General features: G+C 40.6%; 7 protein-coding genes across 7 annotated transcripts; 2 read left to right on the top strand and 5 right to left on the bottom strand.

Annotated features, from left to right (window-relative positions):
* Positions 1 to 32,962: 32,962 nt before the first annotated feature.
* Positions 32,963 to 34,296, bottom strand: LOC117191698. Its single transcript, XM_033396496.1, has one exon. It carries the CDS (start codon positions 33,668 to 33,670, stop codon positions 32,963 to 32,965), a length of 708 nt encoding a protein of 235 aa, XP_033252387.1. The 5' UTR covers positions 33,671 to 34,296.
* Positions 34,297 to 35,483: 1,187 nt separating this feature from the next.
* LOC117190830 lies at positions 35,484 to 36,560 on the top strand. Its single transcript, XM_033395866.1, has 3 exons — positions 35,484 to 35,680; positions 35,741 to 36,083; positions 36,161 to 36,560. Exons 1-3 carry the CDS (start codon positions 35,530 to 35,532, stop codon positions 36,183 to 36,185), a joined length of 519 nt encoding a protein of 172 aa, XP_033251757.1. The 5' UTR covers positions 35,484 to 35,529; the 3' UTR covers positions 36,186 to 36,560.
* A 2,974-nt stretch (positions 36,561 to 39,534) lies between these two features.
* Positions 39,535 to 42,586, bottom strand: LOC117190965. Its single transcript, XM_033395954.1, has 2 exons — positions 42,503 to 42,586; positions 39,535 to 42,426 (listed from the first exon to the last, which is right to left on the bottom strand). Exons 1-2 carry the CDS (start codon positions 42,509 to 42,511, stop codon positions 41,479 to 41,481), a joined length of 957 nt encoding a protein of 318 aa, XP_033251845.1. The 5' UTR covers positions 42,512 to 42,586; the 3' UTR covers positions 39,535 to 41,478.
* A 2,827-nt stretch (positions 42,587 to 45,413) lies between these two features.
* Positions 45,414 to 46,181, bottom strand: LOC108157943. The gene has a single exon (XM_017290086.2). It carries the CDS (start codon positions 46,119 to 46,121, stop codon positions 45,414 to 45,416), a length of 708 nt encoding a protein of 235 aa, XP_017145575.2. The 5' UTR covers positions 46,122 to 46,181.
* A 601-nt stretch (positions 46,182 to 46,782) lies between these two features.
* On the top strand, positions 46,783 to 47,844 carry LOC117185955. Its single transcript, XM_033395934.1, has 3 exons — positions 46,783 to 46,979; positions 47,040 to 47,382; positions 47,460 to 47,844. Exons 1-3 carry the CDS (start codon positions 46,829 to 46,831, stop codon positions 47,545 to 47,547), a joined length of 582 nt encoding a protein of 193 aa, XP_033251825.1. The 5' UTR covers positions 46,783 to 46,828; the 3' UTR covers positions 47,548 to 47,844.
* Positions 47,845 to 52,252: 4,408 nt separating this feature from the next.
* Positions 52,253 to 53,750, bottom strand: LOC117190666 (presequence protease, mitochondrial-like). Its single transcript, XM_033395730.1, has one exon. It carries the CDS (start codon positions 53,726 to 53,728, stop codon positions 53,150 to 53,152), a length of 579 nt encoding a protein of 192 aa, XP_033251621.1. The 5' UTR covers positions 53,729 to 53,750; the 3' UTR covers positions 52,253 to 53,149.
* Positions 53,751 to 53,910: 160 nt separating this feature from the next.
* LOC117190665 (presequence protease, mitochondrial-like) lies at positions 53,911 to 55,316 on the bottom strand. The gene is made up of 3 exons (XM_033395728.1): positions 55,241 to 55,316; positions 54,791 to 55,157; positions 53,911 to 54,733 (listed from the first exon to the last, which is right to left on the bottom strand). Exons 2-3 carry the CDS (start codon positions 54,919 to 54,921, stop codon positions 54,226 to 54,228), a joined length of 639 nt encoding a protein of 212 aa, XP_033251619.1. The 5' UTR covers positions 54,922 to 55,157; positions 55,241 to 55,316; the 3' UTR covers positions 53,911 to 54,225.
* Between the last annotated feature and the right edge of the window lie 16,773 nt (positions 55,317 to 72,089).

The raw sequence follows: 72,089 nt of genomic DNA, 5'->3' as shown, positions 1-72,089 counted from the left end.
ACCCACGATCCACCCGGCGCTCAAGCCATCATGGAGCATAGATCGTAAGGCCTAGTTTTAGTTACGTTTCCCACCCCGCAACAAGCTATCGTCGTGCACATACGCGCACCTACAGTCCACATATATACAGAAATACAAGGAACATATTTATGGGAACAGCTCTGACTTCTTCTTTTGGATATTTTCCCACTCGTCGCTGGAAAGCCGCTCCGGTGATTCGCCCTCCTACAAACAACTTGAGCAAGGTCATTCACAAATAAAATAAACAGAAGTGGGTCCAAATGACTTCCCTGTGGCACTCCTGAAGTAACATGAACAATATTTGGCTACGCAGAAGAAAACAAAACGCGTTGAGTACGGTAAGAGAGAAAGGAGAAAATCCAATCCGGAAGCTTCGTTGGGAACCCTAATAAAGAGAGCTTGTGAATAAGCAGAGCTTGGTTCACAGAATCGAATGCCTTGCTGAAGTCCGTAAAAACTACATCCGTCTGCAAACCAATTTGAAAACCACGGTGGATTAGGTTAGAAACCTCAAAAAGGTTAGTCGATGTTGAACGATGCCTGAAAAAACCGTGTTGCGACGGAGATATCAAGCTGCAACAAAGATGTTGCAGTTGCCGGGTGACCAGGAACTCAAGTAGCTTCGGGATGGCGGAAAGCTTTGCGATACCACGATAGTTTTCAATGTTTGATCTTTAACCTTTTCTATGAAGCGGAATGATGTAGGACTCATTCCAAATTACTGGGAGACAAGACTGTTCCAAGGAGAGGTTGAAGAGAAAGGTCAAGGGTTTGCAAAGGGACTGGGCACAGTGTTTTAAAATGCAGAAAACGATATGTCCATATATGACAAACCTTTTAGAACAACGCTTTCCTCGAAAATAGGCAGTTACGGAGTGGATGCGTTGTTAATATGAGACGAGTACGTTGTTTGGAAAAAGGTAGCGAATAAATTTGCAATACCAACAGCAGAAGCTAATGTTTTGTTTTGGTTATAAAGGGACGGAGGAAAAGCATTTGACTTACGCTTAGAGTTAACGAACGAAAAGAATTTTTTAGGATCACTACGAAAGTTTCTACTACATTGTGAAAGGTATTGATTATAACACTGACTATTAACGGCAAGGAACTGAGAACGAGCGGAGGAGTATAGAGCTAAGGCCAACGTGGAGCTCGTCTTCTGGTACTTTTTATAGAGCCTGGATTTATTATTTTTTAAGTATGACAAATACTTGGAGAACCAGGGAGGCTTGGACGAACCAGGTACAGTGATATCTGGAACAAATGTGTTAAGGGCGGAGTAAATATAACATGCAGTACGGGTCATTGATGACTCAGCTGCTGACACGTCGGTGACCGCGTCACTACCCCCGATGACATAGTTGATGACCGGCCATACGCTGAGCTGTTGACATTAACATGGAGATATCCTAGGGCATAATCGATGACATTGTCATCGAGCATTGCCGAAAAATCATGCACTTAATAAGCGATGATGCATTTTATAAGTGATGATTTTTCATGAAAAATCATGCATTTAATTTAAAAAAGTAATACATTCAATTGTTTATTTTTCCAATAAGCTTTTTTTATTAATAATTATTATTAAAAATTTATTAAATTATTAAAAAAAATGTACCTGCTCGAGCCAAGCCGCGCAAATAAGGGTTACTTTTTGTTGCTTTTCTTTTGTTGTTTGTTTTGCTGCTGGACTGCTCACAAATTGCAGTTTCGTGCCCACCGCAGATTATAACAATTTAATTCGCTATCACGGATTTACATTCTATTTCTTTATTCTTCTTTTATTCCCGAGCATAAGAGAAGAATAAAGAAATATAATGTGAATGCAGCGAAACATTAATATAATTTGACCACAGTTTTTTCATAAATTTAACTTTTTATACAATTGAGATTTTCTTTATTTAACACGCGCACAACACATATTATTAATTATTTAAAAACTGCACTTACCTGATAACTTATTACTTAATTTTACTTATTAAAACTTCGTTTCACGATTGCAAATAGCAAAGAACAAAGCAAACGAGTTCTGACGACGCAGGCGCAAAGGAGACGAAAAGAAAAAACGAAGTTCTGTGCTACTGCGCACGGTCGGCAGAACCGAATTACGTTCGGCTCGCGCGGAAAAGAAAGAAACAAAAGATAAAACAAAGGGTTCGATATGGCTGGCGTCAACGCCTAGATGACATTGAAGATGACATTTGTCATCGCTCACTGCTGGTACTTTAGGGTAGCTATAAAACGAGTTAACAGTTGCATCTATGTTCGGTAATGAATAAAGAAATGACCAATCAACACGCGAGAGATGTAGATCTAAATCAATAAAGTTTGTTTTGCGAAAACACTTTATGTGACAAGGAGCCATGGAAGTGTCAGCACCACCAGATCGTTTACACGCAAGGGATATCGACAAAGTTGGATGGTAAGGATCTTCAGGGAATGATATTGGCTTGCTCTGGATACCGTAGCAAGAGAAGCATCGTTAACAAAAATGAGGTCAAGAATTTTGTCCCTAATGTTTTTAACGGCTTTAATTTGGACAAGAGAAATATCCTTTAGCCCATTGATAAAGTCATCGTGGCAATTGGGAAACAACAGATTAGCGTCATCGCAAGACAGCCAAGAAAGAAATGGGAGGTTAAAGTCCCCCATGACAATAATTTGATCATGGCAACCTAATGCAGATATGACACATGATTAAATGCTGAGAGGTGGTTTAAGTAAACCTCAGCATCAGACCTGGGAGGAATGTAGGAGCAGGTTAAATAGAAAAACAACCGAACCAACGCGAACTTTGACTGCAACAAATTCAATTCCATGGATGTTATTGAATGGGAATAACTCAGATGAGAAAACAGATTTAACTGCAATCAGAACCCCACCTGCAAAAGATGGGCGGTCCATTCTATAAATAGTGTAACTATCAATGAAAATTTCATGATCATTGACAGAAGAGTTAAGACAGGTTTCGGTAAACGCGATGGCGATGGCGTCGATGAATTTGACGCCATTTTTCCCAACCAACTACGAACGTTCTGATAGTGCATGGAAAAATGGTACATCAGTTTTATGAAGCAGTTACGGTAATTCTTGGATTCGAGTTCGAATCTTTGAGAAGGAACTCATGCATAATTGTATGCTCAGGCCATATTGACGGTTCTAGAGAACTGGATAGTAAAGAATCAGGGAGAAGAATTTTAAAGGATGATATGTTGCGCTTATGTTTAAATGTAAATTTAGTCACAACTATATCATCAGGCGAAGTGTTAAGTTTAGAGGAAAGATGTTGTTTAACATCCTCCGTTGTAGCCTCAGGAATAAGACGAGAAACAAATATTGCTTTCCGAGGGACCACTGCTCTAAGTTGAAGTCCCGAGCGAGATCGAGATGGTGGAGCCACTCCTAACAGAGATCTCGGTCCTGGGGCAGAAGAATTGGCAGCAACGGCTGGAGCAGGAATTGGCAAGACATCACCAGCAACCAACACACCCGCACTAGGAGCACTCACCACGTCAGAAGTGACGGCAGCAGAAACTGCAGGGATGGAATTGATGATGTTGGGAACTTGGATGCTCGAAGGAAGCACATTGCTTGGTGTAAAGAGCATCGGAGCCACCGCTGGCGGACTTACAGATAACGGCGAGGCATGACCACACGGAGTAATGCTTCCGATGGATGAAGGTGGGAGGCAGGCGTACCAATCGGATTAGGTTGCAAGAGATTGGTATCATTATGCGGAATTTTCCGTCTAGGCGATTCGCTCAAGAGTTTGAGCCCAAGAAACTGTGATTCAAGGGCAAGAAATTTCTCGTTGAGAGCCACAAATTGGCTCAGTTCGAGTCTGTCTCATAAATGTTCGCATTTCGGCCTCAATCTCCCGACAAGCCAGACATGACCAAGACAGGCCCATGCGTTTCGAAATTAGATCATTTAGCACAAAATTGTCGCACAGCCAGCAGCTAAGGAATGAATCACTAATGATTACACCACCGAATTCACATTTCTTTGCACTACAAACGATTGCCATTATTGACAGCAGTAGAATCACTGTGCACGAATAATAAAAGAACGGAGTGAGAGCGCAGGTAAAATGGGAGAGCAGACAGAAGAGCGAGCCCGACAATCAGCTGCAGCGGCAATAATTCAAAGCAGATGATCCAACGAAGTGCAGGAAACGAGCAGTAAACTCACCAAAGCAGAGACACAAAAGAAAAGTCTACAAAGAGGGAGAGTATAGGCAATCCAGAGAGAGTGAGAGCAAAAATGCGAGCAGCAGGCCCGCTTATGCTCACGAGAGAGTGTGGGCGATGCAAACGTTGATGCGCGAGACCAGTGCACACCGAAGAAGCGATAACGAAAAGCAGACTGGGCAAAAAACAATAACAAATTGCCTGCACGAGTCCGATGCGTTACGTTGCGAATATTGAATTTATATTAAACACTTGTTTACAAACAAAACACTGGTGATTAACACAAAGTAAAATCAAATTAAAGAGATGCGATGATATATCAAAACAAGGTCACAACAATGTTGTATGATATTTAAGCAAAGGGCGGAGAATGCAGGAGCAAGAAAAAAACACAGCCGGCCTAAGCAAGAGCTAGAAGCGAATTTGGACAACTAATCTTGGACAACGTCCAGCAATGAGTCGCTACATCTTCTCCTTAACAACCAATTCCCCTGCTGCGATTCCCCCGTTACCTCAAGTGATATCACGAACTTGCTAAGCCAGGAGAACATTTCCTGGGAAATCAAAAGACTTAAACTTTACAAGTCTGCGGGGTCAGATGGCATTATCCCTGCCCAACTGATTCACGCTGGACAAAAAGCCTTAATGGCTCAAAAAGGATGTTCGAGGTAATCTTCTCCCATGGATTCATCCCGGAAACCGGGCTTCATACCAAAGTCGGCTTCATTCCCAAGGCAGGCAAGCCCTCGCATACTGCCCCCAAAGATGTCAGACTCATAAGGCTATCGTCTTTCCTTTTGAACACGATGGAACGGCTTCTGGGGATGCATCTCACGGCGAGTATTCCGCCTAGTCTAATCTCAGACTCTCAGCATGCCTATCGGAAGGGAAGATCCACCGAAACGACCCCACACTCGATCACATCGATCATCGAAGCGTCTCTTAACTTTACATACTTTACGACATAGAAGGCGCCTTTAATAGCATCCTCCCGACCGCCATGACGGGTGCACTGGGGGTTGACTCCCGGACGGTGAGCCTGATCGATCAGATGCTACAAAGCAGGATGGTTGAGGCATCACCAGATTTTTCAGCAGAGTCATACCGCAGTGCGGAGTACTCTCGTCCCTCCTATGGAACGTGGCAGTGAACGTACTGCTGTGGGAGATAGAGTGCGATAGTGGCGTATGCGTACGATGTTGCCATAGCATTCTCCGGTAAATTTCTGCAGACGCTGTGTGAGTGCTTGACAAGCATACTCATGAAGATGTCAAAATGGGCAGACAAATGCGGTCTAGGTGTCAATCCATCTAAAACGGAACTGGTGCTTTTCACTAGGAAGTACAAAGTTCCGGCACTGATTCCCCCAAAACTATGTGGGGAAGCGCTTGCAGAAAAACCATCGGACTAAAATGGGGAATGACCCTCTATATATTTCGGTGGCTTTACACAGCTATCATATGACCAATCATGTTCTATGGAGTGGTGGTATGGTAGCAGAGCTATGCATAACTGGTGGGCTACGCACTATCCGAAGTGAAGTATCCCTCGATACCATGCTGGACCTCCTTCCCATAGACCTCATGGGAAAGAAGTTTGCAATTAGGGAAGCCAAACTATGGAAAGCGTCCGCGTTTGGGCACTCGGGAATCCTGACGAGACCCCCGCAATTACCAGAGAGGACAGATTACTGTATCCCTAGCTATCACCTCTCTTTGCCTTTCCATGTATTACATTCCAGGTATCCCACCTAGGGAGGACTGGGAGATGGGCGAACCGGGACCTGCAAATGCGATCCACTTCTACACTGATGGCTTAAAGCTAGACGGCCACGTGGGTGGCGGAGTCTACTGTAACGACCTAAACATCAGTCATTGCTTCAGGCTCCCAGATCACTGTGTTTCACTATGCTTGAGACCCCTAGCAAGGTCGCTTCCGTCGGACACATAGCCATCCCGGATGTCATCCGACACCACTGATGCTACGTCCGATACCGCAGGCTTGATCTCCAGGCTCGGAGTCTCCGGGGCCTCCAGGTATGGAGGACTTATATGGACTTGGCGAAATTCATTAGTGAAGCCAATTTGGAAACACAGGAAAGTCATATGCACACTAAATCATCGGGGTCAAGCAACTGAGTGCCATCGGAAGTCATATTAATTAGAAACCTTCTGTTGTTTCTTTTTCTAGAGCAGCCCCTTCTGTTCTGTTCCCTTTGCTTCCCACATTTCCTTCTGTTTATAACCATTATATTGTATAATTGACATATATTGCCTTTTCATTATGTCTTTACTATTAACCAACTTTGTACAACACATGTACTGCACTTATCTTTTCAACTGTACCCTGCAGTACCAGGAGTAAGCAATGACGAATGTCATCTACATGTCGTCTAGACGTTGCTGCTCCGGCTGACGCGCTGGCGTCATGATGACGCGGCGGTAGGCGAACGCCAGAGTGTGGTCCCGTTTAGTTGGTTTTAACAGCACAGATTAATTGCCGCAAGAGCAGTTGTTGTCGCAAGCTGTGCGCGTAAGTAGGTACGATGCTTTGGACTGGCTGTCTATTTTATTTAAAAACCCGACAGTAAAAAGTAAAGCTTAAACTATGGCGGCAACTCATGGTGGCCGAAAAGTATGCCCGTTCATTCGTGGCTAGAAATTCACCTATTATCGATATACATTAAATACTTAATCGAATACCACGGTCAACTATCGTCCGTCGACACCCTGGGATCTAATTTTGAATGTTCTCTCTAAGAAATGCTCGGTGTATAAAATTTCACTACTACTCTATGGTTAGTGGTAAAACACACCTTTCAAGCCGTCGACAACTAAGACATCAACCAATTAATCAATCCATCCCAAGAGACGCTGCAAAATCAAAATAATGAAACAATAACCAACATGGACTCGAGCCCTGCTGGTGCTATTGAAGTATCTGGTCAGGGACCTTGGGATTCATCCGACGATCAGGTAAAAATGCCAAAGCAATAGAGGCTAAAATAATAGGGAAAATACCAAATGGCTTGGCATAGATCAGTACAAATGTACATAAGCCCAAAACGTTTGAATATTCGTGTGTCGCTTTGTAAAAACAGGAAATGTATCAGAAGGCTCCAACGCCAAAGTTGACCGTTTATTTCGGTTCTTGGGTTGCAATATTTCGTCTTTCGTTTCTAGAAAACTTTGACCCTTGCAGTGGTAAGCTAATGCGCATTGACGGGCTCTTAAAAAATTCGTCTCTTTAATGCACCACATGCGTTTCAATTCATAGCTTGCTTTCGCAGCTTCGTTTGTCTTTTTCTGGATTCGCTCAGCTTGCGTATCGTTCGTATGTTAAGAAGTCTCTTATACTTGGGAAGTTAACTATAACATTGGAGCATCGTTCGTCTGTTTGCTTTCCCAGTTCGTTTGTGTGGAAGGCTTCTTAAACGTCATTAGCTTACATTTGTGGAATTAAGTGAAATTGTGGAATTGCTTGCCGCTTCGTCTTCGGGTCAAACGTTGTTTTAACTTACGTAATTCACTTACCGTTTCGCGCATAGTTCGCATTGCTCGAACTTAATACATCGAGCCAAAGCTTGGCTGTTTCTAGCGTGCGCTTAGAACGGTTCGAAGTCCTTTCGTTCAGTCGTTTCGTATTTAATCGAATTTATGCGCTTATGCACTATATTTAATTTCAGCATTTTATTGCCGCTTAAGTCTCCTGATGACGTCTGCTCTCTTCAATTGTACTCTAGAACTTAAATCCAGCCAACTTTTTGTTTTTGTTCAAAGTGACCGCCACGATAATTAGATATTGATCTCTCACAACACTGCGCATGTGCCCTGCTGCATATCGATGTTCTCATATCGATGTTCTCATATCGATATTCTTCTTTCGGCGTCTGTCTCTTGCGTATGTTACTCGGAAGCACATATAATTCTGTATACTGATCTTCTGCTGTCTTACAAATAAAATAACTTTAACAGGTTTTGGGCCCAGACACCAATTCACCCAGAAAAAGTATAAAACAGAAACAGTGAGAAACAATAAACATTGTTTGTTGCTTAGTGAAAAGCAGTGCTAAAAAAATGGCATAGACTCATTAGTGTATGTGTGTACATAGAAAGGCAAAAGAACAAGTTGAACAAATTCAACGGAGATTCGCATTGTGTTTTTTTGATTAGAATTTCGCAGCGAATCGGACCGTTGCCGTGGTTTAAAGTCCAAAATAAAGCAGTCCCAACGGATCAAGAAACACAAAAGCGAACGGAGACTCAAGTGTGTATACCCAAAAGTGTGTATACCAAGCCTTAGAAAATCCCGAGTGTGTGTGTGTAAATAGCACCTCGGAGGGATACTTAAGAGAAAACGAAAAAACAAAAGAAAGACACGGACAACAGTATTGTCGTCGTAGTTGCTTTGTGCATGAGACAAATTTTGCACTGTGGGACAATAAGTATAAAAAATGAGTGGAAATATAAATTTCAATATTGAGAAACTGGACGAAAACAATTATAGCACATGGGAAGTTTTGATGAGAAGTGTTCTCATACAAAATGATTTGTGGACAATCGTCAGTGGTAAAATTGAGCTTAGTGAAACTGCAACAAATGAGCAACGTGCAGCTTTTGAACTAAAGGATCAAAAGGCGTTGGCGTCAATTTTACTTTGTGTTAAATCGACCCAACTAAACAATATTACAAATTGTGTATCGTCGTCACAGGCATGGCAAAAGCTAAATAAAATTCACAGGCCAAGCGGACCAGCAAGGGTAGTGCTTTTAATTAAACAATTGTTGACGTTAAAAATGTCGGATGGTATAAGTGCACAGGAATATTTGCGGAAATTCCAGGTGGTACACGAGGCTTTAGCAGAGGTCAACACAATGGTTGATGAAAAGATCTTATCAGTTGTGTTGCTAAATGGTTTGACTAAATCGTATGAAAGTTTTGTTGTTGCGATTGAGACGCGAGATGATTTGCCGAGCTTGAGCATGCTAAAAATAAAAATTTCTGAAGAAGCGAATAGGCAGGAAGATAGCATTAGCAAGGAAATTACAAGTAGCGCGGAACTACACGTCAGTTATGACAACAACAATTTTAAGAAAAACTTTAAGAAGGGCAAAAAGTGTTTTAAGTGCGGAAAGGAAGGGCATTTTAAATCGGAATGCCGTGCTAAAAGCAAGCAGGAAGGAGCAAACAACAAGGGCGCAAACAGTAAAAGCGGGGAAAGATTGGGTACAATGCTTTGCGTAACCGAATATGCCAAAGTGGAACCAGAAAAATACGTACCAATCCTAAGTTTAGCTAAGCCAAATGACCAGATGTTAAATGCATGGTGCATAGACAGTGGCGCAACGGCGCATCTATGTTGTGACAAGGAACGCTTTGTGTCGTTCACGGAAGATAATCAAAAAGTATTTTTAGCCGGCGGTAAATCACTTATTGCTGAAGGGCATGGAACTGTTCAAGTAAAGTTCGGTGATAGATCCGTTACGCTGGAAAAGGTTATCTTGGTACCAGATTTGCAGTACAATTTTATATCGGTCACAAAACTATTAAAACATGGAAAAAAAGTTGTGTTTGAGAAAAATCAAGCGATGATATTTGAAAACGGAAAAATAGTTATAAAGGCACATCTGGAAAATGGATTGTTTATGTTTCAGGACAATCAGGAAAAGTGTATGAACATTGTAAATGTTGAGGCATATGCATTCAAATGGCACAATAGGTTCGGCCACGTACATTTTGACGCATTAAAGGAAATGGTTAACAAGGAGATGGTAATAGGTCTCAAGGGCATATACAAGCAACATGCGCAAAAAGTAAAATTTGCGTGCAACCATTTCAATCGAGCACAAACAGGTCAAAGGGCGTTCTAGACTTAATATATACTGATGTATGCGGTCCAATGCAAAAGCAGTCAATGGGAGGCAATCGATATTTCGCCACATTTATTGATGATTGTTCAAGATATGTATCAGTAAGTTTCCTAAAAACCAAAGATCAGGTTTTCGAGGCTTTTAAAGAATTTAAAAGTCAAGTTGAGTGCCAAACTGGGAGAAAAGTCAAGGTTTTACGAAGTGACAATGGCCGAGAATACATATCAAACGTTTTTGATAATTACCTAAACCAAAATGGAATAAAGCGAAACTTAACAGTGCCATATACACCTCAACAAAACGGAGTTGCAGAAAGGGCCAACAGAACATTGGTAGAAATGGCAAGAAGTATGCTGCTGCATGCTGGGTTAAGTGAATGCTATTGGGCAGAAGCGATTCGAACTGCCACGTATTTGCGAAATAGAGTGGCAAGCAGCTGCTTGAGCGGGGTGACAACTTTTGAAATATGGACAGGTAGAAAGTCAGTGGTATCGCATTTAAGAGTTTTTGGCTCAGTAGCGATAGCTCTAGATAAAAAAAAGAAATCAAAGTTCGCACAGAAAGGCTTAGAGTATATAATGGTGGGCTACTCGGATACGGCCAAAGCATACCGTTTGGTCAGTAAAGAAACCAGGAAACTCGTAGAGAGTAGGGATGTCATTTTTGTAGAACCTGAAGGGGGCAAACTAGATGCATCATGTTCCAATGACATGGCATCAATTGAGGTTCAACAAAACCAGGTCTCTGAACCCGAAATGGATAGCGAGCAATTTAAAGATCCAGAAAATGAGCCAGAAAATCAGGAGGAGATTAGGTCTAGTAATGACATTCTTGTAATTCCAGAACCAATAAGAGGACCAGGACGCCCAACTATAGTACGGACGGGCAAACTAGGACGACCAAGGAAGCAGTATCATATGCTCAATGCGATACTGGCAGCAGACGTACAAGTTCCACAAAACTACGCACAAGCTGAACGGTCTACTGAAGGCGAGATATGGAAAGCATCAATGAAGGACGAGTACGAATCTCTCGTGAAGAACGGCACGTGGTCGCTTACTAAATTGCCTAGCGGGAAAAAGTCCATTGGATGCAGATGGGTTTACGCAGTTAAGTCCAATCCGGATGGAAGCGTGAACAGGCTCAAATCACGTCTGGTGGCGAAAGGTTGTAGCCAACGCTACGGGATCGACTACAAGGAAACATTTGCACCAGTTGTACGCCACGCAACTATCAGGTTGATAATTGCACTTGCAGTCGAACATGGTCTCCACCTACATCAAATGGATGTTGTCACGGCGTATCTCAACGGCGAATTGGAAGATGAGGTTTTTATGAAACAACCTGAGGGCTTCATCAGCGAAGTTCACCCAAATCACGTTTTGAGGCTTCACAAAAGTATATATGGCCTAAAACAATCAGGAAGAGTGTGGAACTCTACGTTGGATGCAACGCTGAGACGCATTGGTTTTATACCGACTGTCAACGAACCCTGTCTGTATTGTAAGCCAGGTAAAAATATGTGTCCAATAGCTGTCTACGTAGATGAAATTATTTTGGCGTGCAAGGACCTAGATGATATATCTGATATCAAGATAAAGATCGCAGCAGAATTTGATGTGGTTGACATCGGGCCTATGCAATACTTTTTAGGTATTGAGGTGAAACGTGAATGCAGTACGGGTGCGATTTCAATCAGCCAACGGAAGTATATTAGAGAGTTGCTCGAACAGTACAATTTGAAAGATTGTCGACAGACGTCCACGCCTCTTGAAGCTGGTTACCAGGTGGCATGCAACAAAGAGGACTGCCGCAGGGTCGACATCACATCGTTCCAAAAGCTAATTGGAGAGTTATCTTATCTTGCTATTATGACTCGTCCGGACATTGCGCATTCGGTGAACAAATTAGCACAACGTAACAAGGATCCTCATTCCGAGCATGAAGCGGCAGCCAAGCACATCCTTCGATATTTGGCAAAAACTATCGACTGGGAGATATGCTACACAAAGCAAGGAAAGGCAATTGAGTGTTTTGTTGATGCAGATTGGGCAAGTGATATGACGAACCGAAAGTCATTCACTGGCTATGTATGCATGTTGGCAGGAGGAGCGGTTTCTTGGGAGTCAAGAAAGCAATCGACGGTTGCCCTCAGTTCCACGGAGGCAGAGTACATAGCCTTATCATCTGCAGCAAAAGAGGCGATATACTTTCGCAGCCTACTGATTGACTTGAAGCTGATATCCAAGGAGTCAGCTATTCAGATGTACGGCGACAACATTGGAGCACAGCAGCTTGCTAGAAACCCCATGTTTCATGCACGTTCAAAGCACATCGACGTCAAGATACATCATATTCGAGAGGTTCTCAAGAGAGGTGAAGTCAACATTGCGTATCTGCCAACCGATGAGATGATAGCAGATGTCCTCACAAAGAACTTAGCCAAGGTTAAGCACCATAAATTTGTATTCGCATTTGGTTTAAAAGATCGTTTATAAGTGCTTGACATGTTATTAGATATTAGTTAAGTATATTTAAAGTTTGTAAACATGCGTTGTGTTGAGGAGGAGTGTTCAAAGTGACCGCCACGATAATTAGATATTGATCTCTAACAACACTGCGCATGTGCCCTGCTGCATATCGATGTTCTCATATCGATATTCTTCTTTCGGCGTCTGTCTCTTGCGTATGTTACTCGAAAGCACATATAATTCTGTATACTGATCTTCTGCTGTCTTACAAATAAAATAACTTTAACAGTTTTGTTCTTTAAAATAATTAAAACCTTAGAGCAAAATGGCTCAAAATACTGGTGAAGAAAATTGTATATACGGCTCGAAAAGATTAGCTACGATTTAAATCGAATGAGAATAGCCAACATAGAGATATTTCAACCATCTCATTTTGTGCTTGTTCGATGAAGCCTATACAGGAATTCCAAGTTTCAGATTCAAACTATTCAAAGGCTCTAGCTAGTTTGAAGGGGCTGTATGGCAACAGGTGCTTAATATATTTTGATACACTTGCCAAGTTGTTTGATGTCCCGGCCATGACTAAGCCTTCCGCCTCTTCTCTGCGATTAGTTATAGATTCCGTTGCAGCAATTTTCGAGTCGCTTTTATCATTAGGAGACGAGCGACAGGTTTCTAACTCCATGATCATACATCAGGCGTTGTCGATGGTAGATTCATATAAAAAATCGAAATATAAGGAGCAGCTCGATTATGATGTGCTGCCCTGCTGGTCCGATTGTGCGAAAACTTTACATAGGTGATACCAGAACCGTTCATCAGAGGAATCCTCTACCAAAAGAGGAAGACTAAAATTCGACATGCCTTCGACCAGCAAGGGCGTTTTCGTTTTTTTGCGCAAGGGAAAAAAATCTATCGATCCAAAGTGCATATATTGCGGCTCCAACCATTCGATTGTATTTGGGCATAGGGTTTCCCAGTGCACATCCTCCAAGTGTAGAGTTTGTTCACAGCGACACCGCACACTATTGCACAGATATGGCGCTTCGAATGCAAATCAGAGTTCAGACTCGCAAGGTCTGGCCAACAAAGCCTCAGTTTAATCACGTCATCCTGGACAGCAATGGTTCGAGTTCGAGATAGGTTTGGCTAAGTTCAGTTTGCAAGAGCACTATTGGACTCAGGCTCGCAGGTCAATTTCATGATGGAAAGCTCGGTCTTGTGGAGTAAAGTGTCGATTAAAATATATTCGAGGTTAAATAATCATAGTTTCGTCGCTGATTTTTGGGTTCTCAGCAGCATTTCGAACCAGCAGCCGCATATTAGTCTTCCCATCAAGCAGTGGAAAGTTCTGGCGAACGTGGAGTTGGCAGATCCAGCGTATCATTGGCCTCAAAGGGTAGACATGTTGCTTGCACCGGGAAACTCAGACTCGATAATGAAGGTCCGTTAATACAGAAAACTCTCCTGGGATGGGTAGTTTCTAGACGATGCAAGCAACAACAACAAGCTGCTTGTTGTGTCGCAGCTTCGTCAAAGGAAGACATGGAATTGGTAGGCCTTCTTAGAATAAGAAATTAACAAAATATTCAGCAGAACAAATTGCTTATGAGGACCACTTTGTCAAAAACGTTTCCAATTTGAATTCACAGCGTTTTGAAGTTCGCCTGCCCTTTAAACCTTCGGTTGAAATGGCTAAGCGTCGATTTTAATAGTTAGAGCGTAGAAGTCTGAAAAACAGTTCACTTTGCGAAATGTACGTTGCTTTAATGAGGGAGTACCTCGAGCTCGGTCATATGTCTCCAACAGCCAATATTATTCCACCAGGACCGCACTATTTCAAACCACATCAATGCGCCTTGAAGCCTGATAGTACCTCAACATTGTAATGGTGGGGCCCACTATTTAGAGGAATTTGTTATAATATCTCGTCAGATTTCGATTGAATCGCTTCGCCTAAACTCCTCCGCTCGCTCTCTGTTCCTTGCCGTTAATAGTCAGAGTTATAATCACAATGAAGTAGAAACTTTCGTAGTGATCCTAAAAAATTCTATTCTATTTTATTCTATTCTAAGTCAAACGTTTTCCTCCTTTCCTTCATTACCAGAACAAAACAGAAGCTTTTGTTCTTGATATTGCAAATTTATTCGCTAACTTTTTTCAAACAACGTACTCGTCTGTCTATTTTCGAGGAAAGCGTTGTTCTGAAAGGTTTGTCATCTATGGACATATCGTTTTCTGCGGATCCAGATAAGACACCAAGTTGCACTTTAAAACACTGTGCCCAATCCTTTTGCAAACCCTTGACCTTTCTCTTCAACCTCTGCTTGGAGGAACAGTTTTGTCTCCCAGTAATTTGGAATGATTCCTACATCATTCCGCTTCACAATAAAGGTTCACGATCAAATATTGAAAACTATCGTGGTATCGCTAAGCTTTCCGCCATACCGAAGCTTCTTGAGTTCCTGGTCACCCGGCAACTGCAATATCTTTGTTGCAGCTTGATATCTCCGTCGCAACACGGTTTTTTCAGGCATCGTTCAACATCGACTAACCTTTTTGAGGTTTCTAACCTAATCCACCGTGGTTTTCAAAGTGGTTTGCAGACGGATGTCGTTTTTACGGACTTCAGCAAGGCATTCGATTCTGTGAACCATGCTCTGCTTATTCACAAGCTCTCTTTATTAGGGTTCCCAACAAAGCTTCCGGATTGGATTTTTTCCTTTCTCTCTTACCGTACTCAACGCGTTTTGTTTTCTTCTGTGTAGCCAAATATTGTTCATGTTACTTCAGGAGTGCCACAGCGAAGTCATTTCGACCCGCTTCTGTTTATTTTATTTGTGAATGACCTTGCTTAAGTTATAACATACTCTAATACACTAATGTATGCTAATTATGTTAAAATCTGTCTGCCTTATTCTGATTGGTACTTGCACACACGCCTTCAACTGGAATTAAGTGAGCTACTATCGTGGTGTTCAACTAATCTTCTTTTTCTGAACCTTTCTAAATGCAACCTTTTGACATTTTATCGTCGCGCTCCACATTTTGTCTTATATGTTCTAGGAAATCATGTCCTCGAGCGAATTTCGAGTTCAAATGACCTCGGAGTCCTTGTTGATCATAACATGTTGCAACAGTAAATAAAGCTAAGGGTGTTTTAGCGTTCATCAAGCGTTGGTCCAAGGAGTTTGACGACCCGTATGTTCCGAAACAACTGTATATCTCGTTAGTACGTCCTATATTGGAGTATTGTTCTTGTGTGTGGAGCCCGCAGAATAAAGAGCAGCAGGTTGTTATTGAATCAGTGCAAAAGCAATTTTTAATTTTTGCCCTTCGGAACTTTAACTGGACGGTCAGGGTAAATCTAATTGACCTGCCATCGCAGAATGTGTAATGGGGTAATGTTCGTGCCCAAGTTTCTTCTCGGGATTGTTGACTCCCAAACTCTCTTGGTTCAGATTGACTTGGCCGTTCCATCTAGACCTACCCGTACTTTTAGGCCAATCTGCTTACCCATATGTAGGTCGACCGTTGCGTGCAAGAACTTGGAGTTCGTCATAAAGACACACATGAGATCGGTTTTGCACAATTTGCAACGTTTTTTATGTTGACAACATGCTTACTGGAGCCGATAAGATTAAAACGTTGAATGTATTGTGTAATTAAGTGTCTAAATGGTTTTAAAACCATCCACAGCTAGCTGAAGGAATCAATATGGAAACATTTCTTAATTTCAATGATACCGATTCGACCAAAGCCTTAGGAATGCGATGGAGTCGAAGTGCAGACACATTCCGCTTTCATTTGGATGAAATTTTAAAGGAAGTGACTCCTACAAAGCGCACAATTCTCTCAGTGAGTGCACGATTATTCGATCCGATGCAAGTTAACACAATCGATCGAAAAAATATATAAAAACAAGATCAGCCGTTATACAGGGGATGTTGCCCAGCGACACCGGAGTTTTGGGTACGCAACAATGTTGCAGAACGAGCAGTGAGCGTCGGGAGTGCTGGGAACTTACTTGTAAGCAGTAGAGTAGTTCGGGGGGAGAAATCAACCGCGTCGGCCGTCGCCACGCCTATCTCAAACCGAATAAAATAAAATAAAAATTGAAAGAAATAAAATTAAAATTGGCGCCCAACTAATTCGAACCCACGGCAAAACCTGAACCAGCGGCAAAAATTAAAAACCAATACACGCAATTGAACATAAAAAAAAAAAACAGATCCAGCAGCATCTGGAAGACAAAGAAGACACCATACTACCATACACCATAAATTGTACACTATACACCATAAACCGTACACCATACACCACCATACACCTACCAACAAGAAGACATCAAGAAGCAGTTATACTAACATAGTTTATGACAAAGAACATGTGAGTAGAGTGTTCATTAAAAAAAAAAAAAAAACTCAAAACCCCACATAAAACACAATTTAGTCTTGCAAGTTGATTGATAGTGAAATAAATAAAAACAGGTGCATTTTTTGTTTAGGTTATGAGTGATAAGGAAGTACAAGATTTGGTAAAAGAATTTCAGAAACTAAAAGGAACAAATTATCAGGAAGACGTAATAGAGAACATAAATTTAGAAATGAATATATCAAACGAGCAGCTCAGACTCATGATAGAGGCCGCGGTTTCAAGCGCACTAGCCGTACAGGAACAGAGCTTCACTTCAAAACTACAGGGTATTCAGGAGAGCTTAAATAGTGTACAAATTAACGCTCCTCAAGTGGTGGGGTACAAGGATGCAGAGATAAGAACAGACGTTGTCTGTAATGAGACTCTTGATATTATGAAATCCCTGTCCGACTTTGAGGGAAAGAATGAAACCTATGTCTCATGGAGGAAGGCTGCGCATACCGCATACAAAGTTTATGAGAAATTTGACGGTAGCTCAAAACATTATCAAGCTTTAGGAATACTGAGAAACAAAGTTAAGAACTCAGCTGATATGGTACTCTCTTCTTTCGACACTCCCCTTAATTTTAAAGCCATTATAGATCGACTAGACTTTACGTACGCAGACAAACGACCAATATACTTAATTGAACAAGAGATGTCAACGCTCCGGCAGGGAAATTTGACATTATTACAGTACTATGACGAAGTAGAAAAGAAACTGACCCTCCTTATAAACAAAACAATTATGACTAACGAAACCACTGTAGCTTCTTCATTGAATGAGAAATACAGAGCGGACGCTCTACGAGTGTTCATCTCAGGAACCAAGAAGACTTTAAGTGATGTTCTATTCTCGGCAAGACCAAAAGATCTACCCTCTGCTTTGGCATTGGCTCAAGAAGTTGAGGCTAATCATGATCGATATATGTTCGCTTCAAACTACGCCCGTAGCATAGAAGAAAAAGCTCAGAGAACTGAACAAAGACAGCATGGCAGAGAGAATTTAATGACGGACACAAGGCAAAGACAACTAGGGAAACTCCCACAGTATAGGAAACAAGAATTTTTACCAAAATCAGAACAGGTCCAACCAATGGACGTGGACACATCCTCACGTTTTAGGCAGACCACTCAGTATCAACAAAATAGCGCGCCTCAGAGACAAAACCAGTGGCAAAGTCAGCAACAAAACAACCAATCGGACTACAACAACCAGGGACAAACAAACAAGCGACCGAACAATAGTAGCGCACGTTTGACGGGACCGAAACAACAAAGAATTAACCACGTAGAAGCAGAAGATACCCTACTCGATCAGGAAGAACAGGATTACCAAACTATAGCAAACGCCGAAGTTGATGGCATAGAAAACGACCTTTCAGATTATGACCAGATTAATTTTTTAGACATAACTCCTTGCTTCCGCTCATAGAAAGGACAGTAGCAGGGAGAACAATCAAATTACTCATAGATACAGGAGCTTCCAAAAACTACATAAAACCATTAAAAGAACTAAAACATATTACCCTAGTAAATAAACCCTTCCGAGTGAAGTCAATCCATGGCTATAGTGGCATAGACAAAAAATGTATAATGCACCTTTTCAATACCAACTCAACATTTTTTTTACTACCAAACCTCACGACATTTGACGGTATAATTGGACTTGACCTATTAAAACAGAGTGACGTTCTACTGGACTTAAAGAATAAGAAATTAATAACAAACTTCGGTTCCGAAACAATCCAATTTTTAAAATGTGCAAACATAAATTTCACAAATGTCGAGGAAATACAGGTCCCTGAGACTATATCCCAAAAGTTTCAGCTGATGTTAGGAAACCGAACAGGGGTTTTCGCAGACCCAAATGAAGCACTCCCATATAATACAAATATCATTGGCACTATCCGAACAGAAAATGAAGATCCCATATATTCAAAATTGTACCCATATCCAATGGGCGTTTCAGAATTCGTAAATGCAGAAACTCAAGACTTGTTGAAAGGTGGTATAATACGACCGTCTCGGTCACCATACAACAACCCCGTTTGTGTTGTAGACAAAAAAGCTACCGATGAACAGGGAAATAAAAAAAAACGTTTGTTCATAGATTTCAGGAAACTAAATTTAAAAACAACAGATGACAAATATCCCATTCCCAATATAGTTTCTATATTATCCAACTTGGGTACAGCTAAATACTTTACAACCCTAGATCTTAAATCTGGATTCCATCAGATTTTACTTGCAGAAAAAGATAGAGAAAAAACAGCTTTCTCCGTAGCAAATGGGAAGTATGAGTTCTGTAGACTCCCCTTTGGCTTGAAAAATGCACCTAGTATTTTTCAGAGGGTCATTGACGACGTGCTCAGAGAGCAAATTGGGAAAACTTGCTATGTTTATGTCGATGATGTAATCATTTTTTCTGAAAACATGGAAAGCCATGTCAAGCATATCGCATGGGTCTTAGACAAACTGTACGATGCCAATATGAGAGTTTCGCGCGAAAAATCGCACTTTTTCAAGGAGAATGTCGAATACTTAGGATTTGTCGTCTCAAGTAATGGTATAAAAACATGCCCAATAAAGTGGAAGCGATTCGTAACTACGAACAACCAACCACTTTGTTCAACGTCAGATCATTCCTTGGACTTGCAAGTTACTATAGATGTTTTATTAAAGACTTTGCATCCATAGCTAAACCCATAAGTGACATCCTTAAGGGCGAAAATGGCAAGGTAAGCGCCGGACAGTCAAAGAAAATACCAGTCAAATTAGACGAAAGTCAGTGCGCGGCATTCAATAAACTTAAAGAGATTCTGGCATCCGAAAGCGTAATGTTACTCTATCCTGACTATAAGAAAGCATTTGACCTAACAACAGATGCTTCGTCCTTCGGTCTGGGAGCCGTCTTATCACAAGACGGGAAGCCAATTACCATGATATCAAGGACACTAAATGATAGGGAACTTAACTTTGCAACAAACGAAAGAGAGCTGCTCGCTATAGTTTGGGCTTTGAAAAACCTCAGAAACTATCTATACGGAGTAAAAAATTTAAATATTTTTACAGACCATCAGCCTCTAACGTTTGCAGTTTCTGATCGCAACCCAAACGCAAAAATAAGACGTTGGAAAGCTCTCATAGACGAGTACAATGCAAATATCTTCTACAAGCCAGGAAAAGAAAACTTCGTCGCTGACGCACTATCACGACACAACATCCATACCTTAGAAGATGATGCACAGTCAGACAGGGCCACAATACACAGCGAAATATCACTTACATACACTATAGAATCAACAGACAAACCAATCAACTGTTTTCGAAACCAAATTATAATAGAGGAACATGAAGTAGCTTCAAATCGCACAACCATTTTGTTCGGTGAAAAGATCCGACATACAATATATTTCTCAAGTAGGGACTCGTTAATTAAAAAAATAAGTGACGCTGTCAAAAAAGATGTCGTAAATGCAATCCACTGCGAATTACCCATATTAGCATTCATTCAACATAAATTAATAGAAACATTTCCAACAACAATATTCCGATACACAACACATATAGTAAATGACATTTTGGACAAGAACGAACAAAAAGAAATAGTTATTACAGAACACAATAGAGCCCATAGGGCGGCACAGGAGAATGTAAAACAAATTTTACAAGACTATTTTTTCCCGAAAATGACCAAATTAGCAGTCGAGGTTGTTGCAAATTGCAAAATTTGTCAAACGGCCAAGTACAACCGACACCCACAAAAACAAATACTTGGGGAAACACCCATACCCTCGTATGTGGGCGAAATGCTACATATCGACGTATATTCAACCGATAAAAAATATTTCCTCACATGCATAGACAAGCTTTCAAAATTTGCAGTTGTCCAACCCATCGCTTCAAGAACAATAGTTGACATACAATCAGCAATTTTACAACTTATCAATTTTTACCGGAACACCAAGACGATCTATTGCGATAACGAACCTTCCATAAAGTCCGAGACAATAAAATCATTATTAAGTAACCAATATAACATTCAAATTATAAATGCTCCACCACTTCATAGTACTTCCAATGGACAAGTCGAAAGATTCCATAGCACCCTTAATGACATTGCGAGATGTTTAACAGCCCAAAGGAAACTTACAAATACTGTGGAAACGATACTTCAAGCAACTATTGAATACAATAACACAGTTCACTCCGTAACGAAGAAACGTCCGGTCGATGTAATTCACTCGTCCTCCCCTGAACTTGAGGTGGAAATCAGGAATAGAGTTCATAAAGCACAACAACTCCAAATGAAAAAACTGAATGAAGTAAGACATGATAGACAGTTTCAAGTAGGTGACACAGTCCTTGTAAAAGCAAACAAACGATTAGGAAACAAACTGACACCTTTGTACACCGAAAATAAAATCGAGGCAGACTTGGGGACAACGGTCCTAATAAAAGGAAGGGTGGTCCACAAGGACAATTTAAGATAGACATCAGTTCATAATGAGTTCATATTCCTCTTCACTATTCAATATACAACAATAATAGAGGATACAAAAGAGTTAAGAAACCAATTCCTACAATCGCAAATGAGACATTACTTTCAAGAAACAGAATAATTATTTCAGAATTAAAAGCATTAATGTTATCAGTTACACTTGCAAAGATTGGAATTGTTAACCCTTCCGTATTAGACTCTCACGATTTGAGAAGAATAATTAATGAACACTCTACGAATTTAACTATTACTGATTTAATAGAGGGAGCTAAAATCAAAGTTTTATTTAATAATGAATTCTTTCCTAAGCCTTACCTAGTTTGCAAAAAAAAAAAAAAATATATTCTGTAAGATTAATCTGTAATCACCCTGTTGAGCACAACGGCATCACAATTAACTTCGCCGAAGACGAAAAATTGCCGACGGTGGTAACCATGTTACAGCTATCGGAAACTGCGCTACCACTCTTACAACAACATTCTGTAAAAAACTTCCCTACACAACTTGTGCGCAGCAACTACACTCCGGCGTCATCGCGCACTGTCCAACTCGGCCCAGCCATCTCGAACCTGTAACACGCATCGATGATGGCATAATCATCATAAACGACATAGTGGATACAATCGATAAACAGAACTACGCGAGGAAGTCTCCAGGATCAACAGTATCCACATTCCTCGACATAACAAACCATGAAGACGTACCGAGCTTGCCGTACTTATAAAGGTTAAGTATGGAAACTTACGACACATCGACCAACTGGAATCAGGACTCGTAAGAAGACCGATAATATCTGTATTGGCTCCGAGAAACAGACGCCAACGTGACCTCCAAGTGCTAATTGACGGCTTAAAGGAATCCGAGGACGTCTTCCACTTAAGTGAAGGAGGAGTTAACACAATCGATAGAAAAAATATATAAAAACAAGATCAGCCGTTATACAGGGGATGTTGCCCAGCGACACCGGAGTTTTGGGTACGCAACAATGTTGCAGAACGAGCAGTGAGCGTCGGGAGTGCTGGGAACTTACTTGTTATCTCGGGGGGAGAAATCAACCGCGTCGGCCGTCGCCACGCCTATCTCAAACCGAATAAAATAAAATAAAAATTGAAAGAAATAAAATTAAAATTTGCATCAATCCTCTAACTGCTTCATTTCAATGGTGAAATGAAAAGCCTATCATTGTATCGACTTCTATGATGGTTAATTTGATCTCCAATTTTTGGGATGTGGAGATCTTTTTCAAGCTATTTGATAACTAGCTATGACAATTAGTAAACGAATGACAGTACCAAGTTATATTTTTCTTTAAAGATTATTTATGTATTTCTTGATTACTTTTTGCTGCAACACCGGTCCTTCAAGTGTGACCAGACTAACTTTACATAATAATACTTAATATGTCGATAGAATTATTTAATAGTATTTAATGTTATTATTTGAATTTCCAACACGCCCCCCTCAAAAATAACATTAATCATCAAAATCACAAAAATAAAAATAAATATTTTCATCATTAAATCGAAAAGGTAACATTCAATTGTTATTCTAATGTGGTTGGTGTGCATTCTGGGAAGTGTTATGTGATCTAGCATTTGCTCTAAGGATACGGGGAAAACCCAGAAAAAACCCGATCAGATCACTTTAAAATTAGATTAACATAAAATTAAATTACTTTGACAATTCATTGGTTCTTTTGGTTCAAATAAAAAAAAAAAAAAATAAAAAAATAAAATTAAATATGAATTAATGTAATAAATTTGTTAATAAAGCATCATGTTCATGTTTTCCTTAAATTGGAATCATTCTTCTTGTAGTAGTCCTAAATTGTTCCGCAGTTCCGCAAATCTTCCAGCAGGTAGTGGCTTCGTGAAGATGTCAGCAAGTTGGTTGTCTGTATTAATATACTCAAGAGAAATCTCATTAGTTTCTATCTGTTCTCTTGAAAAATGATATTTTATATCAATATGCTTTGCTCTTTTATGACATGAGGGATTATTTGCAATGCTAATACAGCCTTCGTTGTCTTCATAAATTTTAATGGGTTTGTCGAGTTTAAGGATTAATACTATTTAGAAGAGACTTTAGCCATAAAGCTTCTCTTACAGCTTCAAATAGGGCCATATATTCAGCTTCAGTTGATGAAGCTGCCACTGAATTCTGTCTTTTTGTATTCCAACAAATTAAATTGGAATCGAACATTTTAAACAAATAACCTGTTGTACTTTTTCTATCAATCTCATTACTACCCCAATCGGAGTCTACATAGCCAACTAATGTATTTTCAAATGATGTATTCTTTTTAAATATAAGCTTCATATCAATAGTTCCCTTTAAATATCTAATAACCCTTTTTAAACATTGCCATAACTCAGCATTGTTCTTGCTACTATATCTACTCAAGATATTTACAGCGGCAGCTAAATCTGGGCGTGTACACAGCATTATGTACATTAAACAGCCAATAAGGTTACGACATGGAGCATTGCAGTCTTCATCTGAGTTAAGTAACTCATAATTTAGTTTATATAGTAATGGAGTACTGACTAAATTGCAACTATCCATGTTAAATTTATTTAAAATTCTTTTTACATATTCAGCTTGACTCAAATATATTTTGTCTTCAAACATTTCTACTCTGATACCGATAAAATGTTTTATCTCATTTAAGTCAGTCATTCTAAATCTTTCGCTTAAATACTTTTTGAAATTATTCATTCTATCCATATCCCTTGTCGCTATTACTACATCATCAACATATAATAATACATATATGTTTTTCTTTATGTCACCTCTATCAAGAATATATATGCAACGATCCACGGGAGAGTTTACAAAATCGAATTCTTTCAATGCTTGCTCAAATACTTGAAACCAGCATCTAGCTGCTTGTTTGAGCCCATAAATGGCTTTGTTCAGTTTGCATACATGCCCAGCACCGCATGATACGCCCTGAGGAGGCCGTATATATATCTCCTCACTTAATGTACCATTGAGAAAAGCTGTTTTAACATCCATCTGATGGACTTTCAAATTAAACTGGACTGCCAATGATAGTACGAACCTAAAACTGGCAATTCTAGCAACGGGAGCACATTTTTCTTCATAGTCTACTTGGTACTTTTGAGTAAATACTCTTGCAACCAGTCTAGCTTTGTATTTTATTGGGACTCCTAGTTCATTATATTTAATTGAAAATACCCATCTACTGTCTACAATATTTTTGTTTTCTGGCTTCTTTATAATTGTCCAGGTGTTAATAATTTCATGGGCATTTAACTCTGTATTTATTGCCTCGTCGCAATCAGATTTGTCATTCCTAAAATTTATTTCATCAATTTAATATTGCATTTAATATAAATTTGTTAAAGCTTTTATCATGTTCTTTATAAGACACCTTCGGCTTAGACTTTAACCTCTCACTTTTTCTACTAATTATATTAGTATCCTTATTTCCTTCACGACAATTATCTGGCTGATCAGCTTTTTCACAATCCTTACTCTCATTCGGGATATATATTTCCTTACTATCATTCAGGAAATCAGTTTTTCTTTTCCTACTTTCATTCGGAAAATTCAGCTTTTCGCATTCCTTACCTTCATTCAGGATTTCACATTCCGTACTTTCATTCGGGAAATTAAACTGATCACATTCCTTACTCTCATTCAGGATTCCACATTCCGTACTATCATTCGGGAAATAAAACTGATCACATTCCTTACTCTCATTCAGGATTCCACATTCCGTACTATCATTCGGGAAATTAAGCTGATCAGATTCCTTACTCTCATTCAGGAATTCTTGTTGATTTCTTTCCTTACTCTCTTTCGGGAAATCTGTTTCAAATTTTACTTCTCTAGAATAAAGCATATTAGTCTCGTCTACGACAACATCTCTTGCAACAATAACTTTTCCTTTAATGACATCCCACAATTTGAGTCCATTTTGTTCATACCCTATCAAGATAGCTTTGAATGATTTTTCATCAAATTTACCTTTTTTAATTTTGTTGTGCACATACGCGGTTGAACCGAACACTCTTAAAAACTTTAAATTGGGCTTTATATTGTGCCACAGCTCATATGGGGTCATTTTACAATCACCAAGTGCTTTGCTTGGAATTCTGTTGATTAGATATGTTGCAGTTAGCACAGCTTCACCCCAAAAACTTTTGTCTAATTTTGCACCATTTACCATAGCACGAGCTTTCTCTGTAATGGTTCTTATCATTCGCTCCGAAACACCATTCAACTGAGGTGTATGTGGCACTGTCAAATGATAACTTATTCCTTTATTAACGCAGAACTCACGCATTTCATTCGACAGGTATTCTCTACCGTTGTCAATGTACAAATTGACAATCTTGAAATTAAAATGAGCCTCGCTCTTTGCTACAAAATCTTTAAATACATTGAATACATCTTATTTATATTTTAACAAATAGGTTACACAATAATGTGTAAATTGATCTACGAAGATCACAAAATAATTTGTATCGTCTAGTGTAACTGGTTTAATGGGGCCACATACATCTGAAAGTATTATAAACAAGGGTCGTTTTATATAACTTTTATCTTTAGATTGCTTAAATGGCAACCTAGCCTGTTTCCCATTTAAACATGACTCACAAACTTCATCTGATATTTTTAAAGTAACAAGAAGATTACTGTCATTAAATAAATTATTATTCTTTATTTCAAGCAATTTTGCATTGCTTATATGCCCCAACCTCTCATGCCATAATCGATAATTATTTTTGTTCCTAGCATCTACACTGTATGCTTGGAATTTGACTACAGGTATATCCAACATACCTGTATATTTAACAACAATTACTCCATTTGTATACCCGATACTCAAAATGAGTATTGGGGTATGATGCTGTTTGTCCGTCCGTCCGTCCGTCCGTCCGTCTGTCCGTCTGTCCGTCCGTCCGTCTGTCCGTCCCCTTCAGCGCCTAGTGCTCAAAGACTATAAGATCTAGAGAAACGATGTTTTGGATCCAGACTTCTGTGATATGTCACTGCTACAAAAATATTTCTAAACTTTGCCCCGCCCACTTCCGCCCCCACAAAAGACGAAAATCTGTGGCATCTACATTTTTAAAGATACGATAAAACCAAAAACGCAGAATCGTAGAGGATGACTATATGTTCTAGATCGTAGAATCTCAGTCAGATCGTATAATTATTATAGCCAGAATCAAGAAAACAATTTCATTCTTTCTCGCTCTGTCTCTCTCTAACACACAGGTTTCATGGTCGGTTTTGCCAATTGCAAAATATGAGCCAGAGCAACCAAATTTGGTATCCACACTCCTGTGATATCGGACCTTGACCGTTTCGTGTCCAAATTCCCGCAAAGGACGAAAATCTGGGGCATCCACAAATCTCAGAGACTATTAAGGCTAGTTTATTTTTCATTTATTGTTTAAGGAAGCATTTTACGAGTAAGTGCTCAGTCTTTTTGCTCAGTACGCAGCCAGAGCGGTGCGGGTGAGTCTATGGTAATTAAATTTCTTGTGGCGCTAGGTATACATGACCCACATACACATGGAAGTATGTTCATAGGGGAACTGATTCGTGAGGGAATTGCATCATCCAAATGTAATTGCTTTAGTTATACAATGACAGAGTTTTATATGAATGTGCAGCCTTTGTTTCGATACCTACAGAAATACATAGGTCTCAGAGAAATACCCATAAGCTAAAATTTCCAAAAAGTCATCTGGTTTTTATACCCGATACTCAAAATGAGTCAGGAATCGTTTCCGACCCCATAAAGTATATATATTCTTGATCAGCATCAATAGCCGAGTCGATTGAGCCCTGTCTGTCTGTCTGTCCCTATCAGCGCCTAGTGCTCAAAGACTATAAGAGCTTGAGCAACGACATTTTATATCCGGACTTCTGTGATATGTCACTGTTACAAGAATATTTCAAAACTTTGCCCCACCCACTTCCGCCTCCACAAAGAGCGAAAATCTGTGGCATCCACAATTTTAAAGATACGAAAAAACTGAAAAAAACTGAGGATGACTCTATCTTCTTGAGTGCAAAATCTGAATCAGATCGTATAATTATTATAGCCAGAATCAAGAAAACAATTTTATTTTTTCTCGCTCTGTCTCTCTCTAACACACAGGTTTCATGGTCGGTTTTGCCAATTGCAAAATATGAGTTCAAGGATCTCAGAACCTATAAAAGCCAGAGCAACCAAATTTGGTATCCACACTCCTGTGATATCGGACGAAAGGACGAAACTCTGCAGCATCCCCAAATCTTAGAGACTATTAAGGCTAGAGAAACCAAATTTGGTATCCGCACTTCTGTTAGATCTCACTATAAAACGTATATCTCAGAATTTCGCCCCACCCCCTTCCGCCCCCACAAAGGACGAAAATTTTTTGCATCGACAATATTGCACATTCGAGAAAACTAAAAACGCAGAATCATAGATAATGATCATATCTATCAGATTGCTGAATCTGGATCAGATCAGATCATTTTTATAGCCCGACGTCACGCTCAGACTGATTTTCTGTCTCTCTCGCACGCACTCCTTGTCGTGTCGTTCAAATTAGCGGCGTCTGCCGGAGGAGAGCCATACTGACTTAGTATCGGGTATAACTGTAGAGTTGCGGTGTCCGCTGCAACTCACAACGTTCCCCCTCGTTTACTGCTAATTTTTTCGAACTTCCACTATAAACAATATATTTAAACAATATGATTCTATGTTCACAAAATTTGAATATTTGGCAGAAATTTTCAGAAAAAGATGGATTTCGAACGATGATTTCCAAGGCAGCTACCTTATAGAATTATCAATCTCACTATTGATAAACTTTATATACTTCGTTATCAAAGTAAACGCTGTTCTAATCCTGATCCTCATGATTTCGGTTGTTTTATTTTGTAGTTAGTTATTTATTTCATTATATATTCTACCGCTACCAGGTTCAACTTATATTTATTGCGCTAGTCACATTAAATCTATAGTTTATGTTGAAAGCTACTTAAATCTAATTCTTAAAATTCCTAATTCTAATACATTAACATTTGTATAAAGTGCTTCTAATATTCTATTTGTCTTATTTCCTTTTTTTTGATTTATTAAGAATTCCTTAAAATGTTAACGAAATTAAGTTTCGCTCCTAATTAATATAAGGATATAGGGATATGTGCATTCTGGAAAATATATAATATTTATCGTCCAGAAACATATCTGAACTTGAGTTGCTATAACCTACAACTTTTTTAAGATTTTGGCCATACTGCCAATCAAACTTCATACAAATAGGCAAAAATTTGAAGCCTTAGATAATAACATTAAATAAGTTTTTCTCACATCACGGAATCGACAGAAAATATACAAATATGATGAGGTTCTTCTAAGAAATTGAATCCATATTAATTAAAGGAAAAACATTTGAATACAACTAAAATATGTTCACTTTAAATTAAAAAATATAATTTTCGCAATTACTTGTGATAAAAAATATTAAATTAATCTTTTTGTTACCAAGAAGTTCTATAAAAAAACAGCAGCAAACAGAAGGATTTCTTCACTTTTCACCAACATTTACAAACTTACTTTAACATTCGAAAAAAATGGTACAGTAACACAAATTTAACATTTGGTTGGTATATCTTCAGCTAGTACACAGTATAATTATTTCTTTTATTAAGATACACAAAAGTTGTTGCTTCCGTCGGCAGAGCAAATCGAGTGATTCTATGCCACTTATATGGTAAAGGGACTGGAAAATAATATTGTATGGATTCGATTCAGAGAAGTGTGGTTCGTGAAAATTTTAATTTAGAATTAAAATACAATTTTTCAGGCTAAATTTTTGCAACTGTTTCAGGTTGTTACAAAAAGAAAATTCAGAATATCGTATCTCATCTCCTTAATTTAAATCCCAACTATGGCGTTCCAATTGTCTCACATTTCTTACTTTTGAATGCTCAATCTTTGGCAAATCAATATCCTCGATAATTTCTACTTAGTGCTTAATAATTAATAACGTATCAGCATAATTCCAGCTGCATAAATATATGTATACTATTAAATGGGAAATTGTGTAAATATACATAAAAACCACCTGTAAATGGAACTTAGTCAATATGTAGATATTAACTATGTAATAATGAATAGTCCAATTATTATGTTGGTTGCAAATTACTAATAAACAGCGAGGCGAGCGAAAAACTTTACGCAACAAAAGGTCGACACAGGTTCGTTCAATCAGTATTCATGAGTTGAGTGGCATCCGCTTCTTAGCGGGGAAATAAAGTCCGCCCCGTTGATTGTGGCTTACTGCACCAGTGCCAACTTTTGTCCCGACACCGCAGGCCCTTAAAATAGTTTTGTTTTACAGTTTTCTGAAAAATGATACAAGCAGCTTGGCAAATAATTTCTTGCACTATCTATCGGTCTAGAGATTCCACTTGCGGATCGACTTGCGAAGGACTCACTAACAACTAGTTCTTATGTACATAATTTTAATGTTATGATATTTGGACATTGATATGCAATAATTGCAATGATTAACCGAATCGAACGCGAACATGCAGGAAAAATAGCTGTTAGACTAATATGCGAAGCAAATTAGAACTAAACATTACTAGGAGATTTAAGCATGCATTCAAAATACAAATACCACTACAATTACTAATTACGAGAAAGGTTTGTGAGTATTAGTAATTTAATAAGAGGAAGGGAATTAGAACTATAAACGAATAATTCGATCTACAAAACGGATGGGACAGCGGTACATAGTTTGATAGTGTATCTAATAGGAATCGTGAAGTTTATGCGGCTCAACAAACCCATCTACGTCACCCTTGAACAAGTTGTGCACAAAAATCACACCAAGAATTTTACTATGATTAACTAATGATGGAAGTTTTAAAATGCGGCTGAACATTGTTTTCTTTTCTGTTGGTTGTGTTTATTTCATTTTGTCTGGCAGGACATGGCAGCTGCAATAGAAGCGTGTTGTCAAAAACGAACGGATTTTTATTATTATCAAAATCTGCAATAGCCTCCACTGGCAACCTTCAGAGCCCGGTGTACGGGTGCTGAGAATAATTTCCCTTCTCGGTGTTGGGATTGGGCTAAATTCAGTTATAAATTCTATTAAAGTTTTACAGATGTATTAGGAAGTTTATTTAGCGAAAACCGGTCAATTCGGACTTTGCTTTATTAAGGAAGCATGGCATCTGCTCGTGAAAGGTTTGCTTTTGAGGCCCGATAAAGTTTTTCCAAGAGATACCCAGGCCGGTATTGGCATTCAGGCATCGCTGACGCACAAAACTGACGAAATAAAGATTTCGTACGTGTATACGGCCATTTGCCCTTTTTAAGACACCTTCCACCTTGTTTAGGTTGTTAAACGATTGTGTTTACAGTAAAATCGAATGTTACCTTTACTCTGGACAAGCCACCATTTCAGCATACTTGCTTTGTGGTTGAGCATGGGGACTCAGAGGTAGATAACAGTATTTACGATGCACGACCGACCCCAACCCATAAATTTTGATTTAAGAACATTCACATTCGCTTCGTTACGCCCTGATGGAAATCAAATTATTGCGCCCGATAACCCAAAATTGAACCAAATTTATGATTGATGCAATTAAATTGCCATTCTCTGAGTACGTGAACTCTCCACATATGCTACAGGTGCGTTGCTTGACAAGCTCTCTCAGAAATTGATAAAGTCATTAAAACATTGCAACAGTATAATTTGTGATTATTTAAAAATGTTGCGGTATACATATTGAGAAATTAATCAATAAATTTATTACCGGGTATCTGGAATAAGGCATATCATCAGTGTCAAAATATGGTTTACTCATATGATGAGATATATGTAAATACATATGTACGTAAACAAATTTTGTACGCCATATCTTAGCAGTCAGTTTGGCCCATTGGTAACGCTAACGGCAGATACATTATCTGGCGAAGGTGATTGAAAGATCTGTTGTTTTTTTTAAACTGCCACGAGTCGTTTTAAGCCTGAGCTTTACGCTACACCACCAAGTCAAGTCCTTTTGGTTGAGTTCAATACGATTTTGCATTTTCTTCTTATTGTTCTTTGTTCTGTCAACAAGTTCCCACAGCTGCGTAAAGGCTGGCCCGTCAATTACCAAATTGCCAAATATATTCGCTAATTGCAATTTAGGGCGAGTTAATGCGGCGTTTGTTACCTAGAGACGTCTATTAAAATTTATTTGTTTGTGTTTGTGATTGTTGACACTTAAGAAAGTTCCCGCTTATAAAAGAATGTACATACATATGTATGTATTCATTTCCTTCGCCTGTAAGCCGTTAACGCAAAACCTTTGTCTTTTCTAGTTATTTTTGGTTCCTTGCACTGACCAATACTTTCTAATTTGTGTATGTAAAAAGGGTAGTGCTAAAAACTAAAGGCGATTATTTTAGCTATCATTTATTTATACACTACCGACTAGAATATGGATATATTGCTAGTGGCTGATTTCGCTGATCCACATATGTACATATGTACACTAGTATATACTTTATGGGGAATATACTTTTATATGCTTCCTTTTGTGATTTTGAAAATGTGGATTTGACGAGCTTTTAGGTGAAACTGCAAGGGTATTTTAAGTTCCGTCTAATCAGAGCTAACCATCAATTGGGGACGTACTAATGAACAGTAGACTCATTAGCTGACAAAAAAGTACATTTTTGCATTCTGTGCTCCACATAAAGAAATTACACAGCAAAACAAAGTTAAACTACACCTGAATTAGGAACATGACTGTTCGTTGGCAGCACAGACGACCAACATCAGCGTTGGTCCGGTTACAAATTACACCAGCACACCTCAGTAAACAGCAGACACCCTAAAAAAAAAGGTTAACATGAGTAGAAAGCATGCCCTAGGACCACACGCATGAAGCACGTGTAGCAGTCTCAGGAAAATAGAACGATGCGATAGTATTTACGTGGTTCGTCCGCAGACCACCTCTGTAATAATGCCGACAACTCTAAGGGTCATCAAGACCTCCCGCCTCTGGGAGTCCAAGGGCGTTTCAACAAAACATGTGGACGTGTACCGGAGTACCGGAGTGGGTCAACGTTTTGATCTTTAGAGGTGAAAATTATGCATTATTTATTTGCATAATTTAACCATAAATTTAAGTTATTATATCGGTGCTATCAGACAACATTAATATTTCCTTTTACAAGAAATGTGATATATTTCATAAATCAGCATAAATGTGACTTCTTTTAGTCACACATGAAGCAAACCAAAACGTGTATTATGATCATTATATATCACATAATATATATGTATATATAGATCACAAGAAAATTTGTTATTCTTATTATGTATGAAAATTTACTCATTGCCCTAATTTCTGGGTATATAATTAATTATACTTTTTAACAAAAATTGCTTACAGCTGAGCCCACAAAGCACTTTATCATTAAGCAATTTTTTTTTATTCTTCAGTACCAATTATTGACAGATTTCCCTGCGGTACTGCCAGAGAGCCAATGCCCAAATCCGATCGTTTCTACATTGGAGGGCGAAAAATTATTATTTCCCGATCCAATAGTAGGGAGTGGATTACCAACTCCCGGGTGCGCGTTTCTTGTGAAGTGGCCAAGCTTGGCCGCCTCATGTTCGGTTTTCTGGATTTCCGCAGCAGCTGCATGAGCAGCAGCATGTGCCACAGCTGCCTTTGAGGCAGCAAGACGCTGCTGTATCGCCTCAGAACGTTGAATCGCAGCCGCCGCCTGAGACTTTTGCTTCAGTATTACTGCCTGAGTTTGTCTTTCCGTGGCGATGCGTTGCTGATTTAACACGTTTTCCTTAGCCGCTTGTAAATGCTGCTGCGCTATAAGAACATTGGCTGAGGCCTGCTTAGCTACCGAAATAGCGTGTGCAACTTCGTTGGGTGTCGGCCCGATTCCCAGCGAGGTGTGTCCCCCACTCCAAGTGGGCCAACCAAGGTTCCAAGGCCCTCCGTTCAAAGCTCGCGGGCCACTCGTTATAGCCCATGGAATGCTGGCTTCGGGATAGACGTCCAAAGCGAGACTCCGCTTTTCTAACGGCTTGGAGCTGGAAGCACACCAGGCACCAGCAGTTAGAACAATTAGTAGAAGCATCAATGGCATAGTTGACCGGCAGCTTCGTGTCTTTGTGAAATGCATTCTTTTGAGGACAACTGAGTAATGCTGAGCTTTGAGCTGTTAGCATTACTATTTCTACATAGCTTGGCCTCCTATGCAATCGGGAAAAGTATCAACAATTACTCACGTAGGAGCGGCGTTATTTGAACGTTTAGTAATAGTTTGTAAACTTTCGCTCTTTCAAATTTTTTTTGCTGCTTTTTGCAAGTACCTTACTTACATTTGCCGGAAATGAAAGGGTGCTTTAATAATCCTTATTATTCCAGACCAGTTTTCAAATTGGTCAAAAAGTGAATCGGCATGAAGTTTTTCACTGTTACGTAAGACGTCTACAAAATGAATTTGTCTGTTCTGCGTACTGGACCTGCTGATGAGCTGTCGACTCATGGCTGAAATAAAGCTGCCTTTGTAAAGTATTTTTATAAGGTAATTATATCTGCCGCGCCATGAATGTACGTGACCAAAAAGGTATTATTCTGTCAAACACCTGTGCATGGAAGGACAAACTTAAACCTTTTCTGTTCAGCTACCATTGCAAAATGTTTGCCGTTCATTCTACCCACTTTAATTACCATTAATGCAAGTAACAGCATCGAATTAGTTCTGAGGAGTCATTATCTGGGGAATATTATATTTAATGATTTCCATTTTTATACCCGATACTCAAAATGAGTATTGGGGTATATTAGATTTGTGGTAAAAGTGGATGTGTGTAACGTCCAGAAGGAATCGTTTCCGACCCCATAAAGTATATATATTCTTGATCAGTCGATTGAGCCCTGTCTGTCTGTCCGTCTGTCCGTCTGTCCGTCCCCTTCAGCGCCTAGTGCTCAAAGACTATAAGAGCTAGAGCAACGATGTTTTGGACCCAGACTTCTGTGATATGTCATTGCTACAAAAATATTTCAAAACTTCGCCCCGCCCACTTCCGCCCCCACAAAGGACGAAAATCTGTGGCATCCACAATTTTAAAGATATGAGAAAACCAAAAACGTAGAATTGTAGAGAATGACCATATCTTTAAGACTGCGGAATCTGAATTGGATCGTATTATTATTATAGCCAGCATCAAGAAAACAATTTCATTTTTTCTCGCCCTGTCTCTCTCTAACGCACATGTAGCATAGGCGGCTTTGCTTAGAGTAAAACATTAGCGCCTAGATCTCAGAGACTACAAAAGTTAGAGCAACCAAATTTGGTATCCACACTCCTAATATATCGGACCGAGACGAGTTTGTTTCAAAATTTCGCCACACTCCCTTCCGCCCCCGCAAAGGACGAAAATCTGGGGATATTCAAAAATCTCAGAGACTATTAAGGATAGAGTAACCAAATTTGGTGTCCGCACTCCTGTTAGATCTTACTATAAAACGTGTATCTCAAAATTTCACCCCACCCCCTTCCGCCCACACAAAGGACGAAAATCTGTTGCATCCACAATATTGCACATTCGAGAAAACTAAAAACGCAGAATCATAGATAATGACCATATCTATCAGATTGCTGAATCTGGATCAGATCAGATCATTTTTATAGCCAATAGGAACAAATCAATTTGCAGTGGCTACGCAGCGCCCGGCGTCACGCTCAGACTGATTTTCTGTCTCTCTCGCACGCACTCTTTGTCGTGTCGTTTAATATTAGCGGCGTCTGCCGGAGGAGAGCCATACTGACTTAGTATCGGGTATATCTGTAGAGTTGCGGTGTCCGCAGCAACTCACAACGTTCCCCCTCGTTATTTATTTAGCATAGCGCATTTGGTATTCAATTTCTTCTCGGGAAACAAATATTATGAATAGATACAATCTAACTCTGCAGTATTTATGCTGACTCGCAATGAACTTATTCTATTGCAGAGATATAGGTAAAAGGACATCAAAATGTGGAATGCGAATCAGCTCCCTACACAGCCGCGACAATTTTATTTGGGGCTCTTATTGATTACGATTTGCGCGGTGCTGTCCGAGGACGTATGTGCAGTGCCCACCGATCAATCGTATGTTGAAAACACGCATGGGCAAGACGGCGGAGGTCTGTACCCCCATATCCAATAGCTTCATATATTATATTTGTAATTGTTTAACTTTACAGGTATGCAAGCATTGCAAAAAAGGCCAGCCTTCTTTGTGGGAAGTCGCTACGGGCGGTCCAGCGGCAACGCTGTCACCGGCGGTGGGGCAACTAGTGTTGATAGCTCGAAAACGCGATGTCTCATAATTGTACCACGAAATGATCGTTTTTTTCTTGGCTCTCGATATGGAAAACGGAACGGCGAGTATTTGTCCCCCTACGAACAAAACAGCCTAAGCCTGGCCCTCAGCAAAGACTCGTCACAGGATGTGGAGCAACAGACATCAAACACCAACAGCAGGTTACGGCCATCCCTTATGTCATGCGTCTACAAAGGCATCAGCAATTACTATCGTTGTAAAGGGTAAGTTTATCTATAGAAATAAATGTACAGGGATTTGGCATTTCACTGAACATGGATATTATATTTATTAAACACAGCAGACCATCACTCTGCAGTTTATGAAAGTCTCGATTCCACAAGCATGGCAGAAAGTGATGGTGATACGAACAACGTCATCAACTGAGGAAGGAAATCATAAAGAACAAAGAAAAAGAAAAATGCTGGCGATTCATTGACAAACATTCAGAGCTTGTAGTGGCACATGCTTCTATGACATTTAATACGATTCTTGCTATCCAATTGTTTTTCTGCGATTTACTAAACCTACAAGCAAAAAGGTATTAAAACTTTTCAAAGGGGCTGGAAAACGTTTTAATATTTAACAAATTGATAGATACCCAATGTCGATGTGCCATTAAATTATGGGCAGCTACATTATTTAGTATTTACCGAATTAAAATATTTTAATATGTTGAAATCCGAATTAAGGCGCGCACACGCTCATTGTAAAAATAGACATATAGTACATATATACATAATACGTTTTCTTTATGAAAAGGTACAGTACATGCAACAAACGTTTATAATAATATTCAATAAATGCAGTTGAAACGAGGGGGAACGTTGTGAGTTGCTGCGTACACCGCAACTCTACATTTATACCCGATACTTAGTCAGGATGGCTCTCCTCCGGCAGAAGCAGCTAATATTAAACGACACGACAAAGAGTGCGTGCGAGAGAGACAGAAAATCAGTCTGAGCGTGACGTCGGGCGCTGCGTAGCCAGTGCAAATTGATTTGTTCCTTTTGGCTATAAAAATTATCTGATCTGATCCACATTCAGCAATCTGATAGATATGGTCGTTATCTATGATTCTGCGTTTTTAGTTTTCTCGAATCTGCAATATTGTGGATGCAACAGATTTTCGTTCTTTGTGTGGGCGGAAGGGGGTGGGGCGAAATTTTGAGATATACGTTTTATAGTGAGATCTAACAGGAGTGCGGATACCAAATTTGGTTACTCTAGCCCTTATAGTCTCTGAGATTTGTTGATGCCCCAGATTTTCGTCCTTTGCGTGGGCGGAAGGGGGTGTGGTGAAATTTGGACACGAAACGGTCAAGGTCCGATATCACAGGAGTGTGGATACCAAATTTGGTTCCTCTGGCTGTTATAGGTTCTGAGATCCTTGAACTCATATTTTGCAATTGGCAAAACCGACCATGAAACCTGTGTGTTAGAGAGAGACAGAGCGAGAAAGAATGAAATTGTTTTCTTGATTCTGGCTATAATAATTATACGATCTGACTGAGATTTTACGATCTAGAACATATAGTCATCCTCTAAGATTCTGCGTTTTTGGTTTTATCGTATCTTTAAAAATGTAGATGTAGATAGAACTCTCCACATATGCTACAGGTGCGTTGCTTGACAAGCTCTCTCAGAAATTGATAAAGGCATTAAAACATTGCAACAGTATAATTTGTGATTATTTAAAAAATTATGCGGTATACATATTGAGAAATTAATCAATAAATTTATTACCGGGTATCTGGAATAAGTGTCAAAATATGGTTTACTCATATGATGAGATATATGTACATACATATGTACGTACACAAATTTTGTACGCCATATCTTAGCAGTCAGTTTGGCCCATTGGTTACGCTAACGGCAGATACATTATCTGGCGAAGGTGATTGAAAGATCTGTTGTTTTTTTTAAATTGTCACGAGTCGTTTTAAGCCTGAGCTTTACGCTACACCACCAAGTCAAGTCCTTTTGGTTGAGTTCAATACGATTTTGCATTTTCTTCTTATTGTTCTTTGTTCTGTCAACAAGTTCCCACAGCTGCGTAAAGGCTGGCCCGTCAATTACCAAATTGCCAAATATATTCGCTAATTGCAATTTAGGGCGAGTTAATGCGGCGTTTGTTACCTAGAGACGTCTATTAAAATTTATTTGTTTGTGTTTGTGATTGTTGACACTTAAGAAAGTTCCCGCTTATAAAAGAATGTACATATGTATGTATTCATTTCCTTCGCCAGTGAGCCGTTAACGCAAAACCTTTGTCTTTTCTAGTTATTTTTGGTTACGTGCACTGACCAATACTTTCTAATTTGTGTATGTAAAAAGGGTAGTGCTAAAAACTAAAGGCGATTATTTTAGCTATCATTTATTTATACACTACCGACTAGAATATGGATATATTGCTAGTGGCTGATTTCGCTGATCCACATATGTACATATGTACACTAGTATATACTTTATGGGGAATATACTTTTATATGCTTCCTTTTGTGATTTTGAAAATGTGGATTTGACGAGCTTTTAGGTGCGTCTAATCAGAGCTAACCATCTGTTTGTACACGGAGCGTTTTCCGCATTAATGTTAATTCACGGATGGGGGTGTGTTAGTTTTTTCTGCAAACGAATTAAAGTCTATACAAGAAAGAGAAAAGTCGATCGATCCAGTTGAGTATTAGGGAATAACTATTTATTACAAATCTTAGTGCTTGAGTACTGGGCATAAGAGAGAGAATACAGTGGTGAATTTAGTACAATTATGGTGAGTAAATACAAAAAGTGAGCGTAGGCTCTCTATTTCACGAGGGTCATTTGAATACTTGTTCCTTAAAGGAGTTTGACCGAACATCCCGGCCCCGTTGAAAGGACTGCTTTCAAACCACCGGAAGAATTGCCAACTTGTGTATTGGCCTGCAAGATGTTCCGTTTGCAGTGCGGAGGTGCACCACCCGTACAAGTCCATCCTTCCCAAGCACAGTAGACTGCACTCGGCCTAGTTTCCAGCGTAGCGGTGGCAGGTTGTCCTCATGGATGATGACCAACGTGCCCTCGGTGAGGTTCGTTGAGGGTGCTGTCCACTTCGTGCGCGATCGCAATTCGTTGACATAGTCAGCAGACCATTGCTTCCAAAACCGTTGCTTGACGGCCGTAATCGCATCGTAGCGGTCCATACTTGACAGCTTGATATTCTCGAGGGACCTTTCAGGTAGTGATCGCAATGATTCGCCAACCAAGAGATGACCAGCCGTGAGAGTGCTATAGTCATTTGGGTCTGACGAAAGCGGCGATAGTGGGCGCGAGTTGAGGATCGATTCTATCTCGACGACGACAGTGCTCAACTCTTCGAAGGTGAACCTGGTGTTGGCCAGCGTACGATTTAACAGCCCCTTTGCACTCTGCCGCCGCTTCCCAAAGGCCTCCGAAATGAGGTGCCCTGGGGGGAATAAAATGGAAATTAATAAAGTCAGATGCGCAAAATTTATAGATTTCATCTTGGGTCTGCTTTAAAAACATAAACTTTTTTAGTTCCTGCAGTTGATTCGATGCCCCTACAAAGTTAGTGGCATTATCGCAGAAGATGTCTGTCGGCAGCTTGCGACGACCTCCCATCCGTTTCAATGCGTTTAAGAACGCCTTTGTTGACAAATCAGAGACTACTTCGATGTGAACGGCCTTGGTGAGAAGGCAAACGAACACGGCTATGTATGCTTTTGTAGGTCCCTTTCCTCGAATGCGTAGATATGTGTTGATGGGTCCACAAAAGTCAACTCCACAGCGTTCAAAGGGTCGAGCCGGAGCGAGTCGCGTAGGCGGTAATGAGCCCATGAGTTGTTGTAGCAGCTTCGGTCTGTAGCGAACGCAGTGTACACAGGAGCGAACAATTCTACGTGCCAAGTCTCTGGCGTTAACGATCCAATACTCCAAACGAATGAGAGCGACTAGGGCTTTAGGTCCAGCGTGATAGTTCCGAAGATGCAAATGGCGAATATAGTTCCATACAAATTTTGACTGACTAGGCAGCAGCAACGGATGTTTTTGACCGTCTTGTAGGTCTGAGTATTCCAAACGTCCACCAACCTTGATAAGTTCGAATCCGTTCACGACTTCTAAAAAGGGAGTAAGAAACTTTAAGCTGCTTTTTAATGGTTTTTGCTTCTGAAGTAAACGGATGTCCTCTACAAAATGAGTTTGTTGAATGTTCCAAATAAGGCAATATGAAGCAAAACGAAGTTCATCTGGCGTCGGTGAGCTTGTGGTGAACGTCGATTGCTTCCGACATCTCCTTATGAACCTAATCAACCAAGCAATGAGACGCAGACTGTGAGTGTACGAGCTGATATTATCGACGATGTTGAGGATATTATTTGTCTCGTGTACGGCAGCAAACAAACTTTTCCGATTCTCCAAGTTAACCACGTCCATGTCAATATCAAGTTTTCCACCAGTGGCGGGCCAGTTTAGTGAATCTTCGACTAGAAACGTAGGACCCGAAAACCATGGAGACTTAATCAACTCGCTCACGTTACAGCGTCGCGACAGAATATCAGCAGGGTTTTGATGTGTTGGCACAAAACGCCATTTTCCATCAGACGTTAAATCCTGAATATCGGACACTCGATTTCCAACAAAGGTCGATAAGGTGACTGAGTGTTGTTGCAACCAATGCAATACGAGCTGTGAGTCGCTCCAAAAATAAGATGTGATAGTGTGTTTATTGAATATGGCCTTGACTTTGTTATACAACTGAGAAAGTAGATGTGCGCCGCATAGTTCAAGCTTCGGAAGAGACTGTTTCTTCACTGGTGCTACTCTAGACTTAGAAGTGAACAATTTCACTGTGACCTGTCCAAGCGAATTCTCCGTGCGCACATAAACACAGCAGCCGTATGCCCGAATCGATGCGTCGCAAACTCCATGTATTTGAATGCTCCTAGTATCAGGCTGCAAACCAAAACTAGGTACCGCTAGTGACGACAGTGAATTCAGCGATTCCAAACACTTGCTCCATGCGTGGCTTAAATTCTGGGGGACAGACTCGTCCCAGTCGAGTTTCAAAAGCCACAACTTCTGAAGAATGATCTTAGAGACAATGACTAACGGTGATAGCAGACCGATTGGATCGAATAGCGACGACGCAGTAGACAAAATTGTTCGTTTTGTGGTAGTGGGATAGACTTCCTTTGGATTAAATGTGAAACTAAATGCATCTCTTCGTTGATGCCAAGTTAAGCCGAGTGTGCTGCTGACTGAGTTTTCTGAAATGTTTAATTCCTTGGTAGATTCGTCTTCCATCACGCCTGGATGATTTGAATGCCACTTGCATAATGGAAACTGACCACGAGCGAGAGTTGATGTGATTTCAGTTTTTAGTTTGAAGAGTGTATCTATATCATCAGCCCCACACAAAAGGTCATCAACATAAAATGCAGTTTTAACAGCAGCAGCCCCTAATGGCCATGCATCCTTACAATCCTCAGCCAAGTAATGCAAACTACGAGTTGCGAGAAATGGGGCAGACGCAGTCCCATATGTCACTGTATTGAGTTGGTAGGTTTGAAGATCCGTATTTGGAGATGCTCGCCACAAAATGTACTGGAATTTTCTATCCTTCTAACTCACAAGTACCTGCCTGTACCTATGCATGCGGAACCGCAGCAATTGCAAGTACAACTCATCCTGAATGGTAGGGCCGACTAAAAGTAGATCGTTAAGTGACCTTTGAGATGTTGTACGGCAAGAGGCGTCAAAGACAACTCTGAGCTTCGTCGAGGTACTGCTTGGTTTCAGAACGAAATGGTGGGGTATATAATAATGCGGTTCTTCCAAGTTAGGATTCAGTACGAGGGACATATGGCCGAGACTTTCATATTCCTGCATGAACGAGATATACTGCGAGCGAATTTCCGGTAGACGAGCGAGACGTCTCTCAATGGCAAAAAATCGAGTTCGAGCTGTATCGAAGGAACTTCCAAGACAACTTGGATCTTCTTGAAATGGCAAGCGAACGCCAATCCGCCCACTGGCATCCTGATGTGTTGTGTCCCTGAAATGGTCCTCACAGCGACGATGATTTGGGAGCATTCTAGCGCTTGGATCGACAAATGAGTCCACTTTCCATAATTGCTGCAAATTCTTGTCGATCGACTCTTCTACAGTCGCCAAGCACAATGGCGGCTGTCTGTTATATTGCCGCTGGTACCTCCCAGCAACAACCCAACCAAAAAGAGTCTTCTGCAAAGTGGGAAGATTTGGACAAATGCGAATCTGGCCAACAGCTAGAGCTCCATAGAAGGCTTCGGTCCCCAGTAACAAATCAATACGTTTAGTCCTATAGAACGATTCGTCAGCCAATGGAGTGTTAGCTGGTAGGTTCCAATTCGATATGTCGATCTCACTATCTGGCTGGTAGGCAATATGGGATTTGTTTCCAAACTGGAGAGTGAGCTGATAGCCGGAAGTACGTGACTTAATATAGGTAGTCGTACGAGCCTTCAAACTAGTAAGGGAGTCTCCTATACTGCGAATTCCAATGTGGTGTTTTTCACGACGAAGGCGAAGCTTTTTGCAAAGGCTTCGGTTACAAAATTAACCTGAGAGCATGAATCAAGCAACGCTCTACCGAGTTTGTATTCACCTGTGGCATCCTTTACCAAAACCATAGCTGTTGCCAACAAAATTTGATCATCTGCTGCGATCTCCATATGAGAATGTGAAGCAGCTTAATGAGCCGTTTGCCAGGAGGGTTCGCTTTGGTTGGAGTACCGGTTTAGTAGTTGAAGATTGTCCTGCTGATGATTGGGGTGGCTGTTGCGGCTGAGAGTGATGCAAAGATGAATGATGATTCCGATTATAGGATCGGCAACGATGAGTCGATGAACATAGCGCCTCTCTATGACCATTTCCAAGACAATTGATGCAGAGACCGAGGCGTTTTGCATTGTCGTACCGTTGGTTGCTGTTCATAGCCTTGAACTGAGCGCAATTAGAGATCTTATGGCCAGAACTAGAACAAAGTGTAAAAGACGGATTAGTGATAGCAAACGACGAGTTTATTTGGTGATTAGAATGACGATTTGACTTATTGGATTCAGCCTTTCCTTGTGACGAAGTAGCAGCCGAGTTTCCAGACGAATGGAGAAACTGACAGTGGCGTTCCAAAAGCTGTGTGCATGCTAGCCAGGTTGGCAGAGTTTTGTAGTCCTGCGATTCCTTCCACTTGTTCCGAGTTTGCTGATCACACTTTTCCATTATAATATATATAACCATAGCGTGAACAATGTTCTCAGGTTTGCCGATGGACTCGAGCGAGCTTATCCACTAGGCTGTGAAGCTGCTGACTGTTTGACCTTTCCACAGGTTGTAGTGCAAACAATGCCTCAATACCCTCTAAAAATATAAGAGTAGGATTATCAAAACGGCTTTTGAGTTTTGCTAGGGCCTTCGGATAGTTTTCGCTTGTAACCTTGAATGCCTGAATTGTATCTAATGCCGGCCTTGTGAGGCAGGTCAGCAAATAATTAAACTTTTCTATATTAGACAATCCAGACTCACGCACAACAATTTGCTCGAACGAGTGAATGAAATTCTTATAGTTTGCATATGTTCCGTCGAAAGTGGGTAGCGACAACCTTGGTAACGATGACTTCACTGGCGGTGGGTGGTAGTCCGGCGCAACAATGCTGGCGTTCAGATCTCCTCCCATTTTTTCCTTTATGGCTAGCTTGATTGCTATGTATGTATCCTCCAAATCTGCCCGTCCTTCATCATTCGGACTAAGGTCTTCAATATTAGCTTGGACATTTAAAACATTCTTGAAATACGTTTCTAAGATGTTCAACCGATAGCGAAGCTCATCATTGCATATCGGGGTTTCCGATTTAGCATCTACCACAGATTTGATCCGAGTTATATTTCGTTTTATATTGCTCCGTTGGCGTTTTAAGTCTTCGAGCGTCGTCATTTTGTTGTGTAGTGTAATTACGCTGACACAGAACTAGAGCTTCAAAAAATAACAACAACAAAAAAACGCAGCAAGCAGCAGCAGCTAGAGCACAAATCCAACGGTGAAAGCAAAAGCAAAAGTTCCAGCAGCGGCAACGAAAGCAAAACGAAAGTGAAGCGGTGGAATTCCAATAGAAAGAATGCGTTAATCAATGGACCAAAGCAGGTAGCTGCAAAGCGAACGAACCGAGAATGCAAGCGCCGTTGAATGCGTTGTGGGTGACAAGCGAATGATAAAGTTAAGCGAGAACGGCGAGAGCAAGGCGAGGACAACGATCCCGCGATCTAGACGAACAATTCTGATACGGTTTTCGGAACTTTCGATTGCAGCTGCGAGACGAGCGAATGTTGTAATTGTTGCCTTTGTAGATTGCGATTAGTCTAATTGTTCACAGAAGAATTAACATAACACACATGCCCCACGTTGGGCGCCAAAATGTTTGTACACGGAGCGTTTTCCGCATTAATGTTAATTCACGGATGGGGGTGTGTTAGTTTTTTCTGCAAACGAATCAAAGTCTATACAAGAAAGAGAAAAGTCGATCGATCCAGTTGAGTATTAGGGAATAACTATTTATTACAAATCTTAGTGCTTGAGTACTGGGCATAAGAGAGAGAATACAGTGGTGAATTTAGTACAATTATGGTGAGTAAATACAAAAAGTGAGCGTAGGCTATCTATTTTACGAGGGTCATTTGAATACTTGTTCCTTAAAGGAGTTTGACCGAACACCATCAATTGGGGACGTACTAATGAACAGTAGACTCATTAGCTGACACAAAAGTACATTTTTGCATTCTGTGCTCCACATAAAGAAATTACACAGCAAAACAAAGTTAAACTACACCTGAATTAGGAACATGACTGTTCGTTGGCAGCACAGACGACCAACATCAGCGTTGGTCCGGTTACAAATTACACCAGCAAACCTCAGTAAACAGCAGACACCCTAAAAAAAAAAGGTTAACATGAGTAGAAAGCATGCCCTAGGACCACAAATTTCAGTGAAGCAGGTGTAGCAGTCTCAGGAAAATAAAACGATGCGATAGTATTTACGAGGTTCGTCCGCAGACCACCTCTGTAATAATGCCGACAACTCTAAGGGTCAGCAAGACCTCCCGCCTCTGGGAGTCCAAGGGCGTTTCAACAAAACATGTGGACGTGTACCGGAGTACCAGAGTGGGTCAACGTTTTGATCTTTAGAGGTGAAAATTATGCATTATTTATTTGCATAATTTAACCATAAATTTAAGTTATTATATCGGTGCTATCAGACAACATTAATATTTCCTTTTACAAGAAATGTGATATATTTCATAAATCAGCATAAATGTGACTTCTTTTAGTCACACATGAAGCAAACCAAAACGTGTATTATGATCATTATATATCACATAATATATATGTATATATAGATCACAAGAAAATTTGTTATTCTTATTATGTATGAAAATTTACTCATTGCCCTAATTTCTGGGTATATAATTAATTATACTTTTTAAAAAAAATTGCTTACAGCTGAGCCCACAAAGCACTTTATCATTTAGTACCAATTATTGACAGATTTCCCTGCGGTACTGCCAGAGAGCCAATGCCCAAATCCGATCGTTTCTACATTGGAGGGCGAAAAATTATTGTTTCCCGATCCAATAATAGGGAGTGGATTACCAACTCCCGGGTGCGCGTTTCTTGTGAAGTGGCCAAGCTTGGCCGCCTCATGTTCGGTTTTCTGGATTTCCGCAGCAGCTGCATGAGCAGCAGCATGTGCCACAGCTGCCTTTGAGGCAGCAAGACGCTGCTGTATCGCCTCAGAACGTTGAATCGCAGCCGCCGCCTGAGACTTTTGCTTCAGTATTACTGCCTGAGTTTGTCTTTCCGTGGCGATGCGTTGCTGATTTAACACGTTTTCCTTAGCCGCTTGTAAATGCTGCTGCGCTATAAGAACATTGGCTGAGGCCTGCTTAGCTACCGAAATAGCGTGTGCAACTTCGTTGGGTGTCGGCCCGATTCCCAGCGAGGTGTGTCCCCCACTCCAAGTGGGCCAACCAAGGTTCCAAGGCCCTCCGTTCAAAGCTCGCGGGCCACTCGTTATAGCCCATGGAATGCTGGCTTCGGGATAGACGTCCAAAGCGAGACTCCGCTTTTCTAACGGCTTGGAGCTGGAAGCACACCAGGCACCAGCAGTTAGAACAATTAGTAGAAGCATCAATGGCATAGTTGACCGGCAGCTTCGTGTCTTTGTGAAATGCATTCTTTTGAGGACAACTGAGTAATGCTGAGCTTTGAGCTGTTAGCATTACTATTTATACATAGCTTGGCCTCCTATGCAATCGGGAAAAGTATCAACAATTACTCACGTAGGAGCGGCGTTATTTGAACGTTTAGTAATAATTTGTAAACTTTCGCTCTTTCAAATTTTTTTGGTGCTTTTTGCAAGTACCTTACTTACATTTGCCGGAAATGAAAGGGTGCTTTAATAATCCTTATTATTCCAGACCAGTTTTCAAATTGGTCAAAAAGTGAATCGGCATGAAGTTTTTCACTGTTACGTAAGACGTCTACAAAATGAATTTGCCTGTTCTGCGTACTGGACCTGCTGATGAGCTGCCATGAATGTACGTGACCAAAAAGGTATTATTCTGTCAAACACCTGTGCATGGAAGGACAAACTTAAACCTTTTCTGTTCAGCTACCATTGCAAAATGTTTGCCGTTCATTCTACCCACTTTAATTACCATTAATGCAAGTAACAGCATCGAATTAGTTCTGAGGAGTCAGTATCTGGGGAATATTATATTTAATGATTTCCATTTTTATTTATTTAGCATAGCGCATTTGGTAGTAAATTTCTTCTCGGGAAACAAATATTATGAATAGATACAATCTAACTCTGCAGTATTTATGCTGACTCGCAATGAACTTATTCTATTGCAGAGATATAGGTAAAAGGACATCAAAATGTGGAATGCGAATCAGCTCCCTACACAGCCGCGACAATTTTATTTGGGGCTCTTATTGATTACGATTTGCGCGGTGCTGTCCGAGGACGTATGTGCAGTGCCCACCGATCAATCGTATGTTGAAAACACGCATGGGCAAGACGGCGGAGGTCTGTACCCCCATATCCAATAGCTTCATATATTATATTTGTAATTGTTTAACTTTACAGGTATGCAAGCATTGCAAAAAAGTATCCCAAGCATTGTGGGAAGTCGCTACGGGCGGTCCAGCGGCAACGCTGTCACCGGCTGTGGGGCAACTAGTGTTGATAGCTCGAAAACGCGACGTCTCATAATTGTACCACGAAATGATCGTTTTTTTCTTGGCTCTCGATATGGAAAACGGAACGGCGAGTATTTGTCCCCCTACGAACAAAACAGCCTTAGCCTGGCCCTCAGCAAAGACTCGTCACAGGATGTGGAGCAACAGACATCAAACACCAACAGCAGGTTACGGCCATCCCTTATGTCATGCGTCTACACAGGCATCAGCAATTACTATCGTTGTAAAGGGTAAGTTTATCTATAGAAATAAATGTACAGGGATTTGGCATTTCACTGAACATGGATATTATATTTATTAAACACAGCAGTGACCATCCCTCTGCAGTTTATGAAAGTCTCGATTCCACAAGCATGGCAGAAAGTGATGGTGATACGAACAACGTCATCAACTGAGGAAGGAAATCATAAAGCACAAAGAAAAAGAAAAATGCTGGCGATTCATTGACAAACATTCAGAGCTTGTAGTGGCACATGCTTCTACGACATTTAATACGATTCTTCCTAAAAAGGTATTAAGACTTTTCAAAGGGGCTGGAAAACGTTTTAATATTTAACAAATTGATAGATTCCCAAAGTCGATGTGCCATTAAATAATGGGCAGCTACATTATTTAGTATTTACCGAATTAAAATATTTTAATATGTTGAAATCCGAATTAAGGCGCGCACACGCTCATTGTAAAAATAGACATATAGTACATATGTATATACATAATACGTTTTCTTTATGAAAAGGTACAGTACATGCAACATACATTTATAATAATATTCAATAAATGCAGTTGAAACGAGGGGAACGTTGTGAGTTGCTGCGTACATCGCAACTCTACATTTATACCCGATACTTAGTCAGTATGGCTCTCCTCCGGCAGAAGCAGCTAATATTAAACGACACGACAAAGAGTGCGTGCGAGAGAGACAGAAAATCAGTCTGAGCGTGACGTCGGGCGCTGCGTAGCCAGTGAAAATTGATTTGTTCCTTTTGGCTATAAAAATTATCTGATCTGATCCACATTCAGCAATCTGATAGATATGGTCGTTATCTATGATTCTGCGTTTTTAGTTTTCTCGAATCTGCAATATTGTGGATGCAACAGATTTTCGTTCTTTGTGTGGGCGGAAGGGGGTGGGGCGAAATTTTGAGATATACGTTTTATAGTGAGATCTAACAGGAGTGCGGATACCAAATTTGGTTACTCTAGCGTTAATAGTCTCTGAGATTTGTGAATATCCCCAGATTTTCGTCCTTTGCGGGGGCGGAAGGGGTTGTGGCGAAATTTTGAAACAAACTCGTCTCGGTCCGATATGTTTGGAGGGTGGATACCAAATTTGGTTGCTCTAGCTTTTATAGTCTCTGAGATCTAGGCGCTAATGTTTTACTCTAAGCAAAGCCACCTATGCTACGTGTGTGTTAGAGAGAGACAGGGCGAGAAAGAATGAAATTGTTTTCTTGATTCTGGCTATAATAATTATACGATCTGACTGAGATTTTACGATCTAGAACATATAGTCATCCTCTACGATTCTGCGTTTTTGGTTTTATCGTATCTTTAAAAATGTAGATGCCACAGATTTTCGTCCTTTGTGGGGGCGGAAGTGGGCGGGGCGAAGTTTTGAAATATTTTTGTAGCAGTGACATATCACAGAAGTCTGGATCCAAAACATCGTTGCTCTAGATCTTATAGTCTTTGAGCACTAGGCGCTAATAGGGACGGACAGACGGACAGACGGACGGACGGACAGACGGACAGACAGACAGGGCTCAATCGACTCGGCTATTGATGCTGATCAAGAGTATATATACTTTATGGGGTCGGAAACGATTCCTTCTGGACGTTCCACACATCCATTTTCACCACAAATCTAATATACCCCAATACTCATTTTGAGTATCGGGTATAAAAACCAGATGACTTTTTGGAAATTTTAGCTTATGGGTATTTTTCTGAGACCTATGTATTTCTGTAGGTATCGAAACAAAGGCTGCACATTCATATAAAACTCTGTCATTGTATAACTAAAGCAATTACATTTGGATGATGCAATTCCCTCACGAATCAGTTCCCCTATGAACATACTTCCATGTGTATGTGGGTCATGTATACCTAGCGCCACAAGAAATTTAATTACCATAGACTCACCCGCACCGCTCTGGCTGCGTAATGAGCAAAAAGACTGAGCACTTACTCGTTAAATGCTTCCTTAAACAATAAATGCAAAATAAACGAGGGGGAACGTTGTGAGTTGCTGCGGACACCGCAACTCTACAGTTATACCCGATACTAAGTCAGTATGGCTCTCCTCCGGCAGACGCCGCTAATATTAAACGACACGACAAAGAGTGCGTGCGAGAGAGACAGAAAATTAGTCTGAGCGTGACGTCGGGCGCTGCGTAGCCAGTGCAAATTGATTTGTTTCTTTTGGCTATAAAAATTATCTGATCTAAACCAGATTCAGCAATCTGATAGATATGGTCGTTATCTATGATTCTTCGTTTTTAGTTTGCTCGAGTGTGCAATATTGTGGATGCAACAGATTTTCGTCCTTTGTGGGGGCGGAAGGGGGTGGGGCGTAATTCTCAGAAATACGTTTTATAGTGAGATCTAACAGAAGTGCGGATACCAAATTTGGTTACTCTAGCCTTAATAGTCTCTGAGATTTTTGGATGCCCCAGATTTTCGTCCTTTGCGGGGGCGGAAGGGGGTGTGGTGAAATTTGGACACGAAACGGTCAAGGTCCGATATCACAGGAGTGTGGATACCAAATTTGGTTGCTCTGGCTCTTATAGGTTCTAAGATCCTTGAACTCATATTTTGCAATTGGCAAAACCGACCATGAAACCTTTGTGTTAGAGAGAGACAGAGCGAGAAAGAATGAAATTGTTTTCTTGATTCTGGCTATAATAATTATACGATCTGACTGAGATTTTACGATCTAGAACATATAGTCATCCTCTACGATTCTGCGTTTTTGGTTTTATCGTATCTTTAAAAATGTAGATGCCACAGATTTTCGTCCTTTGTGGGGGCGGAAGTGGGCGGGGCAAAGTTTTGAAATATTTTTGTAGCAGTGACATATCACAGAAGTCTGGATCCAAAACATCGTTGCTCTAGATCTTATAGTCTTTGAGCACTAGGCGCTGAAGGGGACGGACAGACGGACGGACGGACAGACGGACAGACGGACAGACAGACAGGGACGTTACACACATCCACTTTTACCACAAATCTAATATACCCCAATACTCATTTTGAGTATCGGGTATAAAAGCAGAGTGCCTGCTAATTGTATTAGTGCTTGTGCGCAGGCAGCACAGCCATCTAAATTTCTGACATACGGCCAAAAGGAGACACAAGCTTCCAGAAGTTTTGGCCCGCATTAGGACAACTTTTCAGCAACCAGAACGTGGCATCGAGGCGATACCTCCTCATCAAGCAATTTTTCATATCGCAGCCTGACATGCACTTTATGTTCGGCAGCAGCTTCCTGAAGATAACACAAACGGTCAAATAATATCACGTTCTCACAGAGCTTCTAAATAATTCAAAAACAAGCCGCTAATCATTTTATGAATAAGTTAAGTAAAATCGCAAATCCATTACCTGCATGGCTGTCTGCTTGTTTATCGGTGTATTTGTCGCTTATTGCTATAAAGCGCGTTTTGTGTGTAGGTTGCCACTCTAGCGGAGCGCCTGTCTCCTTTGAGAACAACTGAAATTTTCTCACTATCTCCCAAAATGCATCCTGATTTTCATGAGACGGAAGGATACACTTTTTTGGTTTTACCAATTCATTAGAGTGTCGAACGGAATCCCCCAGTGCACGCGTGTACATCTGATCTCCGTGCTCAGCGTGTTCTTCGTAACTTGTTCGCCGCCAGCGAGCACGCGTTTGTTGGCATGCTAGTCCAAGAAATGGACGATTAAGATATAATGCTTTTTTACATGCTTCTACCGCCTTGCGCATGGCAATGCTAAGCGGAAAATTTACGAAATTAGGCTGATCAGTGCTATTAACTCCCCCGCCAACAGACTGCAAAGCTAATTTGTGGTAACAACAGGGCATAATGTGAAGACTTCGCACACGATCCATTTTCAAAAATATTCGCTTTGCGTTAATACTCAAATCCGCACAAGCATGCAAGCCTATTATCGACATAGATTTCACCTCCAAAAAGCCGTTATTTTTCGCTAGAGCCAGTGAGTGTGTGTCGATATAAGCCCCTGAGTCAGCGTCAACATATTTTTGCTGGTAGCTAATTGACTTTGTGGCTGCCGATGGTAACCACTGACGACACCGGCTACGTGCCGCCTCCACTCGTGTTTCATCTGCTTCCAATCCAAGTATAGAGCAATTCGGGTCCAGTTCGAATAATGCTTGACTTAGATAGCCCAATCCTGAACCCAAGTCAACCAAAATTTGCTCGTTTAGGCAATGAGTGTGAATGTGAGTGGCAAAATGTTTGATTTCATGCTGTTTTTTTTGTCGATATCCTGCGCTTACTGGTGGTTTGGCGTCCCGTTACTTCGAAAAAGCTGTGGTCGAAAGTTTCTTTTGTTGTCAGAGAGGCCAGATTTTTCCGGAAGCTTAATAATGATGTGGGGAAAGCGTCCAAGTTCTCGTGAATAAATGGAAATTCATTAAGCTTTTCGTTTGATACTGCAAGAAAATAGTTTTTCATATCCAGCGGCATTGATTCTATTGAAACAAGACATTCTGTGTTGGCTTTGCGATAAACCCAGGAGTAGGAACTCAAAAAATCGACTACTGATTCGAAATACGTCTCAGGATTGGTAAACGTGTTGGGCATGGCCATTGCTAAGGGATAAAAAAGATAGAAAAATGTAATATTATTTTTCCACTTTATTTAGCTACTAATATTTTTTCATAGTACATATACTATACATATAAATATTTAACAAAAGTGAAACACATCGTCTTAACGTTCCATTAAGGAAATACATCGAAATAACAACAATGGATTTATGAAGGGTGGCTGAAAAAGTATGAAAAAGTCTTCCTACGGATATTTTTGAGAACAGTCGAAATTTTAAATACGAATATCTAGGCTATGATTTTCCATTTCTGACTAGCTTCCAGTTCCAAACTTTCATTGGCTGGTCCCAAAATGCATTTTCCATAATTTTTTGATTTCTCCTTAAAGTAACGTTCAATCATGTCGTGGAGTTCATCAATAGTTATAGATAGCATTCGAGAGAGATATTTCACAAACATCTCTTGCGATACTTCATACAAGAAATAATCAATCCCAATATTTCCGGGTGCAATTGGCGAGTCCAGCTGCTGTAGTACTCCGAGTTTCGCCTCAAATGAGGCCTGCTGATCAATCTTACTCTCCGAATGCAACCACTCATATGTTTTTTCAAACGCATCTAGCGTTTTTGCGGAATGGGGGTCACGATAGCTATAGAAGCTAAGAATTCCATCTGAACTTATCTTAGCGCCCGCTCCGTAGGCCCCATTCTGTTCGCGAACCACAGGCAGAAGATACTTAGCCGACACAAGCTTGGCAAGAACGCGCAATGTGGGATGATCTTTATGCAAATATGGGACTGCAAAGAATGCTTTTGCACAGTAGTTGACTGGTATGTTCATGAGGTATTGTTGACAGCTTGGATGTAAGAGTGTAATTTCGCTACTCTCATTCGTTTTTTCTAGAGTGGACAATGTCCCCAAAAAATTCTTCAAATGTTCTAAGGCCGTTGGTAGGTATGATTCTGAGCTGTTGATCGCTACACGCATATTGCTCTTATTAAAAACCTTTGTGCCTATTGACTTTAACTGGTCTCGAATGTCCGCAGTGTTGATTTGCTGCACAAAATTCTTCATGAAATCTATGTGATCAACTCCTGATAACAGAGACTTCAATTTACTTGCATTACTAACTAACGCTGCCGCTCCTAACATAGCGTATAAGTGACCAGAGCTAGCGATGCCTATTGATATATTGGATATGTTGTTTTCAATAAGCATTTTCAGACGGTCTTCAAGCTTAAAGTTTCGCAGCAAATCTTGGCACAGTAAAAACATATCAGGCACATTTTATCTAGTGCATGTGTTGTCATCATCAAGCTCAGCCGGTAGCTTTTGGCGTCTTCAACATTTTCGACGAAATTTAACTTGAAGTCAATTCCAGCAGTCTTAGAGAGTACGAGTTTGTCAAATTCACGGAAATCATGCTGGGTGGTTCCCATGTCATTGATAATATTGCAAAATAATGGTACGAGCGTTACTTCATCTTCACTCAGACCAGTTATATTAAATAGACATTTAAAATAAGTAATCTCGTTGGTCGGAACTTTGCAAATTTGAGTTTGAACTTCTTCAATAGTTTGGATGCTTAACTTTGGCCAATTCGGTGACTTCTTCACATCGCTAAGCGTAAGACAGGGCAAAAGTTCAGTATTCGGTGCAGCCTTTTGAGAGGCGTCCAATTTCAACCCATTCTGATATATTTTTTCCAACTTTTCATTATCGAGCGCACTAGTTTTCTGCTTTAGCATTTCCAATTCAGCCTGTTTAAAGTTTTCCTCGTACAACTCGTCAGGCGACATCGTAAGTGTAAGTTTGTGCGAATTATATACAAACTATTTGTTCATTTTTTCTTGGAAATAATTCTTATTCTGCCTTAAACATGTTCGCAGCCTTGCTATCATATCCGAAACCCGAAGGTTGCTAACTACATCGCCATCATGGTTCCAAAGTGCTGTTGAGTTAAATAACAAAGCATTGCCAAAATGTGGACTTTGATGTTTTAGTGACAATTCAAGATTATGGAGAATACTTTCTACATGTTGGGGCTCAAATCCCTCTTTCATGGCTTTGCATATAGTTTGGCTAAAGATGTCGTTGAATTTTTTGAATTCTTCAACACGCAGGTCTTGCAACCCCACAACGAATGCCGTATCCTTGGTGTCTGAAGAATACCCTGTACTCTGGTTGTAGCCCCCGGAAAAGTTTGGTTCTATTAGGCTCTTGTAAAAGGCAGAGTTAGGTCCACGGATCAATATTTCGGATAGGACCTTTAATTCAAAGGTTTCCTGTATGTTGGTCATGTCGCACATAAGCACAGCAATGGCAATTTGGTTCTGTCGATCAAAAGCAGCGCCCATATTGTCCAGTCTGCTGGAAATGTGTACATGCCGTGGCTGTGACCATCGAGTTGTAGAGGGATACGGCTATAAGAGTTGTCTACTCTGGTGTGCAGAGATAAATATTCTTTATCAATAAGCGAGAGGGTCTTTGTCAAATCGAAAGAACCATAAGAGTATACACGGGCGTTACTTGGATGATAATATTTGCGATGGAACTCAATTAAATCCGTGTGCGTTAATTTGGGTATCTCCAATGGATTTCCTCCGGATACATGTCCATACGTGTGGTCAGGTAAAATATTATTTAGGAGATTCTGTCCAAAAACCAAAGAGTTCTCCGAAAACGCGACTTTCATTTCATTATAAACCACACCCTTGATGACCAGTTCAGACTTCCGATTATGTAAGTCCTTGTTCTCTAATCGCCAACCCTCTTGAAGAAAATCCAAATACGCAAGGTTAGGGCTATAATAAAGAATTTTCAATATTTTTTTATGTTTTAACATATGTATGTGGACTTACTTAAAAACCGCATCCAAGTAAATACTCTGTAAATTCCTAAAGTCCACTTCATTCATGGTTGAAAAAGGATAGAGTTTGTAATCTGGACCTGTCATGGCATTCATGAACGTAGCTACAGAGCGATTAAGCATCTTGAAGAATGGGTCACGGACGGGATAGTTTTTTGAGCCACATAAGGCTAGATGTTCCAAAATATGCGGAAGACCAGTGGAGTCAAAAGGTGTTGTCCGAAAATTGATCGAGAAAACATTGTTTGCGTCATTTCGATCGATATGCCATAGTAAAAAATTAAAATGGCAACACGCGATTGAGCTGCAGTTACATCAGCCGGAATCCATTGAATTCACATATGTAAATTTGTTTTTTTCTATGTTATAAATGAGTTCCGATGACAATATTTTCAGAAAAATAAATATACACATATCGAGTTACTAAATTGATTTAATTTACCTATGAAACAAACAAGATTATTTTTAGTTTATAAATTCAACAAAGTTTTTCTGGACTAGAATATGTGTGACCAAGTCTTTTTAAGGAGACGATTATAGTTATCGGTATCAGCTGTTTATATATATGAATCAGTGCTGCCATTTTAGCCTATTTAAGGTTAGATCTACTTATTGGAAAACGGAAATGATTAGTCCCTTGGCAGAATACAGATGAAACTACAAAGCTTCGGTCAGAAGTACTGACTTATAAAGATGCTGGCAAAAACCAACCTTTTGGAGAAATCGCTTTATTTGGCATTGGAATTTTAAGTGCACCGTGGTCAAATGCTGTGATTGAACGGGTATTCAGTCAAATGAATATCGTTAAGACCAAACTTAGGAACAAAATTACTGTTAAATATTAAATATAAGGTTTGTTTTAGAAATATTTAATTTTGTTATGTATACGACTAAAATTCTTTTAAAATTAAGCGGATATGGGTTGCGCCGTCATGTGGCCGCAACTACCAATTACCAGGAAATATTTAAATTTAATACATTCCAGCGATAAAAATACGGATTGGATTAATAGCGAATTGGATGAAATAATAACACAATTTAAAGTGTATATATCTATGTGCTGCTTTATTCGTAGCCTATTTTTTAGCCTGTTTTTTTTTTTACAATTTTAAGCTTGTTCTAGCTTGTATTTTTGTGAAATCTAGCATATTTATCTAAGTGCTATTGTTTTAATTACTAATTAATTGTTTTATCATTTAAGTATATAAAAAATTTCAAAATCTAGCGAATAACATGGAGATCTGATAATGTTCGTATCTATGACTTAACCTGCCAACAGGCACAGCTAAATTATTGGGCGCGTTCTCCAACAGAACTTTCTCAGGGAACAGTAATGAATATGATACAATAGTGTCGATTATTAATGACGTTCACGCATACATTCGAGCAACAGATATAGCGTAAATATGGTACGTTCCATATGATGCATTTCTTTTGGCCTTTTTCGATAGCCGACATATCGTTAAGAATGAGCAAAAGAATATAAACGTAAACAAAGCCAAATTAATTCTTCTGCTGATAAAAAGTATAAAAAATTTGATTTTTAATTTATAATTTGGATTTGAGCAAAATATAAGCAAACGGCTGCTTGTTCCAATATAGATTTGTTCTGAGCCGATTATATTTACAACTTCGGCTCAGCACACTTAGCACATCCCGGGGGAATGGTAGGATTTTTTTAAAGATGTGAAACCTCGATTCACACTATCACCATCCATCAAAAAGCAGCTTATGAGCATAAAATTAAAAGTTTTGGTCTGAATTGTGAAATTTTCACAATTTTAAATTATTAAATTGACTAACTAATTGGCTATAATAAAACAATACAAACATAGATATGGCACCCTCAACTTGATGAAGTATTTGAAGTGCTCATCCTGTAATTTCTGCTGCTCCTTCGGGTCTTCAAGCATTTTCCGAACAAGATTTTTTCTTGTAAAGGGCGTGAAGAATAAGATTATTTTTTATTATTATTATTATTTATTTATTATTATTATGGCGCTGCGTAGCCACTGCAAATTCATTTGTTCATTTTAGATATAAAAATGATCAGATATGGTTCCTTATAATTGTGCGTTTTTAGTTTACTCGTATCATCATTAGCTCTTATAGTCTCTGAGATCTATGCGCTCACTTTCTGCGATAGGTAAAGTCGACCATGAAACGTGTGTGCTAGAGAGAGACAGAGAGAGAAAGAATGAAATTGTTTTCATCATTCTGGCTGTAAAAATGATACGATTTGGCTCACATTCTGCAGTCTAAAAGATATAGTCCTTCTTTACGATTCTGCGTTTTTTGTCTTTTCGTATCTTTGAAATTGTTAATGCAACTGATTGTCGCTCTTTGTGGGGGCGAAAGTCGGCTGGGGGAAGTTTTGAAATATATTTGTAACAGTGACATATCACAGAAGTCTGGATACAAAATGTCGTTGGTCCATCTCTAATAGTCTCTGAGCACTAGGTGCACATAGCGACGCACAGACGGACAATCGACTCGCCTATTGCTGATCAAAAATATATATATATATCTAATATACCCCTGTACTCATTTTGAGTATCGGGCATAAAAAAATAAAGCGTAAACAGAGATGAAATTCGCATGGAACCGATATGAAATTACCTTTTTTTCACGATGAAATTGATTTGCTATTGTTTGTTCCTTACCAAGTGTTTATAATTTATTGTAAGATATGAATATTAGCTTATAAGATTTGAATATTAGTTTAAGATTTACTCATCGATAGTATTATAAGAAATACCGATGTACTCGATATATCGATACTTGTCCTCGACAAGTATCGATATGCAAACACACATTCATTCGAATACGCCGATCAAGAAAGAAGAACATATAATAAAACCGTGCTATTAAAAGTTTACATAGCGATGCCCTTAAAGTTATTGAAGTAAAATTAGTTCATAAGAAAAATATCAATGCGAAGCAACACACATCATTAAGTTCGTTAAAGCAAAAAGCTATTAGTTTAACCTGCGCGTCTTTATTCACCGAACGTAAAAATAATATTAACATAAGACTATATGATAAGTTAGATGGTAATCAATCAGAAAGAAGCGAGCTAATCAAACGTTCTAGTCCATTTAAAAATCAGACACAAGAAAACTCAAGGAATGACAAAATGGCCATCGAGAATATGAATCAAGTCGACGAATTCAGTAACTTTTGTGCGTCGGTAGAGATTGATGAAGAGGAACATATTAACGTAGGTTTCGAATTTGGCCTCACTCTTGCAGAAAAGTGTAGGGAAGTTATTAAGACATACTATTTACACAAAGAATTTGACTTTAAAGCACCACCAAAGTATCAGATGCAGATTCGTGTAACAGAAACAACACCATTTCATTGTACTCCGCGTCGTTTATCCTACCATGAGAGAGAGAAAGTAGCTGAAATAGTAGATGATCTGTTAGAAAAGAAAGTAATCCATCATAGTGAGTCTCCTTATGCTTCCCCGTTGGTCCTAGTCAAAAAAAAATCAGGAGAACTTCGAATGTGTGTCGATTACCGTGGTCTGAACAAACGAATTGTTAAAGATAATTTCCCGTTGCCCCTTATTGAGGACTGTCTTGAGTTTTTAGAAAACAAATAGGCGTAGAAGAAAAATCAGTTCCGTATACATCGTTTGTGACACCGCAAGGACAGTATGAGTACTTGAGAATGCCCTTTGGGTTAAAAAATGGATCCGCTATTTTTCAGAGATTTATTTCGGAGCTCTTGAGAGACTTTATTAGGAACAAAAGCATTGTAGTGTACATGGATGATATATTAGTAGCGACTAAAACAGTTGAAGAACACATGGATATATTAAAAAGACTATGCATTCGGTTTAGCGAGCAAAATTTAGAGATAAATCTAAAAAAGTGTAGGTTTGCCAATTGAAACATCGATTTCCTGGGGTATAAAGTTAATCAAAACGGAATAGTTCCTAGTGATTCCCATATTGAGGCCTTGAAAAAATACCCAGTCCCTCAAAATGTAAAAGCACTGCACTCATGCTTGGGATTCTTTTCGTATTTTCGACGTTTCATGTTGTCATTTGCGACGAAAGCTAAGCCCTTGGTGCAGTTGTTATAAGAAGGTGGTCCGTTTCCCATGAATAGAGAACAGGTGAAGACGTTTGAAACTCTTAAGAATGCGTTGGCAAATCCTCCGGTATTAGCCATTTTTAGCCCAAATAGAGAAACGGAATTACATACAGACGCAAGTTCATACGGTTATGGCGCAATACTGATGCAAAGACAAGATGATGGGAAGATGCACCCTGTGTCCTATTATTCCGGCAAAACAACAGAAAGAGAATCACGTTATCATAGTTTCGAACTAGAGACATTGGCTATAATTTATGCATTGAGGCGTTTTAGAGCATATTTGGAGCATAGGTCCTTCAAAATAATCACGGATTGTAATTCGTTAGTACAGACGTTAACCAGAAAGTCAATTAGTCCTAAGATAGCACGGTGGTCCCTAGAGTTAGAGAACTATGATTACTCCATTATGCACAGACCTGGGGCCAGTATGGCGCACGTTGATGCGCTGAGCAGACAAGATCAAGTGACGAATATGTTAGAGGATGGTTATAGAGTCAAATACGGTTTAGAAAAGTCTAATTTAGAAAAAGATGAGAGTAGAAAGCAATATAGAAGGAATAGTGTAAGTAGAGACAACACTGGTAGTGAGCATAGAGGTACCGTAGAGAACCCTGTGATTAAGTGTAGAGAATTAAATATCAATAGAGAGCGTAGTAGTACCGTACAGAACCCTGCGATTGAGTGTGGAGAATCAAGTGCATTAGGAAGTAGATTGGGAAATAGGTGGAAGTCTGATGATAGAGAGAACCTTGGTGGTGATTGTAGAGATAACATAGAGAATAGTGAATATAGGGAAAAGGATGGATGGAAGATTGAAATTAGAGATTTGAGCCAATGTAGAGGAAGCGTTAACGATGTGGTGGGGGAGTAAAGTACATAAGTAGTAGGAATTCAGATAAAGAGAAAAATGTGTTGAGGATACAGTAGAGAGGGACAAGTTAGAGTTTCAGGAAGAAAGATTACTAAAATCATTGATAGTTGGGGTAGTAGGTGCAACGCCAGAAGATGTTGATTTGATATTGCAAACAGAACAGATGCGAGACAAGGAAGTAGTTAGGATTCGAAAAATGCTAGAGGATGGAGTTGAAGTAGATTTTGAAATGATGAAATGATGGTATTGTTTACAAGAGGAGTTGTGAAAACAAACTATGTTTCTATGTACCAATGTGTATGGAAGAGCAGTTGATAAGGCGGTCACACGAAAAACTAGGACATCTGTCCGCAGAGAAGTGCGTGAGTGACCTTTTGAGGACCTACTGGTTTCCGTCAATGAGAAGTAAAGTGGCAAGGTTCATCAGAAACTGTCTACCGTGTATACTACACTCGATGCCTAAAACAATCCATAACAGAACGCTCCATCGTATCCCAAAGTCGTGTGTTCCTTTTCATACCCTACATGTTGATCATTTGGGTCCGTTGCCGAGTATTAGATCTAAGCGAAAACACCTCCTTGTGATAATAGATGCATTCACTAAGTTTGTCAAATTGTTCCCGGTTAATAGTACCAGCACGCGGGAAGCGAAGGATGCCTTAAGTAAATATTTTGATTTCTATAGTCGCCCTACTAGGATAATATCAGATCGTGGGACCTGTTTCACCTCGTTAGAGTTCTCTAGTTTTCTGCAGGAGAGAGGGATAGAGCACATTAAGGTAGCTACAGGTGCACCGCAGGCGAATGGCCAAGTGGAGCGGGTGAATCGTGTTCTTACTCCTATGTTAGGAAAACTGTCAGAGCCCCTTGTGCAAGCCGATTGGTATAGGTTGATGAGCAAGGTAGAGCACGCCATTAATAACTCCGTTAACAGCAGTACGAAAAAGACACCTAGCACATTGTTATTTGGAATACCCCAGAAAGGACCCGTTGTAGATAAATTAACCGAATACCTAGAGGAGAAGTTAGCGTCAGAACTTAGAGAGTTGGAAACTATAAGAGAAATAGCAAGTGAGAACATACGGTTGTCGCAGAAAAGAAATGAGAAGATGTATGCCCATAAACATAGAGCCCCATTAAAGTATGAACCTGGTGACTATGTAGCAGTCCGGCATGTGGACACAACACCGGGGATCAATAAGAAGTTCGCACCAAAGTATCGAGGACCGTACAGGATCAATAGAGTATTGGATAATGATCGTTATGAGGTTGTCGACATTGAGGACTGTCAGTTGACGCAAATGCCATTCCGAAGTATATTAGAACCAGGAAGGCTTAAACCCTGGGTAGAGTGTAAGGATAAAACCATGGTCTCATGTTGTTAATCGATGAAATAGTATGTTAAGTAAGACAATACCGAATAAGAAATGTTTAACCAACTGTGTGCCTTAGTGTGTAAATCGTGGGCGATCTGTAGTCAGGTTGCCCGAATGTAAGATATGAATATTAGTTTATAAGATTTGAATATTAGTATAAGATTTACTCATCGATAGTATTATAAGATATACCAATGTACTCGATATATCGATACTTGTCCTCGACAAGTATCGATATGCCAACACACATTCATTCGAATACGCCGATCAAGAAAGAAGAACATATAATAAAAACGTGCTATTAAAAGTTTACATTATATAGAATTAATTCCTGTGGATTTTTAGTGCACGTCAGTACATCTGGTCAAACTTTGCCGTTGGCGAAATATGTATATGAAACTCATCTGAGCAGCCAAAGCAAGACTAAATTGATTTCAGGAATACCCATACATTTTTTTCCATTATTTCATTTGGTATTTTTTTCAAATATTACAGTCTGTACTGACAATTACAGCTGCTGATATCATGATGCAATTATACTATTATAATTGTATTGTAATTGTATAATTGTAATTATACTATTATAATTGCATCATGGCTGATATAACATTGTGGTGTAAGTTTTTTTTTGTTTCGGAACTTGAAAAATGAGTTCAGATATTGACCCTGATTATTCGTAACTTACGGCAAAGACAAACAAAGACATCCAATGATAACAATGTGGCTATTGAATCCGAGAAGAACAAGCGAAAAGGAAAGAAAAGAGGTCAAAATTAAGGGAAAAATAGTGCTTATGATGAGTATGGAATTATTCGCTTGTAAGGAAGCGATCCTGGGATGGGGTACATATCTCAGTCTACTCCAGGGTCGAAATTACAGTAATATTTATAATTTGCCGGGACTCCGTATTTCGGATCGATGATGGGGGACGGGGCAGCAGTCCCGCGGACGGGAGCGATAGTAGCGTGGGACAGGGCCGTTGGTTTCACCGAGGGCTCTCCGGTTATCGCCGAATAGAGCCTTCAGGACCCCACCGAACTCAGAATCAATACGGAGGTCTTTACTATGCGACAATACCGACAAGTATCGCCGAGAGTACCTAGGCTATCGCCGGACGGTACTTACGGGACCCTGTCGGCCTAAGAACTACTACGCCGCGGAAGGGGAACTTTGCTATGCGGAAATACCGGCAAGTATCGCCGAGAGTGCCTAAGCTATCGCCGGACGGCACTTACGGGACCCTGTCGGCCTAAGAATTACTACGAGGGTCAGGGATATCGACGAGCATCACCGAGAGTGCCTAGGCAATCGCCGGATAGCACTTACGGGACACTGTCGAACTAAGAATTACCACGGGGGGTCAGGGATATCGACAAGCATCGCCGAGGGTGCCTAGGCAATCGCCGGATAGCACTTACGGGACGCTGTCGAACTAAGAATTACTACAAGGGTCGGGGGTACCGGCAAGCATCGCCGAGAGTGCCTAGGCAATCGCCGGATAGCACTTACGGGACACCGCCGAACTAAGAATTACTACGAGTACGAGAATACCGACGCTCATCGCCGAGAGCGCTTAGGAAATCGCTGGATAGCACTCACGAGACACTATCGGGCTAAACATTACTGCGAAAATCTTTATCATACAGGGCAGGTATCGCCGAGAGGGCTTAGGCAATCGCCGGACAGCCCCTTCGGGACCCAGGGAACTACGGGGATCAGGCGAGACACCAACAGGAGTCACCGGGGGGCGCTTAGACGATCGTCGGATAGCGGCCTCGGGACCCTGCGGGGTCACAAACTACTGGAGGGAATCATGCGGAGGGAACAACGACAGGTATCACCGAGAACGCATAGGCAATCGCCGGACAGCGGCCTCAGGATCCTGTCGGGCTACGAACTACTGGATGGAATCACACAGACTCGGGGAAGAGGCGGGAGGAAAGGCAGAGAAGATGAAGCCCCCGGCCTCCAGGTTCCCTAGTGTATAGATTGTTGGAGGTCGTGCTATGTTTCTGTTATATTCGTTACATTTCACTTTATTCTTTCTTGGTTCCCTACCTATCGCACCGCTCAGCAGCCCGTATACACGTCTAGAGACTAGCTTACCCTTGAACTCCCACGCTTGTACTCGTCGAAAGCCTCCTCTTCCCCGTGGGTGCAGCGTAGATGCAGGATCTCCTCTCGGTAAGTGTAGTATCGATGCAGGGTCTTCTCCCCGTAAGCGCAGCGTCGATGCCGGATCTTCCCCGTGTCACTGATAGCGTTGGCGTGGATCCGGGCCTCCACGTGTTTTTACTTTTTCCAAGCCACTCGAATTTTTCCGCGAACACGTCCGCGAACCCTGTGATTAAGTGAAGAGAATTAAATATCAATAGAGAGCATAGTAGTACCGTACAGAACCCTGCGATTGAGTGTGGAGAATCAAGTGCAGTAGGAAGTAGATTGGGAAATAGGTGGAAGTCTGATGATAGAGAGAACCTTGGTGGTGATTGTAGAGATAACATAGAGAATAGTGAATATAGGGAAAAGGATGGATGGAAGATTGAAATTAGAGATTTGAGACAATGTAGAGGAAGCGTTAACGATGTGGTGGGGGAGTAAAGTACATTAGTAGTAGGAATTCAGATAAAGAGAAAAAATGTGTTGAGGATACAGTAGAGAGGGACAAGTTAGAGTTTCAGGAGGAAAGATTACTAAAATCATTGATAGTTGGGGTAGTAGGTGCAACGCCAGAAGATGTTGATTTGATATTGCAAACAGAACAGATGCGAGACAAGGAAGTAGTTAGGATTCGAAAAATGCTAGAGGATGGAATTGAAGTAGATTTTGAAATGATGAAATGATGGTATTGTTTACAAGAGGAGTTGTGAAAACAAACTATGTTTCTATGTACCAATGTGTATGGAAGAGCAGTTGATAAGGCGGTCACACGAAAAACTAGGACATCTGGCCGCAGATAAGTGCGTGAGTGACCTTTTGAGGACCTACTGGTTTCCGTCAATGAGAAGTAAAGTGGCAAGGTTCATCAGAAACTGTCTACCGTGTATACTACACTCGATGACTAAAACAATCCATAACAGAACGCTCCATAGTATCCCAAAGTCATGTGTTCCTTTTCATACCCTACATGTTGATCATTTGGGTCCGTTGCCGAGTATTAGATCTAAGCGAAAACACCTCCTTGTGGTAATAGATGCATTCACTAAGTTTGTCAAATTGTTCCCGGTTAATAGTACCAGCACGCGGGAAGCGAAGGATGCCTTAAGTAAATATTTTGATTTCTATAGTCGCCCTACTAGGATAATATCAGATCGTGGGACCTGTTTCACCTCGTTAGAGTTCTCTAGTTTTCTGCAGGAGAGAGGGATAGAGCACATTAAGGTAGCTACAGGTGCACCGCAGGCGAATGGCCAAGTGGAGCGGGTGAATCGTGTTCTTACTCCTATGTTAGGAAAACTGTCAGAGCCCCTTGAGCAAGCCGATTGGTATAGGTTGATGAGCAAGTTAGAGCACGCCATTAATAACTCCGTTAACAGCAGTACGAAAAAGACACCTAGCACATTGTTATTTGGAATACCCCAGAAAGGACCCGTTGTAGATGAATTAACCGAATACCTAGAGGAGAAGTTAGCGTCAGAACTTAGAGAGTTGGAAACTATAAGAGAAATAGCAAGTGAGAACATACGGTTGTCGCAGAAAAGAATGAGAAGATGTATGCCCATAAACATAGAGCCCCATTAAAGTATGAAACCTAGTGACTATGTAGCAGTCCGGCATGTGGACACAACACCGGGGATCAATAAGAAGTTCGCACCAAAGTATCGAGGACCGTACAGGATCAATAGAGTATTGGATAATGATCGTTATGAGGTTGTCGACATTGAGGACTGTCAGTTGACGCAAATGCCATTCCGAAGTATATTAGAACCAGGAAGGCTTAAACCCTGGGTAGAGTGTAAGGATAAAACCATGGTCTCATGTTGTTAATCGATGAAATAGTATGTTAAGTAAGACAATACCGAATAAGAAATGTTTAACCAACTGTGTGCCTTAGTGTGTAAATCGTGGGCGATCTGTAGTCAGGTTGCCCGAATGTAAGATATGAATATTAGTTTATAAGATTTGAATATTAGTATAAGATTTACTCATCGATAGTATTATAAGATATACCAATGTACTCGATATATCGATACTTGTCCTCGACAAGTATCGATATGCCAACACACATTCATTCGAATACGCCGATCAAGAAAGAAGAACATATAATAAAACCGTGCTATTAAAAGTTTACATTATATAGAATTAATTCCTGTGGATTTTTAGTGCACGTAAGTACATCTGGTCAAACTTTGCCGTTGGCGAAATATGTATATGAAACTCATCTGAGCAGCCAAAGCAGGACTAAATTGATTTCAGGAATACCCATACATTTTTTTCCATTATTTCATTTGGTATTTTTTTCAAATATTACAGTCTGTACTGACAATTACAGCTGCTGATATCATGATGCAATTATACTATTATAATTGTATTGTAATTGTATAATTGTAATTATACTATTATAATTGCATCATGGCTGATATAACATTGTGGTGTAAGTTTTTTTTTGTTTCGGAACTTGAAAAATGAGTTCAGATATTGACCCTGATTATTCGTAACTTACGGCAAAGACAAACAAAGACATCCAATGATAACAATGTGGCTATTGAATCCGAGAAGAACAAGCGAAAAGGAAAGAAAAGAGGTCAAAATTAAGGGAAAAATAGTGCTTATGATGAGTATGGTATTATTCGCTTGTAAGGAAGCGATCCTGGGATGGGGTACATATCTCAGTCTACTCCAGGGTCGAAATTACAGTAATATTTATAATTTGCCGGGACTCCGTATTTCGGATCGATGATGGGGGACGGGGCAGCAGTCCCGCGGACGGGAGCGATAGTAGCGTGGGACAGGGCCGTTGGTTTCACCGAGGGCTCTCCGGTTATCGCCGAATAGCGCCTTCAGGACCCCACCGAACTCAGAATCAATACGGAGGTCTTTACTATGCGACAATACCGACAAGTATCGCCGAGAGTACCTAGGCTATCGCCGGACGGTACTTACGGGACCCTGTCGGCCTAAGAACTACTACGCCGCGGAAGGGGAACTTTGCTATGCGGAAATACCGGCAAGTATCGCCGAGAGTGCCTAAGCTATCGCCGGACGGCACTTACGGGACCCTGTCGGCCTAAGAATTACTACGACGCGGAAAGGGGAACTTTGCTATGCGGGGATACCGACAAGTATCGCCGAGAGTACCTAGGCTATCGCCGGACGGTACTTACGGGACCCTGTCGGCCTAAGAATTACTACGAGGGTCAGGGATATCGACGAGCATCACCGAGAGTGCCTAGGCAATCGCCGGATAGCACTTACGGGACACTGTCGAACTAAGAATTACCACGGGGGGGTCAGGGATATCGACAAGCATCGCCGAGGGTGCCTAGGCAATCGCCGGATAGCACTTACGGGACGCTGTCGAACTAAGAATTACTACAAGGGTCGGGGGTACCGGCAAGCATCGCCGAGAGTGCCTAGGCAATCGCCGGATAGCACTTACGGGACACCGCCGAACTAAGAATTACTACGAGTACGAGAATACCGACGCTCATCGCCGAGAGCGCTTAGGAAATCGCTGGATAGCACTCACGAGACACTATCGGGCTAAACATTACTGCGAAAATCTTTATCATACAGGGCAGGTATCGCCGAGAGGGCTTAGGCAATCGCCGGACAGCCCCTTCGGGACCCAGGGAACTACGGGGATCAGGCGAGACACCAACAGGAGTCACCGGGGGGCGCTTAGACGATCGTCGGATAGCGGCCTCGCGACCCTGCGGGGTCACAAACTACTGGAGGGAATCATGCGGAGGGAACAACGACAGGTATCACCGAGAACGCATAGGCAATCGCCGGACAGCGGCCTCAGGATCCTGTCGGGCTACGAACTACTGGATGGAATCACACAGACTCGGGGAAGAGGCGGGAGGAAAGGCAGAGAAGATGAAGCCCCCGGCCTCCAGGTTCCCTAGTGTATAGATTGTTGGAGGTCGTGCTATGTTTCTGTTATATTCGTTACATTTCACTTTATTCTTTCTTGGTTCCCTACCTATCGCACCGCTCAGCAGCCCGTATACACGTCTAGAGACTAGCTTACCCTTGAACTCCCACGCTTGTACTCGTCGAAAGCCTCCTCTTCCCCGTGGGTGCAGCGTAGATGCAGGATCTCCTCTCGGTAAGTGTAGTATCGATGCAGGGTCTTCTCCCCGTAAGCGCAGCGTCGATGCCGGATCTTCCCCGTGTCACTGATAGCGTTGGCGTGGATCCGGGCCTCCACGTGTTTTTACTTTTTCCAAGCCACTCGAATTTTTCCGCGAACACGTCCGCGAACCCTGTGATTAAGTGAAGAGAATTAAATATCAATAGAGAGCATAGTAGTACCGTACAGAACCCTGCGATTGAGTGTGGAGAATCAAGTGCAGTAGGAAGTAGATTGGGAAATAGGTGGAAGTCTGATGATAGAGAGAACCTTGGTGATGATTGTAGAGATAACATAGAGAATAGTGAATATAGGGAAAAGGATGGATGGAAGATTGAAATTAGAGATTTGAGACAATGTAGAGGAAGCGTTAACGATGTGGTGGGGGGAGTAAAGTACATTAGTAGTAGGAATTCAGATAAAGAGAAAAAATGTGTTGAGGATACAGTAGAGAGGGACAAGTTAGAGTTTCAGGAGGAAAGATTACTAAAATCATTGATAGTTGGGGTAGTAGGTGCAACGCCAGAAGATGTTGATTTGATATTGCAAACAGAACAGATGCGAGACAAGGAAGTAGTTAGGATTCGAAAAATGCTAGAGGATGGAATTGAAGTAGATTTTGAAATGATGAAATGATGGTATTGTTTACAAGAGGAGTTGTGAAAACAAACTATGTTTCTATGTACCAATGTGTATGGAAGAGCAGTTGATAAGGCGGTCACACGAAAAACTAGGACATCTGGCCGCAGATAAGTGCGTGAGTGACCTTTTGAGGACCTACTGGTTTCCGTCAATGAGAAGTAAAGTGGCAAGGTTCATCAGAAACTGTCTACCGTGTATACTACACTCGATGCCTAAAACAATCCATAACAGAACGCTCCATAGTATCCCAAAGTCATGTGTTCCTTTTCATACCCTACATGTTGATCATTTGGGTCCGTTGCCGAGTATTAGATCTAAGCGAAAACACCTCCTTGTGGTAATAGATGCATTCACTAAGTTTGTCAAATTGTTCCCGGTTAATAGTACCAGCACGCGGGAAGCGAAGGATGCCTTAAGTAAATATTTTGATTTCTATAGTCGCCCTACTAGGATAATATCAGATCGTGGGACCTGTTTCACCTCGTTAGAGTTCTCTAGTTTTCTGCAGGAGAGAGGGATAGAGCACATTAAGGTAGCTACAGGTGCACCGCAGGCGAATGGCCAAGTGGAGCGGGTGAATCGTGTTCTTACTCCTATGTTAGGAAAACTGTCAGAGCCCCTTGAGCAAGCCGATTGGTATAGGTTGATGAGCAAGTTAGAGCACGCCATTAATAACTCCGTTAACAGCAGTACGAAAAAGACACCTAGCACATTGTTATTTGGAATACCCCAGAAAGGACCCGTTGTAGATGAATTAACCGAATACCTAGAGGAGAAGTTAGCGTCAGAACTTAGAGAGTTGGAAACTATAAGAGAAATAGCAAGTGAGAACATACGGTTGTCGCAGAAAAGAAATGAGAAGATGTATGCCCATAAACATAGAGCCCCATTAAAGTATGAAACCTGGTGACTATGTAGCAGTCCGGCATGTGGACACAACACCGGGGATCAATAAGAAGTTCGCACCAAAGTATCGAGGACCGTACAGGATCAATAGAGTATTGGATAATGATCGTTATGAGGTTGTCGACATTGAGGACTGTCAGTTGACGCAAATGCCATTCCGAAGTATATTAGAACCAGGAAGGCTTAAACCCTGGGTAGAGTGTAAGGATAAAACCATGGTCTCATGTTGTTAATCGATGAAATAGTATGTTAAGTAAGACAATACCGAATAAGAAATGTTTAACCAACTGTGTGCCTTAGTGTGTAAATCGTGGGCGATCTGTAGTCAGGTTGCCCGAATGTAAGATATGAATATTAGTTTATAAGATTTGAATATTAGTATAAGATTTACTCATCGATAGTATTATAAGATATACCAATGTACTCGATATATCGATACTTGTCCTCGACAAGTATCGATATGCCAACACACATTCATTCGAATACGCCGATCAAGAAAGAAGAACATATAATAAAACCGTGCTATTAAAAGTTTACATTATATAGAATTAATTCCTGTGGATTTTTAGTGCACGTAAGTACATCTGGTCAAACTTTGCCGTTGGCGAAATATGTATATGAAACTCATCTGAGCAGCCAAAGCAGGACTAAATTGATTTCAGGAATACCCATACATTTTTTTCCATTATTTCATTTGGTATTTTTTTTCAAATATTACAGTCTGTACTGACAATTACAGCTGCTGATATCATGATGCAATTATACTATTATAATTGTATTGTAATTGTATAATTGTAATTATACTATTATAATTGCATCATGGCTGATATAACATTGTGGTGTAAGTTTTTTTTTGTTTCGGAACTTGAAAAATGAGTTCAGATATTGACCCTGATTATTCGTAACTTACGGCAAAGACAAACAAAGACATCCAATGATGACAATGTGGCTATTGAATCCGAGAAGAACAAGCGAAAAGGAAAGAAAAGAGGTCAAAATTAACGCACCGCTCAGCAGCCCGTATACACGTCTATAGACTAGCTTACCCTTGAACTCCCACGCTTGTACTCGTCGAAAGCCTCCTCTTCCCCGTGGGTGCAGCGTAGATGCAGGATCTCCTCTCGGTAAGTGTAGTATCGATGCAGGGTCTTCTCCCCGTAAGCGCAGCGTCGATGCCGGATCTTCCCCGTGTCACTGATAGCGTTGGCGTGGATCCGGGCCTCCACGTGTTTTTACTTTTTCCAAGCCACTCGAATTTTTCCGCGAATACGTCCGACTCCTACGACTGCTCCCAATCGACTTTTTTTTCGTTTTCCCAGCTCAGAGCCGGCGTTCTGCTGGCTCTCCGATCCAGCGTCAGCGTGGGCGGCTAGCGTCGTCATCTTCCGCGGCGGCAGAGGGCTGGCGCCGTCGTTCGGCGTCTACGCTGCGCCGGTGACTTTCGTCTCTCTGTCTCGCTGCTGGCGCGTCGTTACTTCGCTTTAGTTTTCCGCGTCTCTCTTCTGCCGTTGCTGCTGTGGGCTTACTGTTCCAGCGCTTCGTTGCTGCGTCGACGCTGGCGGCTTATCTTGGTGCTTTCGGCTCTTGGTGTATTTCTCTCTCTCTTTGGCTTCCGCTGCGTTGTTGTTGTCGGGTTTTGTTTCTTGGTGTATTCCTCCCCGTTTTGGCGTCGGTGCCGTTAGGTTTCGGTTCTTGGTGTATTCGTCGCCGTTGCTGTGTCGGTGCCGTTGGATTTCGATTCTTGGTGTATCCCTCTCCCTCTTTGGCCGCTGCTGCGTCGTTGTCGTTGGGTTTCTGCTTTCTCGGTGTATTCACGCCGTTGCTGCGTCGATGCCGTTGGTTTTCGGTCCTCGGTGTATTCCTCTCTCGTTTTGGCTGCTGCTGCGTCGTTTTTGTGGGGTTTTGGTTCTGAAAAGCCAGTGGCGTCCGCCGTGATCGCTACTTGCCCCCCCCCCCCCCCCCCCGCCCTTTAAAGAAGATAATAAGCTACGTGGGGCTTAGAGACCCCTCGGGCCGTATAATATATAAAATTAATGTCATGTAGCCTTCGTGGCCTTCCCCCTCCCCCCCTCCTTAACCTACAACTGAAAAGTCAATAAAGAAAAGTAAAAAATCTTAATTCTAATAACGTAATCTCGGGTCCCTCCAATGGGAAAATGACGGCGAACTGATGGGCGGAAAAAATGTGGGTGGAGCGTACGCTCCCTCACACGCTACAATTTATTAGAAATTTGCGACTGCATGAGCGAAGAGTGTGATGGATGCTGGTACGAATGTCCAAGCTGTGGTTCTACCAGGTGCGGTCCTACCTGTAGAGCTAATCGAAAGTTTTTCTACGAAGGAATTAACTACGATGGAAAAGACTTAACCTTAACCAATAAATTCCTTCCAAAATAAACTGAAAATTAGTTTAAAAATTAAAACGTCTATGTATGCCTATGACGCGAACCTAGATCAGGAATTAGTTTTAAGTACCAATAAATGTAAATTAATATTTTAAAAATACCATTTTCGTATGAAAGCCCAAAGAAAACCTAGTTATATTCAAATGTTCAATTTTCTAAAAAAATATTGAACAAAGCCACTACACCACAGCCACTACTACTAGATTAAAATGAAAATCTAGCCCTAAATAGATAATAGATAATCATTGTTGATATGATTAAACATTAAACACGGCACGATCAATATTTTTTTCCTAGCAATAAAGTCTATTCAATAGTACGGTGCAAGCTTAAAAATTTGTCTGGCAAACAGGAAGCATTAGAACCTACAGCACGACAATGTATGTTAAGAGTATCTACTATTTTCCCTATGACCACATCTACCAGATTGCCGAATCTGGATCAGATCGGGTCATTTTTATAGCCAAAAAGAACAAATCAATTTTCAGTGGCTACGCAGCGCCCGACGACACGTTCAAACTGATTTTCTGTCTCTCTCGCACGCTCTCTTTGTCGTGTCGCTTAATATTAGCGGCGTCTGCCGGAGGAGAGCCATACTGACTAAGTATCGGGTATAAATGTAGAGTTGCGGTCTCCGCAGCAACTCACAAAGTTCCCCCTCGTTTTCTTCTTGAGTTGTCAACTTAA

This window comes from Drosophila miranda (assembly GCF_003369915.1).
Source record: "Drosophila miranda strain MSH22 chromosome Y unlocalized genomic scaffold, D.miranda_PacBio2.1 Contig_Y1_pilon, whole genome shotgun sequence".
NCBI lineage: Eukaryota > Metazoa > Arthropoda > Insecta > Diptera > Drosophilidae > Drosophila > Drosophila miranda.
This window is presented reverse-complemented; position numbering and strand designations above follow the sequence as displayed.

Excerpts from the sequence above, each read along its gene's own strand:
- LOC117191698 (XM_033396496.1), bottom strand. The coding sequence starts at position 33,670 with ATGCATTTCACAAAGACACGAAGCTGCCGGTCAACTATGCCATTGATG.
- LOC117190665 (XM_033395728.1), bottom strand. The coding sequence starts at position 54,921 with ATGCTTAATCGCTCTGTAGCTACGTTCATGAATGCCATGACAGGTCCA. Across the intron at positions 54,734-54,790 it reads TACTTGGATGCGGTTTTTAA|CCCTAACCTTGCGTATTTGG; the intron begins GTAAGTCCACAT and ends TCTTTATTATAG.
- LOC117190666 (XM_033395730.1), bottom strand. The coding sequence starts at position 53,728 with ATGTCGCCTGACGAGTTGTACGAGGAAAACTTTAAACAGGCTGAATTG.
- LOC117190830 (XM_033395866.1), top strand. The coding sequence starts at position 35,530 with ATGTGGAATGCGAATCAGCTCCCTACACAGCCGCGACAATTTTATTTG. Across the intron at positions 35,681-35,740 it reads GCATGGGCAAGACGGCGGAG|GTATGCAAGCATTGCAAAAA; the intron begins GTCTGTACCCCC and ends TTAACTTTACAG. Across the intron at positions 36,084-36,160 it reads AATTACTATCGTTGTAAAGG|CAGACCATCACTCTGCAGTT; the intron begins GTAAGTTTATCT and ends TATTAAACACAG.
- LOC117185955 (XM_033395934.1), top strand. The coding sequence starts at position 46,829 with ATGTGGAATGCGAATCAGCTCCCTACACAGCCGCGACAATTTTATTTG. Across the intron at positions 46,980-47,039 it reads GCATGGGCAAGACGGCGGAG|GTATGCAAGCATTGCAAAAA; the intron begins GTCTGTACCCCC and ends TTAACTTTACAG. Across the intron at positions 47,383-47,459 it reads AATTACTATCGTTGTAAAGG|CAGTGACCATCCCTCTGCAG; the intron begins GTAAGTTTATCT and ends TATTAAACACAG.
- LOC108157943 (XM_017290086.2), bottom strand. The coding sequence starts at position 46,121 with ATGCATTTCACAAAGACACGAAGCTGCCGGTCAACTATGCCATTGATG.